The 72,089-nt window shown below is 42.9% G+C and overlaps 4 protein-coding genes across 5 annotated transcripts in view; all 4 read left to right on the forward strand.

Moving 5' to 3' along the window:
• The window catches only part of LOC106599679 (beta-soluble NSF attachment protein), a 6,486-nt gene extending 367 nt beyond the window's left edge, over nt 1-6,119 (forward strand). The window contains exons 2-10 of one of the 2 annotated variants that reach the window (XM_014190972.2): nt 2,857-2,939; nt 3,089-3,205; nt 3,467-3,513; nt 3,794-3,871; nt 3,968-4,023; nt 4,244-4,328; nt 4,418-4,522; nt 4,682-4,750; nt 4,876-6,119. In XM_014190972.2, the coding sequence (XP_014046447.1) occupies nt 2,857-2,939; nt 3,089-3,205; nt 3,467-3,513; nt 3,794-3,871; nt 3,968-4,023; nt 4,244-4,328; nt 4,418-4,522; nt 4,682-4,750; nt 4,876-5,028 (793 nt within the window). In that variant the 3' untranslated portion in view covers nt 5,029-6,119. Of the gene's footprint in view, nt 1-2,856; nt 2,940-3,088; nt 3,206-3,466; nt 3,514-3,793; nt 3,872-3,967; nt 4,024-4,243; nt 4,329-4,417; nt 4,523-4,681; nt 4,751-4,875 lie in introns of those variants that run through there. The other variant, XM_014190988.2, reaches the window with a different exon arrangement.
• Nucleotides 6,120-6,420: 301 nt separating this feature from the next.
• Nucleotides 6,421-10,375, forward strand: LOC106599699 (tribbles homolog 2). Its single transcript, XM_014191006.2, has 4 exons — nt 6,421-6,768; nt 7,149-7,438; nt 8,239-8,344; nt 10,151-10,375. Exons 1-4 carry the CDS (start codon nt 6,556-6,558, stop codon nt 10,373-10,375), a joined length of 834 nt encoding a protein of 277 aa, XP_014046481.2. The 5' UTR covers nt 6,421-6,555.
• A 10,649-nt stretch (nt 10,376-21,024) lies between these two features.
• On the forward strand, nt 21,025-45,469 carry cdc5l (CDC5 cell division cycle 5-like (S. pombe)). Its single transcript, XM_014191023.2, has 19 exons — nt 21,025-21,258; nt 28,234-28,337; nt 28,475-28,636; nt 28,721-28,848; nt 29,071-29,170; nt 29,380-29,506; nt 29,584-29,675; nt 30,361-30,505; nt 30,690-30,884; nt 35,358-35,506; nt 35,593-35,761; nt 35,862-36,026; nt 36,110-36,190; nt 36,302-36,436; nt 36,508-36,612; nt 44,174-44,371; nt 44,493-44,555; nt 44,698-44,847; nt 44,995-45,469. The coding sequence occupies exons 1-19, from the start codon at nt 21,214-21,216 to the stop codon at nt 45,100-45,102; spliced, it is 2,421 nt and encodes an 806-aa protein (XP_014046498.1). The 5' UTR covers nt 21,025-21,213; the 3' UTR covers nt 45,103-45,469.
• A 10,526-nt stretch (nt 45,470-55,995) lies between these two features.
• enpp4 (ectonucleotide pyrophosphatase/phosphodiesterase 4) lies at nt 55,996-61,195 on the forward strand. The gene is given in 8 exon segments (NM_001141777.1): nt 55,996-56,048; nt 57,103-57,361; nt 57,535-57,819; nt 58,087-58,206; nt 58,305-58,503; nt 58,608-58,778; nt 58,882-59,151; nt 59,482-61,195. Coding segments are annotated over 7 exon segments (1,404 nt in total). The 5' UTR covers nt 55,996-56,048; nt 57,103; the 3' UTR covers nt 59,583-61,195.
• The last annotated feature ends 10,894 nt before the right edge of the window (nt 61,196-72,089 follow it).

Consider the following 72,089-nt stretch of genomic DNA (forward strand, 5'->3'; position numbering starts at 1 on the left):
GGTGATGTAGCTGTATTATGATTAGGCCTACATTAATGTAAATGTTTTAAAAGTGTCATTATGCAGTAGTGAGGGGGAGAATGTCGGGCCTGTTTGTCGCAGTCAGTCAGGCCTCTGCCTTGGGGAGAAGATCTGCAGTGTTCCGGTCATCTGACAGCAAATTGTCAACATTTACTGTTTAACCACCAGGATATCGTTGCTCATTACAGATGAAAGGGTAGTGGCCTATTATATAGGTATGGAAGTCCAGAAAGGACATACTGTATGAATAAATAAATAAATACATTTTTTCGTTATGTCGAGATCACAACTTATTTACACAACATCACCAAAAGTATGTGAACACCCCTTCAAATTAGTGGATTTGGCTATTTCAGCCACACCCGTTGCTGACAGGTGTATAAAATTGAGCACAGAGCCCTGCAATCTCCATAGACAAACATTGTCAGTAGAATGGCCCGTACTGAAGGGCTCAGTGACTTTCAACATGGCACCGTCATAGGATACCACCTTTCCAACAAGACAATTGTCAAATTTCTTCCCTGGTAGAGCTTCCCCGGTCAACTGTAAGTGCTGTTATTGTGAAGTGGAAACGTCTAGGAGCAACAACAGCTCAGCCACAAAGTGGTAGGCCACACAAGCTCACAGAACAGGACCTCCAAGTGCTGAAGCGCATAGCATGTAAAAATCGTGCGTTCTCGGTTGCAACACTCACTACCGAGTTCCAACCATCTTCTGGAAGCAACGTCAGCACAAGAACTGTTCGTCTGGAGCTTCATGAAATGGGTTTCCATGGCCAAGCACCCGCCAGCAAGCCTCAGATCACCATGCACAATGCCAAGAGTCTGCTGGAGTGGTGTAAAGCTCACTGCCATTGGACTTTGGAGCAGTGGAAACGCGTTCTCTAGATTGATTAATCACGCTTCACCATCTGGCAGTCTGACAAACCATACAGAAATGGTTTGTCAAGATCATTGTGGAAGAACTTGACTGGTGTGGAAGAACTTGACTGGTCTGCACATAGCCCTGAGCTCAACCCTATTGAACACCTTTGGGTTGAATTGGAACGCAAACTGTGAGCCAGGCCTAATCACCCAACATCAGTGCCGACCTCACTAATACTCTTGTGGCTTAATGGAAGCAAGTCCCCGCAGCAATGTTCCAACATCTAGTGGAAAGCCTTCCCAGAGGAGCGGAGGCTATTATAGCAGCTAAGGTGGGACCAACTCCATATTAATGCCCATGATTTTGGAATGAGATGTTCGACGAGCAGGTGTCCACATACTTCTGGTCATGTAGTGTATCTCATGATCACGACATAACAAAAGTTGTTTTGTCGAGATCACAAGATACACTCTATAAATAGGAGTGTGAAGGTATTGATGATGGATTGACAGTATGGCTGAAGTGGAAGAGCCCATGGTGGATCAGAGCATACGTTGTTTTATTGATTGCTACACTTAGTTAGAATGTTAGCAAGCTAAATGTTCCTTGCCTAGAGCTAAAAACACATGGGGCATTTAAGCCCTGACTGATGTCTGACGGCAGCACTGTCTCTGACAGTCATTCGCATGGAAGCAATAACGCAGCCAACTTGGCTAGTCTTGTGAGTGAGCTAGCTAAGTAGTCTTGTTACCTAGCTTGCTAGCTAGCTTGTTATCTGTGCAGGTTGTTAGCTTGCATAACTGATATACATATAATTGTAAGGGACACTTAATATTTTTATGGATAATATTTCAATTTACAGAGCTTGATCAGATTCAATAGCAGCTTCAGAGGCTGATAAATTAGGATTCTGCCTTGTAGGCTTTCCTTGTTAAAGCTCCTTGCAAGCAGATCAGCATTCAGTGTATGTATATGATCAAGAGTGGTTGCACTCTGTTCCTGGCAGGCTGATCCGATTCAATAGCATCCTCAGAGGCTAATAATATGAGCCTTGCATATGAGGCTGCTATTGAATCTAATCAGCCTATCAGGAATAGAGCACACCCACTCTAGATTATATGCATCAGCCTATAAAGCACTTTGACAGCTAATCTGCATGAAAGGAGCCTTACCTATGAAACAGCCTACAAGGCAACATCCTGACTTATCAGCCTTTGTGGCTGAAATTGTATCTGATCAGCCTGTCAGGAATGGAGCTTACACACTGTAAATTGAAATATTATCCACAAAACATGAAGTGTCCCATATAATTAAATAACAGTTACGGAAGCTAACAAACAGCATAGAGAGCAAGCTAGCTTGTTATCTAGCTAGCTAGCTCACAAGACTAGCCAAATGCATGCGATTGGCTGTGGTCTTGGGTGCGGCATGCAGCCTGGTAGACTACCTGTCAGGCATCATTCAGGGCTTTAATGCCCCACGAGAGCACTGCGATCAATGCAGCCACATGGCTCCTTGATGAGGTTGTTATCGTGCATCTGAACAAATTAATGGATGATCCATGGTACTTTTGATTATCTCGTGATTTCAACAAAACAACTTTTGTTATGTCGTGATCACGAGAAAATGATCTTGTGATCTTGACAAAACAGTTTTATGTACTGTAATGATCATGAGATAAATAAGTCGTGATCTTTAGATAACAAGATAATATTTTTTTTATTCATACAGTATGTCCTCTCTGGACTTCCATATTGGCCTATTCTGTAGAACAGACATGGCTCTCTGACATGTAGAGTAGGCCAACTCTACTCTATTCATGAGATTTCCTTTAGTAGACAACATTCAGTTTGTATCCTCCTGAATGAGACCCAGTAAACACAAACACACATTTTCTGACGATGTCCAGGTCTATAGCTCATATACCTGCCAGTTTTTAACCATGTGTGTGTGTGTGTGTGTGTATTTCAGGGGGAGTCACCACAAAGTAGAAGATGCATGTGAGATGTATGCCAGAGCAGCCAACATGTTCAAGATGGCCAAGAACTGGACTGGTGGGCCTCACACACACACACACACACACACACACACACACACACACACACACACACACACACACACACACACACACACACACACACACACTGCTGAAATACTATAGATGTTACATAGACATGATAATTATGTTTGTGTGTGTGTGTAGCTGCTGGTAATGCGTTCTGCCAGGGGGCCCGGCTCCACATGCAGCTGCAGAACAAACTGGACTCAGCCACCAGCTTCGTCGACGCAGGGAACGCTTACAAGAAGGCTGACCCTCAGGGTAGGAACATGTACCCACATCCACTCACTCCAAAACATACTAGACTAGAGGGCAAAGCCTCCCTGACATCTGGGACCCTCCCCTTTGATATTAGTCCCTAATAGTAGGTAAAGTATGCTTTTGTCTTTGGTCTCTCTCTCTTACCCTCTCTGGTGGGAAAACCTAACCTCTCTTACTCTCTGCTCCCTTCATATCTCCCTGCCCCCTTTTCTCTTTCTCTCTCCCCTCTTTCACTCCTCCCTTTCCTCCTCTTTCTTGTAGAGGCTATCAACTGTCTAAATGCAGCCATCGATATTTACACTGACATGGTAAGCCTAGTCCAACCCTTGAGCCATGACCTCTAATCCCTAACCTGTGACCTCTAACCATACCACTTTCATCTTTAACCTGCTTCACCCATTTCTATGTGCAAGTGTGCATGTACTGTGTGTGAAGGGGGCTATTTTTTCTAGCCATCATCAGCTGAGACCGCCCGATATAAAGGCTGATACAGAATGTACTGTATATTCTAGTGATTCTGTATCAGCGTTGTTGCAATCGATGTGTTATTCTCCATCTCTGTCCTAATGATCCACATGTGTATTACAGGGTAGGTTTACTATTGCAGCCAAACATCACATCACCATCGCAGAGGTGTATGAGTCTGAGCTGGTGGACATAGAGAAGGTACGGAACACACACAAAACGCGCGCACACACACACACACACACACACAGAACTCCATATGAACAATACTTTATGTGTGTGTCTCCTGTTACCCAGGCGATCGCCCACTATGAGCAGGCAGCCGATTATTATAAAGGGGAGGAGTCCAACAGGTGAGTCTCCTGTGATGTTTAGTATAAATGAATACTATACCATTCAGTTATGCTACCCTCTACTATTACTCAAATGCTATTGTATTATACTACTCAAGTACTTTCTATCATAGAGATTAGGGTTCAGGGGGAGTTGTCATGAGGGGCTCCCCAGGTCTCTATGCTGGGACCTGTGCTGTTCCTTCTGTCTCTCACTGTCTCTCTCCTCTCTCTCTCTCAGTTCTGCTAACAAGTGTCTGCTGAAGGTGGGCCACTACAGTGCTCAGCTGGAGCAGTATCCGAAAGCCATTGAGATCTACGAGCAGGTGTGTTTTGCCTGCATTTTAAAACCCTGAAATGTGATGATCGGTTCTCTCTGAGAGATGTCACAGTGATGTAATGGTGTGTGTGTCAGGTGGCCACCAATACCATGGACAACCCCCTGCTGAAGTATAATGCCAAAGAGTACTTCTTTAAAGCCTCCCTCTGTCACTTCATAGTGGATGAACTCAACGCAAAGGTATTATTATTATCATTATTATTAGTGGTACTTGTTCTCTTGTTTTGAAGCAAGACACACAGAGTAGACACATTCTTCATATTATTCCAACTGAACCGAGGGAGTACCTGTCAATTATTAGTGATTGTGTGTGTGTGTGTTTTGTGTTTTTTTTTATAGCTGGCCATAGAGAAGTATGAGGAGATGTTTCCTGCTTTCGCAGACTCCAGAGAGTGCAAGCTGCTGAAGGTAGACACGATGAGCGCCTTTGTGTGTGTGTGTGCGTGTGTGTAAAAGACTTCACGCTGCTCGTTTAACAGCATAGCTTCCTTCTTCACGAGCCCACACCCATCTCCCCCTCTCTGTCTCTGTAGAAGTTGCTGGATGCCCATGAGGAGCAGAACTGTGAGGCGTTTACTGAAGCTGTTAAAGAGTTTGACTCCATCTCTCGTCTGGACCAATGGCTCACCACCATGCTGCTCCGTATCAAGAAGACCATCCAGGGAGATGCTGGAGATCTCAAATAAAGAGAGATAGAGGGGTGGGTTGGGGGAGGATACAAGAGGGAGGGAGGGATAGAGAAAAAGATGGCTAGGTAGATAGATGATGGAGAGAGAGGATGGGAGAGAGGATGGACAGAGACAGAAGGAGAGATGAGGGAGAAAGGGATGGAGGGAGAGATATAGGGTTAGGGCAGTGGTGTGAAGGGAGACAGGTCTTTATGCGTTTGATGTGTTCAGTGTAAATAAGTCCATGGCTCCTGTAGTCCATCATGTCTTACCATACCTCTCTTCACACTCCTGTCAAAAACGCTGTTTCAACTTAAAATAGGAGTTACCCAGCTGATGTAAAGTTACGTCAACTTATCAAGTTGAGTTGACAAAACCAGGGAACAAATGATTAGATATATTATAGTATACAAGTTCATACAACTTTATATTTTAGGTCAGTGGGGTACACTTACACTCATGTTTTAAGTTGAAACAGTAAGCCTTTTACAGTGCATGTCACACTTAACCTTCCTAACCTCTCCACTGAATGTTCCCTTGTTTGGGCCCTGTGCGTTCATGTTTTAACATGTAGGGCTTACAGATAGTGTGTGAAAAGGTGGAGTGTGTGTGTGTGTGGCACGCACACAATGTATCACATTGAAGCCAATATATCTGTGCCAGTACTGGTTGTCATTGTTTTGTTGTTGTTGTTGTTGTTTTGTGTGTGAGTGAGTGAGTGAGAGAGACCACCAAAGGGACACCCTGTTCTATTCATTATATTTCTATGGTCCCCTTAGATATGTTTTCCACCCCTAGACACCTCCCCTAATCCGCTAGACACTTATGATCTGAAAAGATTGGCTAGGTATAAGCACACACAAATCCAATCCTCTCAGATCTACACGTGTTAAGGGTCAAAGGTTAAGGCCAGAGATTATGGGAAGTGTCTGTAATGTAGTGTGTGTTGCTGTGGTGTGTGTATTCCTCTCAGCATGTTGCCATGGTAATGATGTGTGTGTTCAGTGTTGTGTGCAGTCAAACTACAGGTTATCACACATATCTATATGTTCATGAATTACCACACGTGTGTGCAAAAATTTACTAAAAATAAAACTTCAACAAACTTGCATTTGCTGCGGTGTGTTTGTGTGTGCTTGTGTAAAGAAAGCGAGAAGGGGGAATATTGTATCTTTCTATAATCAAAATCAATGTACAAAAAATGTAATACATTTAAATTGATGGGCATTTTCGTGAAATCAAATAACAATTATATCTAACACTGATTTTCCTAATTGTTTGCACGTTTGTCAGACTGTAGGACTACAAACAAAACATTTCCTTCAGTCTATATCATCTCATCTTGTCAATGAAACAGCAAGCGGCTTCGTCATTTTTTCAGACATTCCGATGTTGTTTTTAGAAAACCGCGATATTTGTTATCAGCAACGTTCTATTGGCAGTTCGTTTCTGGTTGTTTGTTATTTTGTCTACCCTGTCCATTAATCACGGAAGATATTTCACTTTATATATTTCATATAGGTTACGTTTAGATTATTTTATCACATGGACATTCAGGAAGTGTCAGGATCACCTGAGAGCATCCGTCAGTCACCAGATCGCTATAACTCTCTTTCGGACAGTCTCTCGAGCGGTCCTTTTGTATCACGCCATCCCGTCCCGTCCCGCAACGTGGGGAACTACCTGTTGTATGATCCGCTGCAGGAAAACGTACTCAGAGCTGCGAATGCTCATAGCGGAGAGGAGTTGGTGTGCAAGGTCTGTGGATTAAAACAAATATATACAAATATTTATTTTTGAAAACATGATGGTGCCCAATCACCTACTCTTATCTCTTTTCCATCTCAATCGTTGGCGCCATCTTCTAGTCTCTTCTCTCTTTGTCTCCTTACTCCAGCCTTTCCACATTATCTCCTCTTATTCCTGCAGTGCCAACATGCTCAACAGAAACAGGACCCTCATGTACAGTAGGCATGTGTTCGTATGTAGGCTGTGCAAGCACAGTTACACCATAATGCAGATCTAGTCTTATTGGTTTCATAGGGCCTCAAAAGTATTTCTGAATTCCAGTTGTTTCACCTATAATATTGGCTATTGTAGAATCTTTATGTCTTCTCAACAGTGTTCCTGTGTTCTAGGTGCTTCCTGTCTCTCGGTACCGGGAGGTTCTGTGTTCGTACTACTGCCTGCCCCCCCACCCCAACATAATTGAGATGCGTGATGTGGTTGTCGGGGACGCCCATGCCTACTTGTTCTTCCCACGTTCCTACGGGAACCTAGGGGTGATGCTCCAGGCCCGGCGGCTACCTGAGGACACAGCCAGATACCTGTTCCGCCAGCTGGTGTCGGCTGTGGCACATTGCCATAACAATGGACTAGTGCTCAGAGACCTCAAGCTGAACAAGTTTGTCTTCAAGAACAAGGAGAGGTGTGTGTGCAGAGCAGCCTGGTGACCTAGAGGCCGGAGAGGGAGCATACGTGACAAATAGCTTCTTAACAAAGAACAATTTCTCAAGCAAGAATTTTGCTAGGACTATTTGGGAGTGGTCTAAGTAGGAGGGGAAAACTGAAAACTAGCTGTTATTGGCAAAGAGGTTTGGAACTCTTTCTTATTGGTCTATTAACTAATTTACCACCTGTTGATGTCACCAGGCAGGCCAAAACTCCATCCCACCAAAACAGGCTGACATTTCAGGCGCTAAAAGGGCATTGTCATAATTTTCACAATATTATTCCAACCTCATAGTGTGGAAATATATATAAATACAGGAAATCACATTTTTGACTGCACTGGGCCTTTAAAGTTAATTTCCTGCAATTCTACACATTTTGCCATGGGGCAGCAATTCTACTCATTTTGCCATGACTTATGCCATGTTATTGATATCTGAGTGACTTACTAAATCAATGGGGTCCCCCTGGAGGTCAGGGACCCTGGGCACATGCCCTGCGTGCCTGTATTCGGCCATGATTAATACACATTTAGATAGCTGGCTAGACTAATTTACCAATGTAAAAATTGTTAGCTGACATGGCTAATTGAGTTACTGTCAGTGACTGACATACTGTAACAAGAGAAAAACTGCTGATGCACAACCAAATTTGCTCGATTTTGAAATTGCATCTTCTGTATTCTACACCTTGTGTATTCTAGTTGAGATCCCGACTGAGTTTAATTATTTTTGGTCGGGCCCCATTTGTGTGTGTGTGTGTGTGTGTGTGTGTCAGGACCCTGTTGATGCTGGAAAGCTTGGATGATGCAGTCATAATGCAGGAAGGAAACACCTCCCCCTATTGCAGCCCAGGACATGGGGACGTCTCTGGCGGTTTGTGGGTCTGTGCTCCAGCTACAGATGTCTGGTCTCTGGGAGTAATGCTCCACGCGTTGCTATTGGGCTGTTACCCTGTTGGGGCTGGACTAACCCAAGAGAGGGCCGTACTAACCTCGCAGGCTCGCTGTCTGATACGCTCAGCCCTGCATTCTAACCCCAACCTCCGCCTCTCTGCCTCCGAGCTTCTCACACACCCCTGGCTGTCCACACATGCACAGGCATACACACAGGCACATACACCAGATCAGACTGTACCTACCTGACACACACACACAATATAAAGCAACACCAATAAAGGATGACATTTGTATAGAACTGTGTTCTTCATTTTCTTTTATGCTATTTTTAATAACACTATTATTATAGTTTTATATATTGTAGATTAACTTTCACCCTATAGTTGAATCAAAGAGTTTGGAATATACTGGTTAAAGGCACTTAGTCAGTGGCTCTTGATATGAACGTCAACAGTAGCCTACAGCACTTGAGTTTCCGTGCTTTACCATTTTAATCTTTCCATTTGTTGCAATCAACTTAACTGACATTATACAAATGCCTTCTATTCCATGAGCCACATGAGAATTATATCAATATAAAGCTGAATATGTTTCTTAAGGTTTGACTACACTACTTATGGCGCATTTTCACTGAGGATTTACCCTGGTGTTTTAAGCAAGAGGCTCTGACTTTTCTGTTTTCATCTACGCGGGACAGCACCCATGTCTCACTGGGCCATGGCTCCGGTGGACCTGCTTTCGCTTGGGCCCAAAGCCAGGCCACTGGTACTTTTCATTTGGCATTTACATAACAATGGCTAACTGTGAACTTTCACACCTCAAAAAGCAACTGTTTTGATTATGCAGAAGTTTATTCTCACTGTCAGTCTCCCCGGTTACGACCCGTTTTGCCTGTCCTGACCCTGAGCCTGCCTGCCGTCTACGTCTATCGATTTACCAGGATTATGAACCGGGCGTTTCCCAGTGCTCCCTCATTTTCTAGCTACAGCCCTCTTCGTTTTCATCAGACCGTTCAAAGATGGCGTATTTTATAACGCTGATGTCCGGGAAGGTACTCGCCTGGGCTACGGCGGTGTGGGAGCAACAATCCACTGTTTGCCGTAGTCTGGAGGATTTTGTGGCGGAAGTTGTTCGATTCTCCATTGTCTGAGAGAGAGGCGGTTCGGAAGCTACTTCAACTGCATCAAGACTCCCGTAGTGTGGCAGACTACACAGTGCACTTTAACGCCGAGAGTCCCTGGAACCTGGAATCCCTGTTCTACACGTTCCTTCATGGATTTTCAAAGGGAATTAAGGACAAGCTCGCAGCCCGGGAGCTGCCCTTGGACCTCGACTCTCTCATAGCCTTGACCATAAGGATCAATGGGTGACTAATCAATGGGTGACTACTGGAACGCAGTAGGGAGAGGAGGTCTGTTCCCAGGCACACATGCCCGTCCACGGTTTTCCCCTCGCCTGTGAAGAACCCTGGGAATCACTAACGCCTGCATTCCTGAGAGAATCCAAAGTCACCTGAGTTCCCTCAAATGCTTGAGGACTGTCGACCCGCCTCCTCCGGTGCTCATGCAACTCGGCAGGACTAAATTGTCCCCTGAGGAACGTTTACGCAGACTGAGCTCTAAAAGCTGTCTGTATTGTGGAACTTACATATCCACCTGTCCGGTAAAAAGCCCAGGCTCATCAGTAGGTACAGGTACACTGGTGGGCCATATAGGGAGTCTCCCATCTCCCATTACTCGCACTCCTCTCCATGCTATCCTGTTGTGGGGTGACCGGTCAAAATCTCTCCAGGTGCTCGTGGACTCTGGGGCTGACGAGAGCTTTATGGACACTAGCCTGGTGTCGGAGCTGGGTATCTCCACACAACTCCTCTCCGTTCCCATGGACGCCAGAGCATTTGACGGACGCTCTATTGGCAGGGTTACTCACAGTACGATTCCTATCAACCTGCGAGTGTTGGTACCTTCTTCCTCCCCTGAACAGTGGTGGAAAAAGTACTGTCAGGAGTTCACCTAGGGGTCATAATTGGGGCTGTACCAAATGATTGATGTATTAGAAGTATTGATTATGCTTATGTTGTATTAATAGAAGGGAGGGGTTATAAGACCCCTCCCTCCTTACATTTATAGGATCCTAGACAACAGATTAACAATATATATACATTATGAGGTTTAATATTGTTCCACAGTTGTTTTCTAGTTCTCTCTCTCTGCCTCCTATAAAGAGACCCCTCTGAGAAATGTGTGACTGAGACAGAACTTTGCAGGGGAGTGTAGGAGATAAGACTAGTCAGACATTCCACTATAAATCAATTTGGACATTTACTGCTAAGCTGTTAGATAACACTAAAAGCCTTGTTTATATAGCTGTGTAGGCATGGTTTTGGTCTCATGAGTAAAAGGTAATGATGTAAGCAGTGACATCACTAGGGCTGGACTTCGGGTTTAATAAAATAACATGGGACCTTTTCTTTGATGCAGAACTTGCTTGGAAACATGCGTGCTATGTTCCTGATTGTCAACTTCTGTCTGCAATTGCATTAATAAAGGTTTTTGAATTATTTAATTAAAGATATTGTCATAATGCTAATTTCACCAATGAGCCAATGATTGACAAGGAACAAGGAAAAGAACCTCAACAGTACCCAATTGTCATACTTGAGTAAAAGTATAGATACTTTAATAGAAAGTTACTCAAGTAAAAGTGAAAGTCACCCAGTAAAACACTACTTGAGTAAAAGTATAAAAGTATTTGGGTACGCTGGTGACGCTCTCTCTGTGCTCCTATCCAGGGCGTACAATTTACTATTAATACTTGACCAACCCCTCCCCTGCTGTGTTCATTTAGTAATATTTAATTAGGAATCATTTTCAGCGTAAGAGAGGGACTTGAGACCGTAGGCGGAATGCGGCTTACCCTATCCATAGCTAAACTGCTACAGGAAATTCTAGGCCTCGATTACGCCCCCACCCTTGACCGTGTGCACAGAAGCTTACAGTCCGTACCGAAGAATGGGGTGCCGCCCAGACCCATCTTAGTCAAATTCCACTACCTTCAGGAGAAGGAGGATGTCTTCCGTAATGCGGCATTCATCAAGAAGAGGTAAGCCTTCAACGAGGTGAGGGGGCTCCAACATCGCTGTCTGGACACCAAGTACAGCATTCTCTACCCAGCTGTGCTGAAGTTCACTACTCCCTCCGGCAAGCAGGAAACATTTGTGGACCTAACCGGGGCCAAAGAATACATCGTCGCGCACCTACATCCACAGGAAGACAGGCAACATATGACTAACTAGCCATTGTAGGCCCATACTCTGACCCTGCACTAGCCATGCTAATGCAACGAACTAATGAACTCATCTTGATTAGAAACATGCCTCCACCCTGCTGCCAAAAAAAGGACACTTATTCTTCCAGTAACTTAACATTATGAACAATGATGGTATGTATAGGGGTGACATGTTCTCACAAGGACAATATAGTTTGAATAGTATTTTATTTACAATGCATGGCACAATTAGCTTTAACCAACTAGATGCGGCTGTACAGCCTCGGAGCTAGGTGGCGCAGTATTAGTTAGCCTAGTCGCTACCTAAGGCTAGCCACTGAGCTCTCTTTCCATGCCGTAATAGGATAACCTACTAACATACTGTGAGCATGTTTAATACCTACACGTTTATACTACCAAAGGACCACGTATTATTTTTTACTATTTGACTGGTTGGTCCGCTTTGGTGTTTAGCGGCTGCTAGCACTGGAACGCAGGTTGTAGAGCTGAGTGAACACTGCAGGACAGGTATTAATTACCAAGTGTTTGCCAGTTATTTTTCGGTGTTCTGGCTTGCTAGGATGTTCAACTGAGGGTTACATTTATACAAATGTTAAATTACACTGTTTGTTTTCTGATTTTTTTTTTTTAGGTTATCCCAAGTGTATGGGGTTGACGGGGAGGGACATATACCTCCTTTTTATATATTGTTTTACTATCCTTCAAATATGCATAAGATACATTAGAGAACTGAGGTGGTTCCCCCCAGAATCCCTTCCCTGTGTAAACTTGATTACGTTCAACCTGGATAGAGCTCTACTCAGGTTCGGTTTAACATGGTAGTATTTTCCTCTAGTCTAGGAGAGGTAGATGCAGCCTTCCAACAGGCGGAAGGCCAGCATAGGGGTCCAAGATTTTCTTCTGGGTATTTTGTTGTTTTTTCTTTATATTTTATTACTCTGACCTTTCAGCACACTGGCCATGTGATTGTACTAACATTCATTTGTAATTACTATGACTATGCCTAATTCACATACTCTAGGCTCCACTTGCTTTATCAGCTGGAACTTAAGCGTAGCCTAGTGTATGCTCATCTTAAGTCTTTAAATCCAGACATTGTTTTCTCCAAGAGACCCATCTCCGGTCCAGCGACCATGATAAACCAAAGAGAGGATAGTTTGACCAAATATTTCACTCCAACTTTGGTCCCAGAAAAAGGCACCTTGTTTGTCTCCTCCAAAGTAATTTCAGATAATAATGTCAGATATATTATAGTGATGGGGAAATTGTTTAGCACACAGGTTATACTGGCTAACCTCTATGGTCATAATTGGGATGACGCTCAATTTCTTTCTGACCTCATTGCAACACTTCCCGACCTTAACTCTCATAATTTGTTACTGGGTGGAGATTTCAGTTGTGTATTGCATCCAAGTCTAGACAGATCCAGACCGAAGTCCAACAATGCAATTGTCAGGCGCAGTAATCAACTCATTTCTAGAATCCTATAATTTGGCTGATCCATGGAGGAGCAATCCCAATGCTAAACAGTACTCTTTTTTTCCCTCCAGTCCACCACTCATACTCTAGGATTGACTTTTTCCTGCTGGACAGTAGAATTCTTCCTTTTATAACTAATAGCCAATATCACAGCATCTTTATCTTAGACTATAGCCCTGTCCAGTTAGATATCCCCTTTCCGGACAGTACTGCGTCACAACGCGTGTGGCGACTTGACCTACTACTACATCGTCAGGGGTGCAGTTGATCTGTGAAAAGACATCAACATGAGTTAATATTTAGTGCCTTTAAAAAATACATATTGATGTTTTTTTACAGATCAACTGCACCCCTGACGTCTCATTCTATTGTGTGGGAGTCGTTAAAAGCATATCTAAGGGGCCAAATTATTTCATACACAGCGTATGACAACAAACAGTGCACTAAACGCTTATCGAAGCTCTCATTCTAGCTGTGGACAACAGGTATGTCTCTTCTCCAACTCCTGAACTCTACAAAGAGAGACTGCTACACCAATCAGAATTAGACTATCTTTCCACTAAACAAAACGGAGCAGCTTCTGTTTAAGTCAAGGCAGACATTTTATGAACACGGAGAGAAAGCTGGCAAGTTGTTATCTCACCAGCTTCGACAATCCGCTGCTAGCCGCACCATACCTGAAATCTGTGTTGCAGCTGATTTAACTTCTTATAAGGGCACAAGGCGAGACCCAGATGCAAACACAGGGGGCAGAAGGTTAGAGTCCAAGATGTTTATTAACAATCCAAAAGGGGTATGCAAGAGAATGGTCGTGGACAGGCAAAAGGTCAAAACCAGTTCAGAGTTCCAGAATGGCAGGCAGGCTTGAGGTTAGGGCAGGCAGAATGGTCAGGCAGTCGGGAACAGAGTCCAGAAAAACAAGCAAAGGTCAAAACCGGGAGGACTAGTAAAAGAGAATAGAAAAGCAGGCGTATGGGGGTAAACACACTGGTTGACTTGAACATACAAGACAAACTGGCACAGAGAGACAGGAAACACAGGGATAAATACACCAGGGAAAATAAACGACACCTGGAGTGGGTGGAGACTAGCACAAGGTCAGGTGAAACAGATCAGGGCGTGACATTTCTATCAATCCCAAAGAAATCAACAATCAATTTAAGCAATTCTACTCTGCTCTTTACTCATCTGAGGCTCTTCCTGATATCTCGTATGCATGCATTTCTAGACAATCTGGGCAACCCCTGTCTCAATTCAGATGATCAAACCAGCATGGATGCCTCAATAAGTGATGTTCGAAGCTACTCTGGCAATCCAGTCCATGCAGAACGGCAAAGCTCCTGGGCCTGATGGCTTCCCTATTGAATTTTATAAAGCATTCTCCTCTAAACTATCCCCTATCCTCAGCTCAATGTACAATGAAATCCTTTCTAGTCAGAAACTGCCCCAGACACTTACCCAGGCAACTATTTCAGTTTTGCTTAAAAAGGATAACAATCCCCTAGACTGTGGCTCATACCGCCTTTTGTGTATTTTCTGCTGCGATTATAAAATTCTCACTAAGGTCCTCTCACTCCATTTAGAGACAGTAATACCTAATATAATTAACTCTGACCAAACCGGATTTATCTCAGGTAGGCAATCTTTCTATAATATGCGCTGGCTATTTAATGTTCTTTATTCTGCCCACTCAACTCAACAGCCAGAGGTTGTCATCTCTCTTGATGCTGAGAAGGCTTTCGACCGGGTTGAGTGGGAATATCAATTTACAGTACTAGATATTGGGGTTTGGCCCGTCATTCCTTTCCTGAATTAAGATCTTGTACTCGTCCCCAGTGGCTTCTGTTTGCACTAACAATGTTACCTCCAGCTACTTCCCTCGCCACAGGGGGGCCAGGCAGTTTATCCCCTTTCCTATTTGATATAGCTATTGAGCCTCTTACTATCGCCCTGCACATGGAGGAGAGGATTAAGGGAATACTAAGGGGCGACAACTCACAAGGTGTCCTTATATGCAGACGATCTTCTTATATACATTTCTAACCCCGTGGAGTCTATACCCTATCTATTGGACATGCTACAAGGTTTTGGGACATTCTCTGTTTATAAATTAAACCTAACAAAAACTGTGCTTCTCCCCATTAATCACCTTAAATGATGCTCAATTTAAGGTGGAGCATCAGGTCTTTTTGGGGATAAAAGTCACATGCTCATTTAAGGCTCTGTTTAAACAGAATTTCTAAACACTTCTGGAGCGCACTAACCAGGATTTCACAAGGTGGTCGTCTCTTCCCATTTCATTAGCAGGTCGCATTAATTCTGTTAAGATGACTGTACTACCTAGGGTTTTGTACTTATTCCAAATGATTCCCATTTTTCTGCCAAAGTCGATGTTCAAACAACTGGACAGCTACATTTCCAACTTCATTTGGAATAAGTCAAATCCAGGAATGAGAAAAGTATATTTAGAGAGACCTAAGCCCGCAGGCCAATTTTTTACACTACTACTGGTTAGCAAATATATCTAAATGTGTTTATTGAGTTTCTACATTTGAAAATAAGGATGGGCCAACTGGGGCCATCATGGAGTTACAGATCAAGCCTGCCAACTTCTCCTGTCTCACTCCTGTGCTCCCCACTGCCCAAGAACCTTGGTACCCATGTTTTGAATCCCATTGTCAAGAACTCCCTTAAAATCTGGTCCCAATTCCGAAATCACTTTAGCCTTAAACAAGCAAGCTGCTTCTCTCCATTAACATCTAATCATCTCTTTCCAGCTTCACAGATTGACACAGCATTCCAGTTCTGGTATAAGAATGGTCTGGTGTTTTTTTGTGACCTATTTGTTGATAACATTCATCTCATTCGATACTCTGAAGGTTGACCATAATATTCCCAATACCCACTTTTTTTTTTATATCTGCAAACTCTCAGTTTTGCCAAAAACATTCCCTTATTTCCACTCGAGCCCTTTAAGTGTCCCGTCGAGAGGTGCTTAGATCTTAATCCGTATCTGAAGGGCACAATCTCCAGATTATATGACATAATACAGAACATTAATCCGCCTTCCTTGGCAAGTACAAAATCTGCATGGGAGCAAGACACTGAATGAGCCCATGCATAAGGCATGGGCTCATTCAGTTTAAAGTTTTGCACCGTCTCCATTACTCAAATGACATATTGTCAAAAACATATTCAAATGTTGACCCCAAGTGTTTGAGATGCCACCAGAGTCCAGCAACTGTGGGACACATATTTTGATCATGCCAATCTTTGAATGGCTTCTGGGACCCCATTTTTGAGGCATTCTCAAATAATGTGTCATACAACTGTTAGCCCCAACACGTTCACTGCCATTTTTGGGGTACTTCCCCTAGACCAGAATGCTACCACGCATCAGGCGAATGTGATATCATTTGCCTCGCTGCTAGCTCGCCGCCTTGTCGTCTTTCACTGGAAGTTATGCAGTGTGTTAAGGAAGTGATGTCATCTCTGCCTCTGGAGAAGGTTAGGTAAACTGTGCATGGGTCCTGACAAAAGTTTGACTTAACCTGGTCCCCATTAATACAATACGTGGAGAGCCTGTCTTTTCCTTAGTGTAACTTGCATATTTTGGTAAGCAGTCATGTCTGTTCTAGTGGCCATTTGTGCTGATAAGAGGGAGGGAGGGATGGATAGATGGATGGATGATAGGGAGGGATGGATGGGAGGGAATGGGAAAATGAGGGGTTGGGGTTGTACTGTTTCTGTCCTCATCTGAAAATCTATAACGTAAAAAAAAAATGAAATACTTAAATATCAAAAGTAAATGTAATTGTTAAAATATCCTTAAGCATCAAAAGTAAAAGTATAAATAATTTCAAATAATGCAAACCAGACGGTAGCATTTTCTTGTTTTTAAAATGTATGGATAGCCAGGGGCATACTCCAACACTCAGACATTATTTACAAAAGATGCATTTGTGTTTAGTGAGTCTGCTAGACCAGAGGCAATAGGTATGACCATGTGTTCTCTTGATAAGTGCGTGAATTTCACCATTTTCCTGTCCTGTATGCATTCAAAATGTAACGAGTACTTTGGGTTGCCAGGGAAAATGCATGGAGTAAAAAGTACAATATGTTCTTTAGTAATGTAGTGAAGTAAGAGTAAAAGTTGTCAAAAATATAAATAGTAATGTAAAGTACAGATACCCCAAAAAAACTACTTAAGTAGAACTTTAAAGTATTTTTACTTAAGTACTTTACACCACTGGTGGAGGAGGACAAAACCCTGCGCCCGTGTATCGACTACCGGGGCCTTAATGACATCACAGAAAAGAACCGTTACCTGCTACCACTCCTCTCCTCAGCTTTTGAGCCTCTCCTGGGGGCGACTCTATTCTCGACGTTGGACCTTCGGAACGCCTACCATCTGGTTCGGATACGGGAAAGAGACGAATGGAAGATAGCCTTTAACACAGCTAGTGGGCACTACTAGTATCTGGTTATGCATTTCGGACTGACTAACGCTACCGCAGTGTTCCAGGCTCTGGTCAATGATGTGCTCTGTGACACGTTGAACCGGTTCGTGTTTGTCCACCTTGATGACATCCTTGTCTTTTCCCGTTCGGTTCAGGAGCATGTTCTCCACGTCCAACAAGTCCTCCAGCGCCTCCTGGAGAACCAATTGTTTGTCAAGGCAGAGAAGTGTGAATTTCATGGCTCCACTATCTCCTCTCTGGGATACGTCATCGCTGCCGGGAACATTCAGATGGATCTGGACAAGGTGAGAGCAGTGGTGGAGTGGCCCCAACCCACATCCAGAGTGCAGCTGTAACGTTTCCCGGGATTTGCTACCACTGCTTCATCCGGGGCTACAGCACCCTGGCTTCCCCCCTCTCTGCACTCACCTCACCCAAGGTTCCGTTCACGTGGTCCCCAGCTGCTGACCGGGCGTGTCTTTTTGTGTCTGTAAACTGTATTATGCAAGAAATGGCGGTGGGAACACCTTTATGCACAAATATTTATATAATAACCATTATATCAGGTCATCTAGAAGTCTTTGCTAGGTAAAGCCCTGCCTTATCTCAGCTCACTGGTCACCATAGCAACACCCACCCCTAGCACGGGCTCCAGCAGGTATATTTCACTGGTCATCCCCAAAGCCAACTCCTCCTTTGGCCGCCTTTCCTTCCATTTCTCTGCTGCCAATGACTGGAACGAATTGCAAAAATCACTGAAGCTGGAGACTTATATCTCCCTCACTAACTTTAAGCATCAGCTGTCAGAGCAGCTTACCGATCACTGCGCATCTGTAAATAGCCCACCCAACTACCTCATTCCCCAAATTGTTATTTATTTTTGCTCTTTTTGCACCCCAGTATCTCTACTTGCATATCATCATCTGCACATCTATCACTCCAGTGTTAATGCTAAATTGTAATTATTTTGCCACTATGGCCTATTTATTTTCTTACCTCCCTAATCTTACTACATTTGCACACACTGTATATAGACTTTTCTATTGTGTTTTTTTTCTTCTATTGTGTTATTGACTGTACGTTTGTTAATCCCATGTGTAACTCTGTGTTGTTGTTTTTGTCGCACTGCTTTGCTTTATCTTGGCCAGGTCACAGTTGTAAATGAGAACATGTTCTCAACTGGCCTTCCTGGTTAAATAAAGGTGAAATAAAAATAAATAAAAATATCAAAGTAAACTTGGAGTCATGTAATGATATGGTGTGGGGTCCTTCCACTACAACTTGGAAAACATTAAGTTTATTTGACTACAGATAAAATAAATTATGATGAACTTCACAGGATGGTGAAAGTAAACAGTGATCTTGATGCTCCTTTCCAATAAATATTGAGGGTCTGATTTTGGTGACATGTTGATCGATGCTTGACTGCCGTTTGAAAAATAAAAACATTCTTCCTCTTATCCATAATAATCTCATCATAGACTAGCCTACCCGCAAAGCCTACCCACACTGTATCTGTGAGCTGTTGGCTAGAGCGCACATGCCAAGACCAGAGTAGGCGCATTTGCTATTTAAAGCAACAGTTTTTTGTGACAAAACTGTTGAAAATGCAATGGAAACATATTGAACTAGATTTTATTCGGTACATGAAAAGGGTGAAATCATTAGTCCAACAGTTGCAATTGAGAGTTTCTATTGGACACATTCAGGTATGTTTATCCCTGTTTCGTTCTGTTTGCTTTTCTTTAAGAAACGTTTTTCAACAGAATCGGCAGAATGAATACAGCGCTGATTACAAACAAACACAGTTCACTTTCATAGCATCCACATACAAACAGCATGATAATTTTGCTTGTTGTATAATTCCTTTTCGCATCTACATGCTCTCCTCTCACCTTTTCTCTTCACTTGTGGACTTCAGTGCACAACAGATCAGCTGTCTGTAACCAGGAGAAAAAAAACTTTCCAAGCCAAACCTTCATATCATAACCGCTAACCACTACACAGCCTACATTGCTGTCACTGTATTAGCTAATGTCATAGTCAACATAGCTTCTAGAACTAATGTGTTTGTAAACCTGCTACAATCATGCTGTACAGTGTACTGTTAGCAAGCAGTTTAGCATTTACACCGGCGCCCAGTTGCAATAAATTAATAAAAACCAAAAGCTTACCTTGACTTGGAAGAGCTCCATTGTTGGATAGCCATAGCCAGCTAGCTAAGATAGCATTCCTGTCTGTTTGAGCTGGATGTTTGAGTTTGCTAAACTAGCTAGCTGCATTCACCAGCTAAGGGGAAGTGAAAGTGAAAAAAAATACAACTAAATATAGCTAGCTCAATCTTTCTCTTCTCCATCATTTTTAAAGAAATGAATTTGCTCAAAACTGTTCAACTATTGTATTTTTCTCTCTTTGAGTGAACTACTCGCCACATTGTATTCCCTGCAGTGCTAGCTAGCTGTAGCTTATGCTTTCAGTACTTGATTTATTCTCTGATCCTTTGATTAGGTGGACAACATGTCAGTTCATCCTGCAAGAGCTCTGCTAGTCATAATTACTGTGTAAGTCTATATAAGGGGTGTGAACTATGAGCCTCCTAGGTTTTGTATTGAAGTAAATGTACCCAAGTGGAGGACGGAAACTAGCTCTCTTCCGGCTACACCATGGTGCAACCCTACATGGTGCTGTTGAGGCTACTGTAGACCTTCATTGTGTTGTAATAAATGATTTGGTGACATTCATATATTTAGTAGAGTTTTATCTAATCACTTTTTTAACGGTTCAATATATTTTTTTTATGAAATTCACTGAGGAGGATGGTTCTCTCCTTCCTCTTCGGCAGAACCTCCATTGTGTCAGACTGATTTGTAATAGACTGTCATAGGGCAAATTAAAAAAGTAAACATTTGCCGTTGATTACATAACTTTTTTACATTGTGGGGTCGGGAAGAAATGTTTATATTAAAATTAGGTTACGGGCCAAAAACATTTGAGAACCCCTAACCTTAACCCCGAACCTAGCTAACGTTAGCCACAACAAATTGGAATTCGTAACATACACCACGCATTGCAAATTCGTAATATATTGTACAAATAGCAATTTGTAACATCATACAAATAGTAATTCGTAACATAATATACTAAATGGATGATGGACAGCAACAAATTAATACATCATACGAAACGTAACATATCCCACTAAATGGAGGTCACCGATTTACCTTTACTGTGTTATGTCTACCGCTGATTACAGGTTGCCCTAGTTTAACAATTTACATTTACATTTACGTCATTTAGCAAAGGAATGTACTGTCTGATAAGGGTGTATACACTAGTGACTAGAGTAAGAGTCGAAAATCAGCAGTAGAGGTCCTGAATAAAATAACAAAAATGATATGTGACTCTATGCAGGAACAATCTAGCTATTAATTATATTTTTATGGAGCCACAATACTTTGCGCACTTCCGGTGTCCGCCATATTGCATTTCTGTCCATGTTGAAAACATAACGCGTTCGTATATCGTAGTAATTTTTTTTGTCGAACTCTTCGTATTGTTTTATTTTGTGATATCTTAGTTGTTTCTTTATAATTACTACCTGAAGGGTAGCAACACACAACAGCCAAGATGCCGCGTATCATGATCAAGGGGGGTGTATGGCGAAACACCGAGGTAAGTTGGCATGGCTAACGCTACGGTGTGCTGCTAGCTAGTTTCCAACTAATATTCAAATACTTTTAGATAGGTAACTCAACTCTTACGCCAGGTTAACTAGCTACCATGTAAATGTATTGATTTAGCTACTCAACATCGTGTAATTCACTGGATCACGTTAGTTGGCTAGTCAACTAGCTAGGTAACAACATTAGCTAGTTTAAGGTAGCTAGCTAGTAACGTTAGCTGTTTATAGCTGGTGTATTTAATGTTATTTACACACTAGCGTTGCTCGTAATATGGTTGCAAAAAAACTGAAGATTCCGCGGTGCCAGAAGTGAAATAAAATGTTGCTTGTGGTCCGGACGGTTGATGAAGATTTAACAAAATAATCGTAGCTCAAAACTTGGGGGGCCAGGTAAAAATATTTGCCCATGAGCAGCCAGTTGGGGAACACCGTCCTAGTCAATAGATCACCAATTCTCCACTGAGTTAAACTTTTTGGAAATGGAAAATTCACTTTCTCATCCAAGTGTTGTAAATATGGTTCAGCAGGATGGTGGGCATTTTGATCAGTAAGGATGTCTACCATTGAGCGCTAAAATAATGATTATGATCACACTAACCCCAATTTAAATATTATGGGGACACCTATACATTTGGCAGCCAAGCACGAGTTACCTGTTTAGCCTATTATCGTCTATAGAGTTGACGTTGAAATATCTAAACGCCTAAAATAAAAACCTCCACTCCAGGGGCCTCATTTATTACAGTTTTTTCTGATTGCATAGGCACTATCTTTGAAACTATAGGCTATTTTTTGCAAAACTCTACACACTAACCACAGAACCGTACACCAAACCAGAAAAACATTATACATCTCTTGCAAAAGCAAACAATTCTTGCAAAACTCTTCAAACTCTTTTAAAAATTTGTACACACAAACCATCATTTGAATAAGCAAACGAAGCACCAACTATGCACTGATAGTATAAATGAAAAACACTTGTGGCTTTTGCTTTTTCTGTGTACAGGGCATAGCAGTTTGCAATACATGTAGTAAACACACATACACACAGGTATCCAAATGTGTACGTATGGATGTGTGTTCCGAACATAACATACTATCAAATACATATAAGGGGGAAAAGTACAAATAAATCTCAATGTTCTAACACTCCTCAAACAACAACAAGCGCAGTAGAAGAAAACGAAAACAATTGTGCTAGAAAAAAAGAACAGAAAAAATGTAGGCTACATCTCAACCATCTTTGTGGGTCTGGCCATAAGATTTCATCTACATCACATGCGATGTCTTGAGCTAGGCAGGGTGGAAAGTATCGCCTGGAGGGCCGTATCCAGGCCTGGCATGACCCCTAATCGATGTCTCCACAAGCCTCCTCCATTGCCTGTAGAAGGGGTATGCGCTGGTCGAGCTGGCGATCAGACACCTTCCAACGCCATGCAGAGAATAATTCTAAAATAGGATTCAAGAATGGAGAGTATGGGGGGAGATTGAGTGTGATGAAAAGTGGGTGACCTGTGAACCAATTGCGGACCACAGCAGCCCGGTGGAAACTAACATTGTCCCAGATGATAATGTACCTGGGCTGCTCTGGCCCCTGGTGATTAGGGATTAGTCTGTTGTGGAGGGTATCTAGAAATGTGATAATGTGTGCAGTGTTGTATTAGCCTAGGATTGCATGATGTTCATCCCGGGACGTTGATGGCACGGTGTCCGATGATATTTCTGCCGCGGCCCCTTGTTTTTGCAAGGTTGAAACCTGCCTCGTCCACATATATTAGCTCATAATGCACTGCATCTGCTTTTAGCTCCATGACTCTCTGAAAGAGAAAAGACAAAACAATGTAGCACAGTACGAAAAGACAGGGATCAGTGTGGTGGCTAATTTCTGCATTACCAAATGAGGAGAGTTAAACACACCAGTCCGAGTTAACTACATCTTTAATTAATTTAATTAAGATACTTTTGCAAAAGCACTTGACCTTCAATGATGCCATTGAAAAAGGTGACTACACCTTCAATACAAAGAGCTTTTATACTCAAGGTCCACCCTTCTCAACGTACATGACAAACCACAGATGCATAGAATGGGTCACAAGGTTAAGTTTTGTATGAAAATATATCTATAAAACACAGCAACTGCTATATCAACAGAGTCATTATATAGACCAGTGTCTGGTCTCCCTAGAACCGTCCCTCCCTGGTACGGTATTGAACAGAACTATTAGCTCATGTCCTCTGGAATGCTTTTTAGGTGTTCTTATCAAAATACACCATAAATCTCCTCTGTCAGTGCTATCTCATAGAGGCCCATCCTCAGTAAGACACCTCTTGTTCCCACTCCTGGACAAGCTCACTGAGGGGAGTGACCTGCGCACAGACATTGAGGAGACAAATAATTGGTTCCCCATTAATCACGCCATCCCTTCACATGGTTTAAGAATAGGTAAAGACACATTCACATGAAGGCAATGTTTCATTCTGTCCTCTCTTGCTGAGATTCTGCATAGCAACAGAGACATGTAAAAAAACAAATCTGACCTCTCCCCTCTCTGGGCCCCAAGTGACTGAGCCCCAGCTAAGGGAAACGTGCAGCTGAAAGACACCAGAGTCCAAAGGACACTTTCTAATGACAAGTATCTCTCACAAGCATATTATACTAATAAAACATCTTAATTATCCATGTTACCCAACTAATTCTGATTCATCCACCACATCAGTCAATATGATGTAGCACCATACACTTCCAGATCCAGTACCAATGATAGGATAGTATAGCTTACCTGCACATATTCATACTCAGTTTTACACGGTCTGAGTTTCTTTTGAAAGGGACTCTGTACAGCTGCTTCATCCTTATTCTGTTGTTTCAGTAGACGAGACAGTGCAGAGAGACTCACTCTGTTGACGTTTTGGAATATGGTGTTATCTGCCATTATATGATCCTGCAGTTCTCTGATGCAATTATTTGGAATGACCATATTTACAATGTGGGTCTCCTGCTCTGAGGTGAAAAGTCGACCTCTTCCACCAGATACTGGTTTTCTTGCAGTTCTGTAAAAACATTTGAATGGTTTCAGTGGTAGATCCTTCTCATTATGAAAGTACAGTACATATTACTGTACCAGTAAGACAACAGCACTTGCAGTTACTTATCGCTCTCATTTCGAAATATCCGGATGATACCTGCAACAGTATAGCGGCTCAGATTTGGTTGAACCCTTTGCCCAGCCTCCCTCATGCTCATCCCATGGTTGACAACAAGTTCAAACACACTCGCTCTGATTTCATCAGTTATTGTGTTCCTGACTCCTCATCCTCTCCTTCTCCCCCGTAATACTTCACCTCCTCATCCTCCTCTAGTTCTCACCCCTTTTACTCTGTCCAATATTGGCCTCCATTGTTGTCCAAACCAAATGTTTACCTGTGGCCTATTTATAGTGCTCAAGCTCTGATTTGTAAGTCAACTCAATAACCAAAATTGTTTTCACATGTGTCAATGTGGAAAGGCAATTGGTGAAATAGTGTAGCAATGTAGAGACCAGTGTTTACAGTTTTGCTGGAAGTGTTATTAAATTGCAAACTGAGTGTAAAGCAGTGAGTTGTGTTTACAGTTTTGCAACATTTTTTATAAAATTACAAACTGTGTGTAAAGCAGAGAACGTGCATTTAGTTTGGCAGACTTGGTAAATGCATTGGCTACAAGTGTTAATGGTTTCAGAGATAGTGCTTCAAGAATCACTTAGTGTTTAAGCATTCAGGAAAAACTGTAATGCATTAAATTAAAATGTTGTAGGCCGTCATTGTAAATAAGAATTTGTTCTTAACTGACTTGCCAAGTTAAATAAAGGTCAAATAAATATTGTGTAGAAACTATTCTAAAATACTACTTACGAACAGGATTTAGAATGGTCCTACGCATAGAAAAAGTGTAATTTATCAAACAATCCTACTGGTAGGCTCCTGAGTGGCGCAGCGGTCTAAGGCACTATGTCTCAGTGCTAGAGGCGGCACTACAGACCCTGGTTCGATTCCAGGCTGTATCACATCCAGCCGTGATTTGGAGTCCAATAGGGCGGCGCACAATTGGCCCACCGTCGTACGGGTTAGGGTTTGGCAGGAGTTGGCCGTCATTGTAAATAAGACTTTGCTCTTAACTGACTTACCTAGTTAAATAAAATGTAATTAAAATTTTAAAAAAGAACCATTGATAAATACTAATTGTTCGCAGTGCTTGTGCATGACCTTGGCTGTTAGCATTTCCAAATGCCCCTGATTAAACATATATGCTCAAAATCATACCTTTAAACCCCGTGGAGAATATACAACGCCGCACCATGAAATACAAGGGAGCAAGCAAAAAAGATACGAAAAATAACTGTTCCCGAGACTGAAATAGAGGTGCTAGTGTCAGAGATTGAGTACAACCTAAAGGATTTATTTGGCTCGCTTAGTTGTGGCTTGACCAGTAAAAATAAAAACATAGCTACAACAAGAGGACCATTAGGACAATACAAGTTGCTTTAGCAATGAGAAGTATAGCCTACTTCAAATGAGTAAGCAACACTCACCAATAAGCCATCCATCCTTAACAGCTCCCTCCTATAGGCATATAGGCCAACATTGCTGTTCTGAAAAATGAATGAGTCTAGAGTTCTACCTGGCCAACACGTTCAGCAGCGTCTTTTGCACATCACATAACTTATCACCTGCACATAGAGTGGAAGCCTTTTCTGTTCACATAGTTTAAATAGTTTTGCCGTCTATTGCGCCTTTTGTTTTTTTGGAACCCATTGATGGCATCATAGCAAAGAAACCCCTCTTGACTTCAATCTGTTGTGCGGTGGTGTATGAAAATTGTATGCGTTCCTGTTAGTTTTGCTGATTGCATCCAAAACATTGGCTCGACAAGGGCTATGCGATGCCGATCGCCAAGCTCCCGTTGAAAAGTGCCCATTGTCAAAAACCAGACGCTGGAGAGTACTTGGATGTGCACCGGAATGGCATGTTGGCTTTTTTTAAAGGAGGTTTTAAATCGTCGCAAAAATCCTATAACATTGGCTCATCATATCTTTTCCCAAAACCAATCTGTACTTTCTGTAGAAAAATACCCACATGTCTCTAAAAACACGCTCTGTGAAATGCAGTGTGTGCTAACTCTTCAAACAGAGCAAAATCAGGCTCTCATTCGATTTCCCATGATATCTTTTATAGTATTTCAACAATGGTTTCACTTTCACACATGCCTCTAAATAAAAAATGACTGTACTTTATATGGATTGTCATCACGAATGCACTGTGGTCAAATTATATACCTGTCAAAATATGTTTCATGAATTCACAATGGAAATACAATGAAATCAAATAATGTCTTGATTATTACATTCACAATTTTACACATTTTCAACATGTTTTCCCCATTCTTCGCTTGATAAGCAGTTGTCACTTGTCACTATGCGTACGCATCGTCGTGCCTGTGTGTAAATTTACGCATAAGCAAATGTTCATTTTGATAAATCTCACACTTTGTATGGAAATGACCCTACGCATGGTTTACGCACAGAGTTGTGCCTACGCATGATTAATAAATGAGGCCCAGGCTTCCGTCATAAGCCAATTGAGGGAAGTACATTTTATTTATTAAAAAAATAAAAAATTCTATATACAGGGCGCCGTTTGGAAAAACAAATCCTTTGAGACTTGTACTAACACACGCTTGCATAATATTTAGATAACCAATGTCTCTAGTAATACTAGTCCCGTCCAATCAGGGCTATGCTATATAACATGGCAAAGAGTAGGCTTTTTGGCATAGTGTGCCGCATCATCCCATGGGATCTGGTAAGGCTACAAAGAGCAGAAACATCAATGAAATATTCTAGTTCCTGAACAGCACCATATATATTCAAACAGAATAGGCCTTTTGTAAGTTGCTAAGCAAATGGGCAGCATCATGTTCTTGCCAATCCTCCATAGAATGCAATATTAATCTTCCTAGTTCCTAGTAGGACTCCAATAATTAGGTTGTGTGTGCGCAGCAGTTTATTTTGCGACTCGAGTAAGAGTCGACTACTTCGACTCACACCACAGGAGTCTGAGTCGACTCCTAAAATCCTGGAGTCGTTCACCGCGAGCAGCGGGTTGACCTTTATTGTCATTAGTCTTACCATGGAGGCATAACTGAGCGGTTTCTGCTAGAGGGGCCAGCTGCAAAGTCAAAATTGGCTATATTGTTTTTTTCGTTTTTCGTTTTTTGGTATTAATTTAAGGTTAGGGTTAGGCATTAGGGTTAGCAGTGTGTTTTAGGTTTAAAATCAGATTTTATGACTTTGTGGCTGTGTCAACTAGTGACCACTGCGGAGCTGCCTCCAGGGCTAGCCGACTAAACAGTTCCGACTTCACAGAAAATTAAGTTTTATCAAAAATTACAGATTTCAGCACGCAAAGAGTAGCCCACATTTACACAGGACTATGCAATTTAACTTCTGGCTTCCTGTGGACCGTTCAGTTTTGTGCAACCCATTAACGAGCCACGCTAGTGTGTAAAAATACTAGTGTTGCTGAAAGTAGCTTGCTAGCTGAACTTCAATTTAGCTAGTTGACACTGGCTAGTTGACACTGGCCTTTCTCTACTTCCCCAGAGTCAGATGAACTTGTGGATACCATTTTTATGTACCTGCGTGCAGTAGCTTTAGTGCAATTGCTAACGAGCGTTAGATTCCCAGTCACTGCGCTATCTACCCATAGTCTTCCAGGCATCGGCTCACGAAAGCATTAGCATCCACAAATTCATCTGACTCTGGGGAAGTAGATAAAGGGAGTCATTGCCAAAATCCCAAAGTATCCCTGTAACGCTGTCTATCTTTTAAAATTGTTTGTCTGCAGTTGAAGTTGAATTTCCCTCTGGGATCATTAAACAATTAATTAATTAATCAATAAAACAATGCCCCTCCCCCTCTTTCTCCCAGGATGAGATCCTGAAGGCAGCGGTGATGAAATATGGGAAGAACCAGTGGTCTCGTATTGCCTCCCTGCTGCACCGCAAGTCTGCCAAACAGTGCAAGGCCCGCTGGTCAGTCAGTCTGTCTGTCTGTCTGTGTGTGTGTGGCATTAGAAGCTGAGCCCCAACACCAAAGAAGACTGAGTGGTATCTGTGAGTGTGTGTGGAAAGAGGTCTGTGTGTGTCTAATCTGTTGTGTTTGTGTGTAGGTATGAGTGGTTGGATCCCAGCATTAAGAAAACTGAGTGGTCCAGAGAGGAAGAGGAGAAACTACTCCATCTGGCCAAGCTGATGCCAACCCAGTGGAGGACCATTGCTCCTATCATAGGACGCACCGCTGCCCAGTGTCTGGAGCACTACGAGTTCCTGCTGTAAGACACGCACACACTTTCTCTTTGTGTTCAGAGAAGACTTATTGGAGTGTTCTTATGCTTTTTCTTGATGTGTGTGTATAGAGACAAAGCGGCCCAGAGGGACAATGAGGAGGATACAGCTGATGATCCCAGGAAACTGAAACCTGGAGAGATCGACCCCAACCCTGAAACCAAGCCTGCTAGGCCTGACCCTGTGGATATGGATGAAGGTACACAGTGCATCCTTTCCTCGGGTCATTGTTGTGCTGTCAATTTGAATGGTAAAAATACATGAGACAAAACCAGCCATACCTGACTCTGTGTGTGTGTGTGTGTGTGTGTGTGTGTGTGTGTGTGTGTGTGTGTGTGTGTGTGTGTGTGTGTGTGTGTGTGTGTGTGTGTGTGTGTGTGTGTGTGTGTGTGTGTGTGTGTGTGTGTGTGTGTGTGTGTAGATGAGCTGGAGATGCTTTCTGAGGCCAGAGCTCGTCTGGCCAACACTCAGGGGAAGAAAGCTAAGAGGAAAGCCAGAGAGAAACAGCTGGAGGAGGCCAGGTACACCTTTTGCACACGTCTGTGTTTCAATCGAGCTGTGTCGTGAATACAACAAATGCAGGATTTGTGATTGTTGCAAACTGTTATGCTGTGGCACTTGCTGCATAACGTTCAGCATGACCTTCAGACAGACATTTCATAATTTGCTCTGTGCCAAATATAGAAAATGTACAACCCTGACAAACACACATCCTCTTTCCCCCTCCCAGACGTCTGGCTGCTCTACAGAAGCGCAGGGAGTTGAGGGCCGCAGGCATCAATGCCCAGAAGAAGAGGAAGAAGAAGAGAGGAGTGGACTACAATGCTGAGATCCCTTTTGAGAAGAAGCCTTCTCAGGTAACACATCACACACACGCAGACATCTCACACACATCGATGTATTATTGGGTGCTAAATGCTCAGTATGATTCCAGGGTTTCTATGACACCAGCATGGAGCTCTACGAAGGTCTGGAACCAAACTTCAAACGCCTGCGACAACAACACCTGGACGGAGAGCTACGCAAGTCAGTCACACAAACACACTATCTCTACTGGGCTAACATGCTGTCTACACCGCTCGCGTTAGGTGTGTCTACGTAGCCAGGCGCTGAAATAGCTGAAATTTTAAGCTTCACATTCTGCAATTCCCGCAATTCTCATCTCATTGGTTTTTAGGAGCACGTGATGTCCACACTCCAGTCCAGTTGGTGGTGGTAATGCACCTTTAAAGTTGGTTGCCAACTGCCATATAAAGTCTGAAGAAGGAGAGATTAATAGAAACTAATCTGGTTTACCCTTTTATCTGTGGATTAATTGTTGGAGTAAATATGGGTCAAAATTCTACAAAGATCCAAGAAAAAAAGGATCTTGTGCATTTCAGGTGAAATAATAACCCAATGTTTATATCCCAGGACAAATTAGCTAGCAACAGCAAACTAGCTAGTTAAATGTTTCATGTGTTTTGACCTGTCCCCAAATTAATAAAGTTGGTTCAGAGTTCGTTTTGATATTTCAACCTGAATGTCCTGATTGCGTCTGGTGTGGATGGACAAAATCGATATGTGCATGCAGATGCACGTGTGTGCCCGGTGTGGTCAGCATGTCACGCTACATGTGTGATGTGGGTTGGGCTGTGTATAGGTTATATTTTTTTCATTTGAATGTGAAGAGGAGAGACCTGTGTGTGTCTGACATTATTTGTGTCCTCAGTGAAAAGGAAGAGAAGGAGAGGAAGAGGGATAGACAGAAGATCAAGAAGAAGAAGGAGAGTGATCTTCCATCAGCCATCCTGCAGACCAGCGGAGTAGCAGAGTTCACCAAGAAACGCAGCAAACTGGTGCTGCCTGCACCGCAGGTAACACTGCTGTGTGTGTTCATCTCTGCTGTGTGTGTTCATCTCTGATGAATAGCTAGAGGAAGTGGTGGAGTTAGCTCAGGCCAGTGAAGTTTGACTGTGTGGCTGATGTTGTGTGTGTCTGACACTGTCTGGTGTATGTGTGTGTGTCTTGACGCTGTGTCTTTCTGATGTGTTTGTGTAGATCTCTGATGCGGAGCTGGAGGAGGTGGTGAAGCTGGGTCAGGCCAGTGAAGTGGCTCGTCAGACCGCTGAGGAGTCTGGGATCACTAACTCCGCCTCCTCAGCCCTCCTATCAGAATACAGCCTCACCAACAGCGCTATGGCAACTGGGCTACGCACCCCCAAGACCCCTGCTGCGCAGGACAAGATACTACAGGTACACACATTCTCTCCCTTTTTCTGTCTCTCGGGATATAACATGAAGCAAGCTGTTCACCATACAATGTGTGTCATGACATCAAATGAATGTCAACACAACACCTCTGACATTATACAGGTAACTGGCAAAATAAAGGAAACACCCAACATGTTGTCTTAATCGGGGCTTCGTCTACCACAATCTGCCAGAACAGCTTCAATGCGCCTAGGCATAGATTCTTCAAATGTCTGATAATCTATTGGCGCACTGGTTCCCAAACTTTTTTTATTGTCCCGTACCCCTTCAAACATTCAACCTCCAGCTGTATACCCCCTCTAGCACCAGGGTCAGCACACTCTAAGCCTGCCACACGCACTATACAATATATTTTATTTTATTAAACATAAGCATGAGTGAGTTTGTCATAACCCATCTCGTGGGAAGTGACAATGAGCTCTTATAGGTCTAGGGCACAAATAATAGTAAGCAATAATTATGCTCTTTATTTAGCAATCTTACATATAAAACTTTATTTGTATGGGCTCCCGAGTGGCGCAGCGGTCTAAGGCACTGCATCTCAGTGCAAGACACATCATTACAGTCCCTGGTTCGAATCCAGGCTGAATCGCATCCGGCCGTGATTGGGAGTCCCTAGGACGGAGCACAATTGGCCCAGCGTCGTCCAAGTTTGGCCGGGGTAGGCCGTCATTGTAAATAAGAATTTGTTCTTGCCTGACTTGCCTAGTTAAATAAAAAAATTAAAACTACATTTGTTCAGTGAAAATTTTGAATAACTCAACAGGTTAATGAGGAGGGTGTGCTTGAAAGGATGCCCATAACTCTGCAATGTTGGGTTGTATTGGAGTCTATCTTAAATCATTTTCCACATACAGTCTGTGCTTGTATTTAGTTTTCATGCTAGTGAGGGCCGAGAGTCCTCTCTCATAGGTACGTGGTTGCAAAGGGCATCAGTGTCTTAACAGCGCGATTTGCGAAGGCAGGATACTCTGAGCGCAGCCCAATCCAGAAATCTGGCAGTGGCTTCTGATTAAATTACATTTTTACAGAACTGCTTGTTGCAATTTCGATGAAGCTCTTTTGTTCAGATATCGGTAAGTGACCTGGAGGCAGGGCATGAAGGGGATAATGAATCCTGTTTGTGTCGTCCATTTCAGAAAAGCACCTGCGTAATTGTGCACCTAGATGACTCGGGTGCTTCGCTATATCACATTTGACATTGTCTGTAAGCTTGTTCGTTTGCACACAAAAAATCATATCGTGATGAAAGACCTGTGTGTTGTCCTTGTTAATGCAGACAGAGAAGAGCTCCAACTTCTTAATCGTAGCCTCAATTTTGTCCCGCACATTGAATATAGTTACGTAGAGTCCCTGTAATCCTAGATTCAGATAATTCAGGTGAGAAAAAACATCACCCAGATAGGCCAGTTGTATGAGAAACTCGTCACCATGCAAGCGGTCAGACAAGTGAAAATGATGGTCAGAAAAGAACTTTATGCTCGTCTCTCAATTTAAAAAAAACGTGTCAATACTTTGCCACTTGATAACCAGCGCACTTCTGTATGTTGTAAAAGTGTTACATGGTCGCTGCCCATATCATTGCATCATGTAGAAAATACATGAGTATAAAGCAAGGCCCCTGAAGTGAAAATTGTTAACTTTGTTAACTTCTCTGGGGTATGTGGGACGGTAGCGTCCCACCTCGCCAACAGCCAGTGAAATAGCAGAGCTCCAAATTCAAAACAACAAAAATCTCAAAATTCTAATTTCTCACACACACAAGTATTTTACACCATTTTAAAGATAATCTTTGCGTTAATCCAACCACATTGTCCGATTTCAAAAAGGCTTTACGGCGAAAGCATAGCATTAGATTATGTTAGGACAGCACCTAGACAAGAAAAACCACAAAGCCATTTTCCAAGCAAGGAGAGGCCTCACAAAAACCAGAAATACAGCTAAAATTAATCACTAACCTTTGACGATCTTCATCAGATGGCACTCATAGGACTTCATGTTACACAATACATGTATGTTTTGCTCGATAAATTCATATTTATATCCAAAAACCCCATTTTACATTGGTGTGTTCAGAAATGTTTTACCTCCAAAACCTCCGGTGAATGAGCACATCAATTTACAGAAATACCATCATAAACTTTGATAAAAGATACAAGTGTTATGCACAGAATTATAGATAAACTTCTCCTTAATGCAACCGCCATGTCAGATTTCAAAAAAGCTTTACGGTGAAAGCAAACTTTGCAATAATCTGAGTACAGCGCTCAGACATCAAAACAAGCCATACAGATACCCGCCATTTGAGTCAACAGAAGTCACAAATAACATTATAAATATTCACTTAAGTCCATATTTATGTCGAAATACCTCCTTTTTGTTCGCGCGTTCAGTCAAGTAATCCAAATGCACTGTGCTTGCGCAGTAAGTTCAGACAAAGTCAGAAAAGTTATATTACAGTTTGTAGAAACATGTCAAACGATGTATAGAATCAATCTTTAGGATGTTTTTATCATAAATCTTCCATAATATTCCAACCGGACGATTCCTTTGTCTTCAGAAATGAAAAGGAACACACCTAACTCTCACGGGAGTGTGCGCGATTGAGCTCATGTCATTTTCTCAGTCATCTGACTCCATATGCTCTTATTCTCTCCCCATTCACAGTAGAAGCATGAAACAATGTTCTTAAGACTGTTGACATCTAGTGGAAGCCTTAGGAAGTGCAAAATGACAGACACTGTGTATTAGATAGGCAATCACTTGAAAACTACAAACCTCAGATTTCCACACTTCCTGGTTGGATTTTTTTCTCAGGTTTTTGCCTGCCATATGAGTTCTGTTATACTCACAGACATCATTCAAACAGTTTTAGAAAATTCAGTGTGTTCTATCCAAATCTACTAATAATATGCATATCTTAGCTTCTGGGCCTGAGTAGCAGGCAGTTTACTACAGGCACGCTTTTCATCCGGACGTCAAAATACTGCCCCCTACCCAAGAGAGGTTAATGTCCAAAACGTCTTTCAAGCTGTCAGGCATTCCCTTGGCAGCAAGAGCCTCTTGTGGATGCTGCAGTGTACCCAAGTGGCAATTGCTTGCACACGCGTTACCACTCTCCTGTTATGGTTTTTGCGCCATCAGTACAGATACCACGTCCATTTAATGTCACAAAGCTGTCCAGTACTTAAAAAAATATCCTCTCCTGTTGTCCTGGTTTGCAGAAGATGTCTTCCTTAATTGACCCCCCCATAAACGTAACGGACATATACCAGGAGCTGTGCCTGGCCTGCCACATCTGTTGACTCATCCAGCTGTAACACATAGAATTCACTGGCTTGTATGCGAAGCACTAATTGTTTCAAAACATCTCCTGCCATCTCACTGATGCATTGTGAAACAGTGTTTGATGAAGGCATTGTCTGTATAGTTTTTTTTGGCCTTTTCCCCCAGCGTTGTCCCAGCCATATCTGCGGCAGCAGGAAGAATTAAGTCCTCCACAATAGTATGGGGCTTGCCTGTCCTAGCCACTTGGTAGCTCACCATAGAAGATGCTTCTAGCCCCTTTTTATTAATGGTATCTGTTGCTTTTATACATGTCTTACTACTCGAAAGTCGTCTTAATTCTCGCTCAAACTCCTGTGGCTTATTTTTGAAATTGAATCGTTTTTGAGCAAACGGAATGAGCAGCAGCTACGTTTGGCTACATACCGACCATTAGTGGAATTCCCGCAAGAGAGTAACGGTTAATGTGATTGCATGTTCATTATTTGACTAGGCTACCTGTATTTGACTTTGTTATTTCGCTGAACACTAGATGGTTTAATTTTCTTTTTGCCAGTGAAACGAGGCTACTCAGGCGAAAACAATCATCACCCAAATGTATAGCCCTGTTGGAAAATCTAAATGGACTGTTTGAAAATCTGAATGACATTTATATTTGGCGTACCCCCGACGGCATTGCGCACCCCTGGGGGTACACGTACCCCAGTTTGGGAATAGCCGCATTGGAGGGATGCGACACCATTCTTCCACGAGAAATTCCATAATTTGGTGTTTTGTTGAGGGTGGTGGAAAACGCTGTCTCAGGCGCCACTTCAGAATCTCCCATAAGTGTTCAATTGAGTTGAGATCTGGTGACTGAGACACATACCCTTTAAACCCCCTATGCTCCTTTGAGACCCTCTCTCACTCAGATCTATTCTAGCCATGGTAGCCAAAATAATGGCCAGCTGGGCATTTTTATACATGACTCGAAGTATGAGGGAATGTTAATTTCTTAATTAACTCAGGAACCACAATTGTGTGGAATGACCTGCTTTCAATACTTTGTATCCCTCACTTATTCAAGTGTTTCCTTTATTTTGGCAGTTACCTGTATATCTCTCTCTCTCTCTCTCTCTCTCTCTCTCGCTCTCTCTTTCTCTCTTTCTCTCTTTCTCTCTCTCTCTCTAGGAGGCCCAGAACCTTATGGCTCTGACTAACGTAGACACTCCTCTGAAAGGAGGTCTGAACACTCCTCTCCACCAGAGTGACTTCTCAGGAGTCACACCCCAAAGACAGGCAGTACAGACACCTAATACTGTACTGACCACACCTTTCAGGTACACACGCGAGCCATCCACACACACACACACACATACACACACACACCCCAACAGGCTATTGACACACACTGTTGTTGTTGTAGAACCCCCGGTCCGGGGTCAGAGGGCAGTATGACCCCCCAGGGAGGTTTAACCCCTAAAGGACCCGGTACTGTTACCCCTGGAGTAACCCCGGGACGCACCCCTCTACGAGACAAACTCAACATCAATACTGAGGAACAACTAGCAGACCCTGCCTACGCTAAACATCTGGTAACAAAAACTACTTTTGAGTTGGCTACTGTTTTGTATGAGTTTTTATGTGTTTGTGTGTGTAACTGTTTTGTGTGTGTGTGTGTGTGTGTGTGTGTAGCAACGAGAGTCCAGGGAGCAGCTGAAGCTGGGTCTGATGTCGCTGCCAGTCCCCAAGAATGACTTTGAGATTGTTCTACCAGAAAACGCAGAGACTCAACTGGAGGAAATGGAGACAGAGACCGGATACATAGAGGATGCCTCGGAGATAGAGCTACGCAAACAGGTATCCTGTAACACATCAACGCATGCATACATCTCATAAAGCTCTACTGTAGACTATCCTACCTATGTCTGTGTGTGTTGCAGGCTGCTCGGGACGCAGAGAGGGAGAAAGAGCTGAAGCTGAGACACACTGCTGTACAGAGGACTTTACCCAGACCATCAGAGGTATGCACACACACAGTGACACACTATCTCACACACACCGAGTTCAAGTGCATCACCTTCTCCCCTTCCCGGCCCTGACATTAGCGACAATACTAATGCAAAATTGTGTAGGTGAATGAGTCCATCCTGCGCCCAATGGGAACAGATCCTCTGTCAGAGCTGCAGCAGGCTGAGGAGATGATCAAGAAGGAGATGATCACCATGCTGCACTTTGACTGTCTACACCACCCACCAGCCAACCAACAGGTATGTGTACATGTGCACACACAGGGCTGCATTTGGGGCAGAACTGACATTCTTTGTTTATCCAACCACAGCGCAGCAAACAACGAGGGCCTTCCTCCACCTCCAACAACGCAGAACACATTGCCCACTTGGACAGACACCCCTACCAGCCAATCAGCAATGAGGATCTGGCACAGGTAAAACAAAGACACACACACACCTATTAGCCAGTGTTGCCCAACCGGTTTTTACTTCACCGCAATGGTCTTCATTAGGGGTGTGTTGAGTAGTCTTACAAAACAAGTATCGTAACGGATATGGGCAATTTTCTGAAAAGTATTATTGTCGGAGTATTTTATTGTAATTATCCGTTATTGGGGGGAAAAAGTAATTTTCGGGTGCCAGCACGCATCTTTCTCATGTCAGTCATGTGCGAGGTTCTATGTAGTCTAAATAACTCAACTGGCTGTCTGTAAAGAGAAGTGTTGGCTGTAAGTTCATCCTGCTGCTCTGATTGGATAGAGTGAAGCTGTATTTCACGTTCACTTGCTTCATAATTTTACCTGATAAGTTTTCCTTGCATGTTTTCGGTCTGATCGTTTAGATTGCTTATGCCTGCTAAATCACATGGCGAGGAGGTTTGCTATTAATGTGCATAATATTTAACATGCAGAGCAAGGGTAGGGAAAAAGATTAAACCAATGCGCGCTTGGCTGCCCACTGCAAGTTTAGGACTCACACATGCGCTTCTCCTAATCTGCATCTTTTTTGTAGTGAGAATGTGCAGTGAGGTATTTTGCCAACATCTACATTGCATTCGGCAAGTATTCAGACACCTTCCCCTTCATTACAGCCTTATTCGAAAATTGATGAAATAAAAAAAAAGGTCCGACACACAATACCCCATAATGACAAAGCAAAAACAGGTTTTTAGAAATGTTTGCAAATTTATTTAAAAAAAACAAAAAACAGATACCTTATTTACACAAGTATTCAGACCCTTTGCTATGAGACTTGAAATTGAGCTCAGGTGCATCCTGTTTCCATTGATCATCCTTGATGTTTCTACAACTTGATTGGAATCCACCTGTGGTAAATTCAATTGCTTGGACATGACTTGGAAAGGCACACACCTGTCTATATAAAGGTCCCACAGTTGACAGTGCATGTCAGAGCTAAAACCAAGCCATGAGGTCGAAGGAATTGTCCGTGGAGCTCCGAGACAGGATTGTGTCGAAGCACAGATGTGGGTTAGCGTGCAAAAAATGTCTGCATCATTAAATGTCCCCAAGAACACAGTGGCCTCCATCATTCTTAAATGGAAGAGGTTTGGAACCACCAAGACTCTTCATAGAGCTGACCGCCCGGCCCAACTGAGCAATCGGGGGGAGAAGGGCCTTGGTCAGGGAGGTTACCAAGAACCTGATGGTCACTCTGACAGCTCTTGGAATTTGCCAAAAGGGTGCTTAAGGACAGTCAGACCATGAGAAACAAGATTCTCTTGTCTGAAACCAGGTCTCAATGTCCTTGAGTGACCCAGCCAGAGCCTGGACTTGAACCCGATCGAACATCTCTGGAGAGACCTGAAAATAGCTGCGCAGCGATGCTCCCCATCCAACCTGACAGAGCTTGAGAGGACCTGCAGAGAAGAATGGGAGAAACTCGCCAAATACAGGCATGCCAAGCTTGTAGCATCATACCTAAGAAGACTCCAGGCTGTAATCGCTGCCCAAGGTGCTTCAACAAAGTACTGAGTAAAGGGTCTGAATACTTACGTAAATGTAATATTTCAGTTTTTTATTTGCAATAAATTAGCTACAATTTCTAAAGCTATTTTTTCTTTGTCATTATGGGATATTGTGTGAGTGGACTGGGGGGGGGGGGACTATTTAATACATTTTTTTAATAAGGCTGTAAAGTAATAATGTGGGGGGGAAAAGTGAATGCCCTGTACTTAGTCATATTAAAACACTTCAATTTTTTTTGATCACGAGTATCATCCGATCCGACTATCAACTGTCAATTTATGGATAAGATTACGGGTATGGCAATGTTTCCACACCCCTAGTCTCCATCAGCTGTGTTTTCATCTATTCTAGTATGCCTCAATCCTAAAATAAATAGGAAAGGTGGACACGCATAGGGCTACTGTGGTGACCACAGTCAAATTCCAAGTGACCGTTGAGCCACGGTTATCTTCTCTTATGCACTTCGGACATTAATAGTACCCAACTCGCTAATGATCATCAGGTTCTAATGGCCTCATACTCTGGGGTCTATTGTCCCTCTAACCACTCTGACATCAATGCAAATGCAATTGAAAATCACAAACACACATCAAAAGAGAATCATGCTTTTAAAACTCACCATTAGGCTACATCATTTTTTACCTCCCTGTGATCAAATCAAGCTTTATTTATGCATCACATTTCAGACATGCAATGTGCTTCACATGAAGGAAAAAATAAAAAATAAACAATGAAAATAGAAAGACACATTTACTACATAAGAGGATAAAAAAAAAGAATTTGAAACCAATTTAGATGATCGATTTGAAGAAAAGTTCAACCAGTTGAACTACATGGAAAACATAGCCGTTGTGGATGTTGTTTCAAAGCCAAACAACGAAATGGACAGTTCTTTCTAAGGTAATGATTAATTTAAAAAGCATTTAAGAAATTGAAAGTAGAACACCCATATGCATACTAGTTTTTAGCTATACAGTGCCTTCAGAAAATATTCGCACCTTGACTTTTTCCTGAATTTTGTTACAAAGTCGGATTAAAATACAAAGTTGAAGAAAAGTTATTTAAAAAAAAAAAAAACATTAAAAATAACACTATCTTGATTAGATATGTATTTATTATGGATCCCCATTAGCAGCTGTCAAGTCAGCACTGACTTCCTGGGGTTCAGAAAAATTAAGGCAGTTATATACAATTAAAAACATTAGATTACATTTCACAACATATATCTACAACACAAAATGCGTGTGTGTAGCAGTAGGGCTCACCCCAATTAGTCGACTGGTCGATTCGTATTTTTTGTCAAGCAGCAGCAAATAATAGTAGAGACATCAAAACTGAAATAACACACATGAAATCATGTAGTAACCAAAAAAGTTATCAAATCAAAATATATTTTACATTTGAGATTCTTCAAAGTAGCCACCCTTTGCCTTGACAGCTTTGCACACTCTTGGCTTTCTCTCAACTGTATGTGTGGGGTACATAAACTCAGGGAAAAAAAAGAAATGTCCTCTCACTGTCAACTGCGTTTATTTTCAGCAAACTTAACGTGCAAATATTTGTATGAACATAAGATTCAACAACTGAGACAAACTGAACAAGTTCCACAGACATGTGACTAACAGAAAAGGAATAATGTGTCCCTGAACAAAGGGGGGGTCAAAATCAAAAGTAACAGTCAGTATCTGGTGTGGCCACCAGCTGCATTAAGTACTGCAGTGCATCTCCTCATGGACTGCACCAGATTTGCCAGTTCTTGCTGTGAGATGTTACCCCACTCTTCCACCAAGGCACCTGCAAGTTCCTGGACATTTCTGGGGGGAATGGCCCTAGCCCTCACCCTCCGATCCAACAGGTCCCAGACGTGCTCAATGGGATTGAGATCCAGGCTCTTCGCTGGTCATGGCAGAACACTGACATTCCTGTCTTGCAGGAAATCACTCACAGAATGAGCAGTATGGCTGGTGGCATTGTCATGTTGGAGGGTCATGTCAGGATGAGCCTGCAGGAAGGGTTCCACATGAGGGAGGAGGATGTCTTCCCTGTAACGCACAGCGTTGAGATTGCCTGCAATGACAACAAGCTCAGTCCAATGACACTCCGCCCCAGACCATGACAGACCCTCCACCTCCATATCGATCCGGCTCCAGAGTACAGGCCTTGGTGTAATGCTTATTCCTTCGACGATAAACGCGAATCCGACCATCACCCCTGGTGCGACAAAACCGCGACTCGTCAGTGAAGAGCACTTTTTGCCAGTCCTGTCTGGTCCAGCGATGTTGGGTTTGTGCCCATAGGCGACGTTGTTGCCGGTGAGGACCTGCCTTACAACAGGCCTACATTCCCTCAGTTCAGCCTATTGCGGACAGTCTGAGCACTGATGGAGGGATTGTGCCTTCCTGGTGTAACTCGGGCAGTTGTTGTTGCCATCCTGTACCTGTCCTGCAGGTGTGATGTTTGGATGTACCGATCCTGTGCAGGTGTTACACGTGGTCTGTCACTGCGAGGACGATCAGCTGTCCATCCTGTCTCTCTGTAGCGCTGTCTTTGGCGTCTCACAGTATGGACATTACAATTTATTGCCCTGGCCACATCTGCAGTCCTCAGGCCTCCTTGCAGCATGCCTAAGGCATGTTCACTCAGATGAGCAGGTACCCTGGGCATCTTTCTTTTGGTGTTTTTCAGAGTCAGTAGAAAGGCCTCTTTATTGTCCTAAGTTTGCATAACTGTGACCTTAATTGCCTACCGTCTGTAAGCTGTTAGTGTCTTAACGACCGTTCCACAGGTGCATGTTCATTAATTGTTTATGGTTCATTGAACAAGCATGGGAAACAGTGTTTGAACCGTTTACAATGGAGATCTGTGAAGTTATTTGGATTGTTAAGAATTATCTTTCAAAGGCAGGGTCCTGAAAAATGACGTTTCTTTTTTTTTTGCTGAGTTTAGAGGAAGTAGTCATTCAAAAATCATGTTCAACACTATTATTGCACACAGTTAGTCCATGTAACTTATTATGTGACTTGTTAAGCACATTTTTACTCCTGAACTTAAGGCTTGCCTTAACAAAGGGGTTTGAATACTTATTGACTCAAGATATTTCAGCTTTTTATTTTTTTTAAATGTGTGAACATTTTGAAAGACATAATTCCACTTTGACATTATGTGGTATTGTGTGTAGGCCAGTGACAATATAGATTTAATCTATTTTAAATTCCCTCTGGATTACAACAAAAGTCGAGGGTTGTGAATACTTTCTGAAGAACATTTTATGAGCCCAAATCAAAAACCCAGTTAAAATACTGATTGTGCGGTTGGTTATACAATACAGAGCCCACCACACATTATGCACGGCAGGAAAAACATTAAAAAACACAGTAGATTGAAGATGTGTTTTTGATACAAAATTGGTAAAACTGGCCTATACTCAAATTAAACTTATTCTAATAATCGTCTGAGTGTGGACTATATTATTATGCAAACAGGATGGATTGGTTACTTTATGCTACGCTCCAAACTTTCTACCCTTGAGTATGGGAGAGAACGTATAGGCCTAGGCAATGCTTTTGGTTTATTGATTGTGCAGGGTGGCTTACAGAGTTGGCCTACAATTATAGTGAATTTGTCTTTTCATAATTTTCATAGTTAAAAGGCTGACCCCAGTACCTTTGGCTAAAGAATATCTCATCACTGTGCATTTTCATCTCCTCTCTCCTTAATTCCTGTCTCGAGTGAGCGGGGATGTCAATGCTTTAATTGAATGTTTCATTGTCAAGACATGTTACTGGGCAGCAGGTAGCCTAGTGGTTAGAGCGTTGGGCCAGTAACTGAAAGGCTGCTGGATCGAATCCCCGAGCTGACAAAGTAAAAATCTGTTCTGCCCCTGAACAAGACAGTTAACCCACTGTTCCCCGGTAGGCCGTCATTTTAAATAAGAATTTGTTCTTAACTGACTTGCCTAGTTAAATAAAGGTTAAATTATAAAATGCTATCGATGTTCCAGAACAGATTTAACTTGGTTTCCCAAATTAAGCACTGGGTAGCTGCAGGAACATGGTTGGAGAGCCCATGACAGAATATCACCTGTCGTGCAGCGAGAGGCTGCATGCTCCTCAAATAGTGGTTGATGCGTGACGTGAAATAAGTGTTCTTGCAATCCTGTGTGAAAGCGGAGTTTTGATGATTGCCACTAGAAAGAGCGAGTTCCAGCTGCTACTACAGTGAGCTCCAAAAGTATTGGGACAGTGACACATTTTTTTGGTTTGGCTCTGTACTCCAGGCCTTTGGATTTGAAATGATACAATGACTGAGATTGAAGTGCACTGTCAGCTTTAATTTGAGTGTATTTCAATCCATATCGGGTGAACCGTCTAGAAATTACAGCACTTTTTGTACGTAGCCCAAAAGTATTCAAACAAATTCACTTATGTATATTAAAGTGGTCAAAAGTTAATTATTTGGTCCCATATTCCTAGCATGCAATGATTACATTAAGCTTGTGACTCTACAAACCTGTTGGATGCATTTGCTGTTTTAGTTTCAGATTATTTTATTTTATTTTGTAGCTATTAATCATAAATAATGTATTGCCATTTTGGAGTCACTTTTATTGTAAATAAGAATAGAATGTTTCTGAACACTTCTACAATGTGGATGCTACCATGATTAAGGGTAGTCCTTAATGAATCGTGAATAATAATGATGAGTGAGAAAGTTAGATGCACAAATATCGTACCCCCAAGACATGCTAAACTCTCTCCATTACAATAGCAGGGGAGGTTAGCATTTTTGGGGCGGTATGGTATTTATGCCTCTAAATTTCTCACTCATCATGGTAGCATCCACATTAATGTAGAAGTGTTTAGATGCATTCTATTCTTAATTACAATAAAAGTGACTCAAATTACATAATACATTATTTACCACTTCTATTGGGCACGAAATAATCTGAAACACAACCAAAACAAGAAGCAAATGCATTCAACAAATTTGTCGAGTCACAAGCTTGATCTAGTCATTGCGTGCTATGAATATGGGACCAAATAATAATAATTTGGTACTTTAATCGACGTGAATTTGTACCAATACTTTTGGTCCCCTAAAATGGAGGGACTATGTACAAAAAGTGCTGTAATTTCTAAATGGTTCACCCGATATTGATGAAAATACACTCAAATTAAAGCTGACAGTTTGCACAATAACCTCAGTCATTGAATAATTTCAAAACCAAAGTGCTGGTGTACAGAGCCAAAACAACAAAAAAGGTGTCACTGTCCCAATACTTATGGAGCTCACTGTATATTTATTTCTCAGCTCCTCAGTTATGAAACCGGAATAGCCGGGCTATTCAAGTGCCTACAGATGACATGTATTTTTTTCTCCTGCCCTTGTTCCTACCCATTTGATAATGGGCCCTTCTAAATCAAAACAAATTTGTCATTTAGTGTTAGAGAATAGTCTGATGGGTGAAAATGTGATCACTTGATGAGAGAACAGGGTGTGAAGCATGAGGCACACTCACTCCGGAATGGGAAAAAATATCCTTTCTATTTGACTAAATTCAAAGTTCAATTATATTATTCTTAAAATAAAATAATGGCACGAGACTTATAAGCATATCTTGCCTGCTAAATGAACAAGCCTACTGCCTATGGGATAACCAGATAACATACAGTAGGCCAACTCGTATTCGGTTCTTCTGAAATACATGTTCTTATCATGTTGCTTTAGACATGCCTAATGAATAATGGATTTATTGCGATGGTGTATATTAAATGTACTTCTTTTAAATGTAGATATTCCAAAGGCGTACATCAGTGGCTTGTGTGCGTGGAGGCCTTGAGATGCTAAACATGTTTGTTGATTAATGGTCAATTACCGTGAAACTGTTTGTCTATTTGCATGACAATAACCAGTTGACAAAATGTCATGACCGCCACAGCCCTATCTATGCAATGGGAAAATTTGCTTGAAATGCATAAATTATCAAATGTGTCTTCTCCCCTCACCCCAGGCCAGTGAGTTGCTGAGCCAGGAGATGGAGGTGGTGAGGGCAGGTATGGGTCACGGGGACCTGTCCATGGAGGCCTACAGCCAGGTGTGGGAGGAGTGTTACGGCCAGGTGCTGTACCTCTCCGCCCAGAGCCGCTACACCAGGGCCAACCTGGCCTCCAAGAAGGACAGAATAGACTCCCTCGAGAAGAAACTGGAGGTGAGACCATGCACACACGATCATGTTCTTTATACACTAGAAGCTGCTGATTCATAGGTGGCTTATATTATGAATTATCTGTAAGTGTGTGTTTATGATGTGTTAATCTGCATATTCCTAGATAAACCGAGGCCATATGACATGTGAGGCCCGTCGTGCTGCTCGTCTGGAGCGCCGTCTCAAGGTGAATATATACACCTATACTCTTTCTGAATGTGTCTAAAGGTGTTTCTAAACAGTACCATGTGTTTGCTCTAGGCCTACTGAAGCATAATGGTGATCTGTGGGAGCAGTTATATGGGGGGTGTGTGTGTGTGTGTGTGTAGGTGTTACTAGGAGGGTACCAGTCCCGTGCTGTAGGCCTACTGAAGCAACATGGTGAACTGTGGGAGCAGGTTGAGCAGGCTGCTACAGAGCTCCACACCTTCACTGAGCTGAAGAAACAAGAAGACACAGCTATACCCCGCAGACAAGAGGTACACATATTCACGCACACACCCGGCCATATCACACAAACATCAGGTTACGTACACACACACACACACACACACACACACAGCAGCTGACAAAAACTGGAGGCATGTGAAGTTGCTTAATGGACTTAATTTTCTCATTCTGTCTAGGCTCTAAGGGAGGATGTGGAGAGACAGCAGGAGAGAGAGAAGGAGCTGCAACAGAGATATGGAGACCTGCTGCTGGAGAAAGAAGCTCTGCTGTCTGCCAAATTCTAACTCATACATACACCATACGTGCTTACTAGACACACCAAACACATAAGACCAACACATACTATAAAAACACATTGAGTAAATGCACACACGCTGCTGGAGGTGTCTGCTAAAGCACAGGATCATAGCCACCCTCATCTCCCTCAGCAAATCTGAGAAGAAAAAAAAATTGTGCTGATTTGCTTTTTATTTTCCAAAGTTAAAAAGACATGCAAGTGAATGACCTATTGTAACTCCGCCTCTATGTTTTGATGTCATGGCCCAGTGCTGTGAGCATGCTAAGTAGTTACCTAGTGTCAGTCTGTCCTCTGACTAGTGATCAGTGGTTCATGTCTTGTCATTGGAATAAAAGAGATCAATACAAATCTGATTTCTCGTTTGGTGTTTGTCCCATGGTGACAGATTGATGTTAACCCTAAAATTCCTGCCTGACCGTGTTCACTCTTATCCATGACTGTTAGCTGTAAAGTGTTGAAAACATGCGCCAGGAACTGTTCCAATAACTAGATTCCTTCTTTGAAAGAGCTCAGTAATTGTACCTGTCTGTGCTAAAGAACCTAGGCCCTAGGTCACAAGATGTGACCTTTGTGCCTAGTTGCACTTACTTCAGCACCCATGAAATACCTAGAGACACTTGTTTTTAGCAGTCTGCATTCCTCTGTCAAAGGGCTATTGGATGATAATCTGTTTTGATACAGTCACAGAAGTGTTGAAGGTGCCATATTGACAGTGTTAAATAACTAAGGAGTCAGTCTAATCAAATAGCTTAATTAAAGAGACAAATGTATATCTGAATAATGATATACACAGAGTGTACAAAACATTAGGAATACTTCTAATATTGAGTTGCACCCCCTTTTGCCTTCAATTCTTCAGGGGATGGACTACAAGGTGTCGAAAGCATTCCACAGGGATGCTGGCCAATGTTGACTCCAGTGCTTCCTACAGTTATCAAGCTGGCTGGATGTCTTTGGGTGGTGGACCATTCTTGATACATACAGAAAACCCCCCTCAGTGTTTGCATGAGTGAATCCTGTGGGACAGTCATTCCAGTATTCAATCTTGTGGCTGCAGACAGCGAGAGGGAATGTACAGCACGCGCGCACACACTCCCATCAGTTTCCAAATTATTTTTGCTCTCGTTCTCTAGCTAGCCAACAGGTCTCCCACTTTCTCCCAGACCCCAGTCAGATTGGGGGGCAAAGAGTAAAGTTGGCTAGTCGAAGGTGTTAGAATAATGCAATCCTACCACGATTCAACGATTTGATAGAGGCTTTGTCCCTCGTCGTTGATTTTCTTTACAAACTACTACTGCTGCATTTAATGGAATTTTCTAGCTTTTTTTTTCTGACTTAAAAAAATAAATAAAATACGTCTGAAACTTCTGAATCTGGAGGGCGAGTGACTTAATCATTTAAAGGTAGATTCCGCGAGTTAAGGTTGCCACAATCAGCACTGAGTGGTATGGCTAAAGAAAACGACTCTAGGCGAAAGTCAAGGAGTGAAGTCGGAGTTGGTACATCTGCCACAGCTGAAGGTCAGCCGCTAATGTGGTTTTCCAACAGCAAGACTCAGATCAACGTGGCAAGGTTGCGAATTGTTAAATGTCTTCTTTATAATGTTGAAATAAACATGTATCTCACCCCCATATCACACACAAATTGAAATCATAATATATGTGTGTACATTGTACAATGACTTGTTGAGAGACTCACATACACTATAAATACAAAAGTATGTGGACACCCCCTCAAATTAGTCGATTCGGCTATTTCAGCCACACCCGTTGCTGACCGGTGTATACAATTGAGCACACAGCCATCTCCATAGACAAACATTGGCAGTAGAATGGCCTTACTGAAGAGCTCAGTGACTTTCAAAGTGGCACCGTCATAGGATGCCACTTTTCCAACAAGTCAGGTTGTCAAATTTCTGCCCTGCTAGAGCTACCTTGGTCAACTGTAAGTGCTGTTATTGTGAATTGGAAACATCTAGGAGCAACAACGGCTCAGCCGTGACGTGGTAAGCCACACAAGCCCACAGAATGGAACTGCTGAGTGCTGAAGCGCCTAAAAATCGTCTGTCCTCGGTTGCAACACTCACTACCGAGTTCCAAACTAGCTCTGGAAGCAACTACAGCACAAGAACTGTTCGTCTGGAGCTTCATGAAATGGGTTTCCATGGCCGAGCAGCCGCACATTGCGTTCTTGGAGTGATGAATCACGCTTCACCATCTGGCACTCCGACGGATGAATCTTGGTTTGGCGGATGCCAGGAGAACGCTACTTGGCCCAATGCATAGTGCCAACTGTAAAGTTTTATGGAGGAGGAATAATGGTCTTGGGCTGTTTTTCATGGTTCGGGCTAGGCCCCCTAGTTCCAGTGAAGGGAAATTATGCGCTAAAGCATACAATGAAATTCTAAATGATTCTGTGCTTCCAACTTTATGGTAACAGTTTTTGGGAAGGCCCTTTCCTGTTTCAGCGTGACAATGCTCCCATGCACAAAGCAAGGTCCATAAAGAAATGGTTTGTCAAGATCGGTGTGGAAGAACTTGACTGGCCTGCACAGAGCCCTGACCTCAACCCCATAGAACACCTTTGGGATGAATTGGAACACCGACTGCAGACCAGGCCTAATCAGCCAACATCAGTGCCCGGCCTCACTAATGCTCTTGTTGCTGAATGGAAGCAAGTCCCCGCAGCAATGTTCCAACATCTAGTGGAAAGCCTTCCCAGAAGAGTGGGGGCTGTCATAGCAGCAAAGGGGGGACCAACTCCATATTTTGGTAATGTAGTGTGTCTCTCTGTCTGTCTTTTTCTCTCTCTCTGTCTCTCTCTCTCTCTCTCTCTTTCTCTCTGTCTCTGTCTCTGTCTCTGTGTCTCTGTGTTTGTGTCTCTGTTTGTGTCTAACATATTTTTCTCTGTAGGTAAACGCTTTACTCTGACCATAACCATGTTCAACAGTTCTCCCCAGGTGGCCATGTACCACAGAGCAATCAAAGTTACTGTAGACAGACCTAGAGAGCCACACCGTGAATACACACAAACCCAAGCAACCCACCTAGATCAGCAGGGTGTCTGTACCTGCGTTGTTCTCTGGCCTGGTGTGTTTGATGTAGGCGGAGAACTTGGCGAAGATTTCTCCCGGTTCTTAGTTGCCATTTTAGGATACCTGAGGAACACCAGCGTTAACACACACACAATCTTATTCCCACTCTTGACTGTGTGCTAGTGTATCTCTTTTCCTCCTCCTCTTCATCTCTCTCCTGCCTCTCCTCCCTATCTTCATTTTCCTCCTTTTCTCCCTCATCTTCTGATGAGCTGGAAGAGCTGCTCTTGCTCTCCCATCGGGGCAGAGGAACCATAGGCTCCGTGTTCTTGTACTTCGCCGTTAGACCGATTCCGTTACCGTGTGCCTGGGGACATCACAGTAAAGTTTGAGTAAACAGAATCATACTCCACTTCACTAGGCATCTCATATTACTGGTTCTGGTTCAGGTTCTAGTAGGTAACCTCCGTTGGGCTATCTGAGTCTCTGTCCAGGGGATCTCATAAATGTTCTTACTCTGCTCCTCCATGTTAATGTTCTCGCCACGATGCAACAGGTGCTTCTGACAAGGTGGAGAGAGGGACGGGAGGTTGGAGAGGAAGGAAGGGAGGGAGAGAGAAAGTGGGAGAGAGAGGAAAAGAGAGAGGGAGGTTGATGAGATTGTAAATGACCTAGGGGCCCTGTGTGCATATGAGAGCTGTCCCCAACAACAGTTATTGCTGTGATTATCTGGGAACTTTGAACCAGGAGAAAGAGTTAACCTAAGGTGTGAAGGAGAGAGGACCCTTTACCATGGTAGTACCACAAAAAAAATACAATGGTACTATCATGGTTTTTTGGTCACTACCATGGCAGGAAAATACCATGGTATAAACATATTTTTTTCATTGTACTGGCTACCATGTTACAAAAATTAACCATGGTTGTACAATGAAAAAAATATCATGGTTTTGTACTAGCAGCATGTAGTGAAACATGAAAGCATGGTAGTTGTTTACAATGTATTATGATGGTCTGCGTCCGACAGTTTTTTGGGTAAAGTGACCAAAAAGGTAATTCATGATACTTACATAATGCAACATTGACTACTTGCTCTGCAATTGAAAGGCATAGGCCTAGTACTCTCTTAAACCCCTTAAGCTCATAGTGAAAAAACACAACACACATAGTATAGTAGTGTAGTGTACAGTCGTGGCCAAAGGTTTTGAGAATGACACAAATGTACATTTTCACAAAGTCTGCTGCCTCAGTTTGTATGATGTAATTTGCATATACTCCACAATGTTATGAAGAGTGATCAGATGAATTGCAATTAATTGCAAAGTCCCTCTTTGCCATGCAAATGAACTGAATCCCCCAAAAAACATTTCCACTGCATTTCAGCCGTGCCACAAAAGGACCAGCTGACATCATGTCAGTGATTCTCTCGTTAACACAGGTGTGAGTGTTGACGAGGACAAGGCTGGAGATCACTGTCATGCTTATTGAGTTCGAATAACAGACTGGAAGCTTCAAAAGGAAGGTGGTGCTTGGAATCATTGTTCTTGCTCTGTCAACCATGGTTACCTGCAAGGAAACACAGGCCGTCATCATTGCTTTGCACAAAAAGGGCTTCACAGGCAAGGATATTGCTGCCAGTAAGATTGCACCTAAATCAACCATTTATGGGATCATCAAGAACTTCAAGGAGAGCGGTTCAATTGTTGTGAAGAAGGCTTCAGGGCGCCCAAGAAAGTCCAGCAAGCGCCAGGACTGTCTCCTAAAGTTGATTCAGCTGCGGGATCGGGGCACCACCAGTACAGAGCTTGCTCAGGAATGGCAGCAGGCAGGTGTGAGTGCATCTGCACGCACAGTGAGGCGAAGACTTTTAGAGGATGGCCTGGTGTCGAGAAGGGCAGCAAAGAAGCCACTTCTCTCCAGGAAAAACATCAGGGACAGACTGATATTCGGCAAAAGGTACAGGGATTGGACTGCTGAGGACTGGGGTAAAGTCATTTTCATGGAGGTGAGGTGAGCGATAACTAAGTGGCTCGGGGAACAAAACATCAATATTTTGGGTCCATGGCCAGGAAACTCCCCAGACCTTAATCCCATTGAGAACTTGTGGTCAGTCCTCAAGTGGCGGGTGGACAAACAAAAACCCACAACTTCAATAACAACTTCAATAAAAGTCTTTGACACTTATGAAATGCTTGTAATTATACTTCAGTATTCCATAGTAACTTCTGACAAAAATATCTAAAGACACTGAAGCAGCAAACTTTGTGGAAATTAATATTTGTGTCATTCTCAACACATTTGGCCACGACTGTATACTCTTAACTCTTAAGGATCCGCCCCCTTTTTTCAATTTTCACCTATAATGACATATCCAAATCTAACTGCCTGTAGCTCAGGCCCTGAAGCAAGGATATGCATATTATTGGTATCATTTGAAAGGAAATACTTTGAAGTTTGTGGAAATGTGAAAGGAATGTAGGAGAATATAACAATAGATCTGGTAAAAGATAATACAAAGAAAAAACCAACCGTTCTTTTGTATTTTTTGTACCATCATCTTTGAAATGCAAGAGAAAGGCCATATTGTATTATTCCAGCCCAGGTGCAATTTAGATTTTGGCCACTAGATGGCAGAGTGTAGTTTTAAAGTTTTAAACCTTGGCACCTGGATAGGGTATGGTGAGAAGAATGAAGGAAATCTGAAACCTTGAAGATTTAAAATAGTTAGTTTATCTGGTGCTTCTCTCTTCAATACAGTTTTTAGTTGGCTCTCACTCACTCAACTGACTTGGCTACTCTTATTCAATAGCCAACATACCAAAACAAATAATTTGTATAAAGGTATTAATTATCATATTTTCGCACAGACACATTTTCATCATGTCATTCTCAACATATCCCTAAAAACAGTAAGTTACATTGTTTCCCTTTGTTTACACTCTGTTGGTACTATAGACATAATGACAGCCTAGGTTGACTGGAGCTAACTTTAGCCAACGTTAGCTTCTATGCTAACTGACTTTTATAAAATAAACTATCAAAACATCATCAAAAAAATAACAATTATATAATTATATATTTACACTCTGCTTAACTTGGTGTTTTATATCCTGTGCTTCATAACTTGCTCAGCGTGATGATGACGTTTAAAATATTTTGTTTATCTGGTGCTTTTGCTTTCAGTTGGCTTGGCTCTCTCATTCAACTGACTCACTGACTAGGTAGGCTAACACGAGAGCCTTGTAAATCAACCCATATTTATGTTGATTTATTTTCCCTTTTGTAGTTTAACTATTTGTACATCGTTACAAGCCTTTATTTAGTCATAATATGACATTTGAAATGTCTCTATTCCTTTGGAACTTTGTGAGTGTAATGTTTAACCCTTGTGTGGTGTTTTGTTATTTACCCAATGTTCACTGGGTCTGATGGACCCACAACATTATTTGGTTTAAAAAGAAAATACAGCCATAACAATTTACGTAAAAATACTTAATGCTTAGATGTTGGCTTATATCAATTACAAGCAATATAGACGGAATACAGGGTTAATATTTGCCATTTACCTCTGCTAGATCACATTTATCAATAAAAGCGCTTTTTGTTTTTTGTTGATAAAATTTGATTTTTGTGAACAAAAACATTTTTTCCAAACATTGCTTTTTTTGTGTCAGCAATTAGACATTATCTATTTTACTTGCTTTGGCATTGTAAACATATGTTTCCTATGCCAATAACACCCTTTGAATGGAATTGAATTGATAGAGCGTGAAGCAACCACTAGAGCGAGCGACTTCCTCTGCGGGCCGAAACAAGCACAACACCCCCTTGACTATAAATACTGTACATTATTACAAAATGCAAAAGATTAGGCTACCATATCTCCAGTGGCGACCAATCATTCAGGGCAGAGCCCCACCTGTTAAGCTTTTTTTTTTAAAGGCCAGAAAAGGTTCAATACCGGGAAATCTCGGACTTCAGAAAACTCAGAACCGGGAAATCTCGGACTTCAGTGAGTTCAAGACAACTGGGAACTAAAAAAAAAAGAGCTCCGAATGGGAAAATAAGTTTTGAACGGTCATCCAAGTCGGGAACTTGGCCCTCTTTCTAGAGCTCTGACCTGAAAATCACCGATGTCATGATTCAACCTTGTTTTTTTTCATAGTTCACAGTTGTCTTGAAAGCACCATAAATCCAGAGAATGCCAGATTTTGATGACAAAATTTGCCCTCAAGAAGGACTGCCGCGACACCTTCCTGTTCAAGTGAACACAGCACAACGGTCCAAAAATGTATTGTATGCTGCTGCATGCTGTAATATGCCAGGGAGATATGTATACTGTAGTTAAGAAAGTAATACTACCTGTATGTTGTGTAGTAAGCTGTTAGTAGCCCATGTGGCTCACCATAATAATTTGTTCCCTTTCCCCTTCATAATTTAGCCTACTGTTCTGACTTGGTGGCCTTTAGCATGTTTCAGAGAAATGTCATCATCAAATATTGTAAGAGCTTTCGTTGTCTGCTTATATGCCCCTTTATTTATACTACGGTTCTAACTTCGTGTACAGAGAGAAATCTATAAGAATGGCCCATGTTCTGAATTCTGTCGCTGTGCATTTCAAAGGTTGCTGAACAAATAGTTATATTGACTTGGTCTGTTTTAGCTCGCTCATTAATGTCTTAATCTAAATTACGGATTGCCTGTGGCGGATGAATCAGAATTAGTTGGGTAACATAGATAATTAAGATATTTTATTTGCATATTATTCTTTTGTGAGATACTTGTCATTAGAATGTATCCATTTGGATAATGAATGTTGGCAGTTGCACTTTTCCCTTAGCTGGGGCTCAGTCACTTGGGGCCCAGAGAGGGGAGAGGGCAGGCTTGTCTTTCACATATCCCTGGTGCTATGCAGAATATCTGGAAGGGAGGAGGACAGAATGGAACATTGTCTACATATGTGTGTGTGTCTTACTGAGGATGGGCCTCTGAGATAGCACTGACAGAGGAGATTTACGATGCCTTTGGGTAATAAAGCCTAAAGAGCATTCCAGATAACATGGAGCTAATGGTTCTGTTCTATACCGTACCAGGGAGAGACGGTTCCAGTTTGGAGTAGGAGGACCAGACACTGGTCTATACAATGAAAACTGGTGACACAGCAGTTGCTGTCTGCTATGTTTTATAGATATCTTTCATACAAAACTTAACCTTGTGACCCATTCTATGTATCTGTTGTTCGTAATGTACGTTGAGAGGGGTGTATCTTGGCTATAAAAGATCTTTGTACTTTTGTGTAGACACTTTTCAATGGTTCATTAGAGATAGAGCATCATTGAAAGTCAAGGGCTTTTGCAAAGCTCTTATTATTAAAGATGTAGTTTAAGTATAACTCTGACTGGTGTGTGAAGTTTGTAACTCTCCTCATTTGGTAATGCAGAAATTAGCCACCACATGCCTCTTATCCGCTCATCGTTTCCTTATGCCATAGTTTGTACATCTCAATTGTCAGTAGAAAGCACATTTGTTTAAGCAAGTCAGCCATATCAGCTATATTTTTTTAAAAAGGCAGTAAATGAGGCTGACAGACAAGGCTCCGCTGGTAGCCAGGTGTAGCAGTGGTAAGGATTCACTTCATGGTGCTGAAAATAAAGCTCTGCTATTGGGACAGCTTTATGTAGGCCTTAACAGTTTGTGGGCACTGTTTGTCACTGTTATTGTGCATTAAGTACATTTTACGTGTCACGACTTCCACCGAAGGTGGCTCCTCTCCCTGTTCAGGCGGCGCTCAGTGGTCGTCGTCGCCGGTCTACTAGCTGCCACCGATCCCTTTTCGTTTGGTTTTGTCTGTCTTGTGTTTCACCTGTGTCGAGTTTAGGTTCATTAGTGGGGTATTTAATCTCGCCCTACCAGTGTGGTTTCGTGCGGGATTGTTTGTGTACCTGTCTTTGGTTTGGGTTGTGTTTTATTTTGTTCGTTTAGACAGGTGTACTTTTCTGGACTGTGTTCCGGATCATTTAGTGAGCTGCTGTATTTGGTCCTGTGCCTGTGCTAATAATGGACTCTTGAATTAAACACCTTCCCTACATTATTTACTCTCCTGCACCTGACTTCACACCCACCTCTCCTAGGGAGCTTTGACATTACGACTCTGTCATTGTGGGGGGTATGATTCATCCCGCCCGGGCGCCGGTGTAGGCGTGTTTTGCATCGGCTGGAAGTTGATGCATTCGATTTGGAACTGGGCAGCCTCCCAGTCGTGTGCCAGGTGCCCTGTTCAAAGCCCATGGCGAAATCGGCTTAAAACAAAAGTGACGTTCAGTGTTGTGTTGTGTAGAGGCTTTGCTGACATGCATAATTTTTGTTGTTGTTGAATCTGCCCACCAAGATTTACATGCTAAAATCACCACTGCATATATCTCACATTCTCCCACATTGCAGGTTGGCAACACAGGGAACCCAAACATGAGCAAAAAATTGTACTATTCATACAGAAAGTATTATCCCTTTTTCACAGCAACTATTTCCCTTTTTCTTTGATGTTACAAACAAACTAGGACCAACAATAGTAGCCTGCCTCTGACTTTATCTGAAACTTGCCCATACTGGTATATACATTGATCAATATTATACCAACCTACCTCTTTTGACCTTGGGGGTGGGTTATTTATTTATTGCATTATACTGCCATTGTACTAGGGTAACGCACAATTAATAAAGATAGTACCATATGATCATTTCTGGTACCATTTATCATACTTGTGCGTTACTATGGTGTAATGTATAATGCACATTGAAACCATGGTATTTCCATGACCCACATGTATACAATGGTATTATTTAGGTGCATGGCAGTACTGTCATACATCAAAGCTAAAACCATGGTACATTTCCATGATTCAGATCTATACCATGGTATAAGTGAAAGTACCATAGTAGCAGCATGGTATGAATGAAAGTACCATAGTTTGACCATGGTACATTTTTGTAAGGGGAGGAAAGGAAGAAAGGAGAGACAGTGGGAAACCTCAATTGCATTCTCCTCGCGCCCTCTCTCTTCGCCTCCATCTCAAAAGAAGGAGGCAAGGAGAGAGAATGCTACGATTATGCAATTGAGATTCTCCGGGGAGAGGAAGAGAGGAAATTTGTAGATCAGCTCTCTGTCCACTGGACCAATCAGGAGGCATCTGTTGTGGGTGTGAAACTGCTGTCAACGTTTTCTACATTACGATTGGTTGACTGAGGTGCTTGTCAACGGAACGCCTCTATTTTGAGTAAAAAATTTTTACGATTATTGCCATTGTGGGGTATGATTAATCCCACCCGGGCGCCCGTGTAGGCGTGTTTTGCATCGGCTGAAAGTTGATGCATTCGATTTGGAACTGGGCTGCCTCCCGGGTGTGAGCCAGGTGCCCGGTTCAAAGCCCATGAACAAGTCGGCTCAAAACGAAAATTAGGTAATTAAGCACGTAGTAGTAATTAGGAGGCTTCTGTGTTTTCCCATGCAAAAGGGATTGCTTTTGATAAAAACGCTTTATCTGCCTTCGCGATGAAAGGTAGTTAGAAATGTAAAACATTTATTTGATGGTAAAGAGATATATGTTTCTGCACGATGCACCATGCTACCTTGTTGACAAAATGACCGAGCGGCGCAGATCACTCTTCGATTTTGAGAAGGGCGTGCCTCCCTCCCCGCTTTCGCCCAATGACATGGCGGGCATATACCCATTGCCCCGCGGCTCAGCATAATCGAATGCGCCCATTGTGAAATTGAAATGACAACAGCTACCTAAGGAAGTGAAAGCGGATATATATATATATAAAACCAAACCTTTGCTTTTAGAGGAACATAGACTGAGCACCTCCATAGAACGACAATCTAATGAGAAAGCTGTCAGGTACGTAGAATTGTTGACAAACAAGGTGCGTATGACGATCTTGCGCAATCGTTGAGCCGGCTGGGTAACGACGTTAGTAAATATTCATTGTTGGCTACCTTGCAGAGGTAGCTAGTTAGTTAGCTTACTTTTAGCTTGGAGTACAAGTCGTAAACTCTTAGCTAACTAACGTTACACAGCTAGAGAGCTAATCAACTGTCTGTCAGGGATATGTGATGTGGACGGGGTGGTGTCAAAATACCTAGTTAGCTTGAACACGATAGTGTGTCATGTCATACCGGGCCAGCACAGGACTTCCTGGTTATCTAACTAGCTAGGTCCATTATATTGGTCCCAAGGTTGTCATATGATGTCCATGTTAAACACTAGTCTGCACACTTTGCATATAGGTGGTGAGGTTCACTGGGACTTGTTTGACAATCAACAGAGGTGTGTGTCGTCTGAGCCCTGCGTGTGTCTTGTGAGCCGTGCCAGGTCACATCAGTGTTAATTCAGTATATTAGTCAAATTTCACGGAAGTGTAAAAGATCAGAGCCCTCTCTGTTCTCCTCAGAAATATGGTTAACTTCATCTAATGGAAACACAAACTAGAAAATTACATTTGGAATGGGAAGCGTCTCCCTCAGGGAGAGAGGGAGCTTTTTACAGGAAGTTGAAGCTTGGAATACATGTATAACAAGGTTTTATTGGTGTCTACGCCACAAACCTAATTTGGTCTTGTGGTAAGTTTGAGTAGACTTTTGGTTGAAGCAGATGCACCTCCCCTTATTGCAATCATCGGCCTCCGTCTGCTTTAGTCTTCTTTCGTACATCACCTTGAACACTGACATATAAAGGCTTTATTGGCTTTAAAGCACAGCAGGCTCATAATAATGGTGCGGAACGGCGCAAATGGAATGGCATCAAACACCTGGAAACCATGTGTTTGATACCATTCCACCTAATCCGCTCCAGTCATTAACACGAGCCTGTTCTCCCCAATTAAGGTGCCACCAACCTCCTGTGCTTTAAAGTGTGTACTCCACAACACTAATTTGGTCTATTTCTCTCTCAGGATGTTTGTCCTGCTGTACTTCCTCTTTACCTTCGCTTCATTGGCTGCTTCAGTGGGGAAGACTCGAAGTGGAAAAGGATGTGATGCGGGCGCTACGGCCCCCATTCCGGTGCTGCTGGTGTCGTTTGATGGTTTCAGAGCTGACTACCTTCAACGGTTCACTCTACCCAACCTTAAGCTGCTGTATTCGCAGGGAGTCCTGGTGGAACAAATTACTAATGTCTTCATCACCAAGACCTTCCCTAACCACTACAGCCTGGTAATATATAACCTTTCACCCCTGACCTATAACCCCTTGTGAGTTATCGAGGGGATGGTGTACTACAAACATTTCAGAAATTGAATACCGTATGGGAATTCGATAACATCTGAGTTCTAGCCAGCAGTTTGTATGACCCCTAAATGCTAACCTCTTACCTCTATGCCCTCCAGGTGACAGGTCTGTATGCAGAGTCTCATGGCGTCATAGCTAGCAATATGTATGACCACGTGACTCAGAAGCACTTCACTATCTTCAACGACACCGACCCTTTCTGGTGGAACGAAGCTGAACCCCTCTGGGTCACTGCACTGGATTGTGGGTACAAGACGGGCGTGGCCATGTGGCCGGGGTCAGACGTGCCGATCAGGAACAGAACAGCGACTCACTTCATGCCCTACAACCCCTCCGTGACCTTTAGTCAACGCCTGGCCAACGTCACTCACTGGCTGACTGGGGTATGTAACTTCTGACCCATAATCCCAGTTATTGTTTTCACTGAGTACTGCTTTCAGAGATGGAAGAGGAAGTGAGACATCCCACTCCAATCTTTTATGGTTCATATACAGTTAATGAACTAAGCAGACCAGTCCCAGCTGCTATTGCATTGGTGTCTATGGGAGAGCAACCCCGTAAGCAGACTGGAACGGTGACATTTTTTTTTCTTCAATGGTAAACAGCCTGAGTAAGACATCTTAATTTATCCTCCATTCCTCTCTCTCCAGGGCCAGGGTAAAGGGGAGGAGTCAGTATCATTTGCAGCTCTGTACTGGGAGGAGCCAGACAGGACAGGTCACATGTATGGACCAGACAACATCACCCACATAGGACAGGCTCTTAAAGAGGTACTGTACGTGTGTGTGTGTAACACAATATTACATTGCATTATATTGTGCTCAGTTCTGCTGATTTTGAACTGTGTGTGTGTGACATGTGTTAACAGGTAGATGACAATGTGGGTCTGCTGATATCAGAGCTGAAGCGTGCAGAGTTGTGGGGGCATGTCAATGTCATCATCACCAGCGACCATGGAATGGCCCAGTGTTCCACTGATCGCATCATCAGGCTGGATGACTGTCTGCACCCTGACAACTACTCAGTAGTAGACCTAACCCCTATCGCTGCTATCATACCCAACAGAGGTGTGCGCGCACACACACACACACACACACACACACACACACTTGCTATGAGTGAGAAGTTTGTGACTGGTTAAAGGAGAGGTTGGTTAATGTGTGTGTGTCAGACCCCAAGGCTGTGTTTTCCCTACTGAGTGGTTGCCATACCCACATGACTGCGTACCTGAAGAAGGACGTTCCTGATAGGCTGCACTACAGGAACAATGACAGGATTCAACCAATCATATTAGTCGCTGACGAGGGATGGACTATCGTACAGAGGGGAGGGCTACCACGTCGTAAGGCTGTTACACATGACACACACATACATGCATGCATACATACATACATACATACATACATACATACATCTAACCGTCTGTCTCTGTGTGTACACTCTAGTGGGAGACCACGGCTATGACAACACTCTACCCAGCATGCACCCCTTCCTGGTGGCAGTGGGCCCAGGCTTCCTTCCTGGTTACCGTCTCCCGCTGTTACAGAGTGTTGATGTCTACCCAATAATGTGTCAGCTGCTAGGGGTTCCACCAGCGCCAAACAACGGATCTCTGTCCCAGGCACGCTGCTTCCTGGCTGGGGAGGACTGTGTCGACATCCCCCTGGTGGTGGGACTGGTGGTGGGGGTACTGCTGGTTCTAACCACACTCACTGGTTAGTCTGCGGTATTGCTTGTAATATATACGTTACAATATCATCATGTTATAAGTGAAATATGTCGTTTTTGTAATAGTCGAAAGAGAGAGGAAATTTAAAGGAGCACCCTTCTCTCTCTTTCTCGCTCTCTTCTCTATTTTTCTATATACTACTTTTATATTTTTAGATTTTGTCATTGACTTTAATATTTGACTTTTTATTATTGATATTTGTACTGCACTGTTGAGGAGAGCTTGCAAGTAAGCATTTCACTATACCATTCACGCCTCTGAATCCTCTTACACGTGACGAATAAACTTTGAGTTGATCTCTCTCTCTCTGTGTCAGGACTGTTCAAGTTGTGGAGGCCACGGCGTCAGTCATCCTCTCGTCCCTTCCAACGCCTCTCTATACAGGACGATGATGATGACGACCCTCTGCTGGACTAGAGTAATCAACTTCCAGCTCGACTAGACTGACCAATCCCAGATCAGAACGTCATATCACATCCAACCAGAGGTCATCATCACCACCACGCTCCCAACAACCAATCGGTACTCTGGTCAAACGTTTTGCACTAAATAGGGAAGAGTGTCATTTCAGACACAGCCATACTCTGTTATAAGACTAAACAGAGCGGTTGTCAGATTTCAGATTCACACACTCCTCTTTCTCTGTGGTACCATACACATGGCATATTCAAATAAATGCAAGAACTATAAATAAATAAATATTAAACCACAAATATTTAAAAATAAAGAAATAAGACACCAAAGAGAACAGTCAGTTGGTAGAAAGAAACTGGGGTTACTTGAATACGTCTATATACAAAGAAGCCACCTATAATGATATAACATGTTATATATGTAAAAAAAAAAATCTCAGTTCATTTGTAAAGATCTGCAAGACAATCATAAAAAGAAGTATACATCATTGTTTGTTAAGAGAGATTCTAGTAAAGGGAGGTAAATCTGAATATTGAAGAGTATATTTCATAAGAGTACCGCTATATTGCAGTAGTATATTGAACAGCAGTCATGCTGTAAAGCTGTTATATAGGTTTTATTAAGGGTTTTATTAGATATTCTGTATACTACTGAGCCAGGGAGTGGAGTCAAAAACCGGACTGAAGCTATGTTTCTGTTGATGGTGTCTGTTAGTCAGTTAATTTGATTTTATTTAGTAGTGTGTGTTTGCTGAGCTAAGCTATAGCACTGGCACTATATGGTTTCCTGTAGTGTTAAGGAGACCTGTTATGCTGTTAGATTCATGTTCAGGGGCCTCATTTATAAACGTTCGTAAGTACAAAGTATACCACAAAACATGCATGCGCCAGTTTTCATGCAAAAGTTGGCATTTATATAATCTGAACATGACTTGAGAATGTGCTTAACTCCCCGCCAACTTTAGACCATGCATATGCTCAATATCTAGTGGCTAAAGTTTTCTATTGCAAGCAGGCATGTACTGAAAGTAGGCATAATTTGTGCAGATGGGGTATATGATAATATACCTATTCATGACGTATGTATGGTGTGCGCCAAGTTTATAAATCTCAAGATTTTTAGACCTAGGTATTAATTTCCAGAAATAGCGCACGCAGATATTTTGTTTTACATTTACGCAGCGGTTATAAATGAAGCCCCAGGTCCTTTATCTAAAAATAAGTCATTGAAGAAGAACTTTACTTTTTGAGTTTGTTTGATTCTCTCTTCAAGCTACAGTGTGTGTGTGTGTGTGTGTGTCGGCTGAGAAAGGGTGTTCAATGTCTTTTTATTGTTCTTTCAAATCTTTTTATGCACATGTTTCTTTTGTGTGGTTTGTTTCCAGATTGCTCAGATCTTCCATTATTAAATGATTGTAGTTGTGTAGAGAAGTCGAAGATCTGCTGTTACTGTGGGTACTATACCATAGTTACTATGATTACTGTGCTGTTACTATGATTACTGTGTTGTTACTATGCGAACCAGTTGAAGTCCCACCTCCAGGTGGCGACTGAATTGGTCCTCTGTGTGTTTCTGCTCATATTGTCATTGAATGACAAATAAAAGTATAAAGTGTACACATTGTATCATTCTTTTTCAAAATGCTTAGACTCCACCCCCACCCACTATCGCTTCCCCCTACCTACAGCTGAAGTCGGAAGTTTACATACACATAGGTTGGAGTCATTAACTCGTTTTTCAACCATTCCACAAATTTCTTGTTAACAAACTATAGTTTTGGCAAGTCGGTTAGGACTTGCCATCTACTTTGTGCATGACACAAGTAATTTTTCAAACAATTGTTAACAGATTATTTCACTTATTCACTGTATCACAATTCCAGTGGGTAAGAAGTTTACATACACTAAGTTGACTGTGCCTTTAAACAGCTTGGAAAATTCCTGAAAATGATGTCATGCCTTTAGAAGCTTCTGAGAGGCTAATTGACATCATTTGAGTCAATTGGAGGTGTACCTGTGGATGTATTTCAAGGCCTACCTTCAAACTCAGTGCCTCTTTGCTTGACATCATGGGAAAATCAAAAGTATCCGCCATGACCTCAGAAGAAAATTGGAGACCTCCACATGTCTGGTTCATCCTTGGGAGCAATTTCCAAACGCATGAAGGTACCACGTTCATCTGTACAAACAATAGTACGCAAGCATAAACACCATGGGACCACGCAGCCATCATACCGCTCAGGAAGGAGACGCGTTCTGTCTCCTAGAGATGAATGTACTTTGGTGCGAAAAGTGCAACTCAATCCCAGAACAACAGCAAAGGACCTTGTGAAGATGCTGGAGGAAACGGGTACAAAAGTATCTATATCCACAGTAGAACGAGTCCTATATCAACATAACCTGAAAGGCCACTCAGCAAGGAAGAAGCCACTGCTCCAAAACCGCCATAAAATAGCCAGACTATGGTTTGCAACTGCACATGGGGACAAAGATTGTACTTTTTGGAGAAATGTCCTCTGGTCTGATGAAACAAAAATAGAACTGTTTGGCCATAATGACCATCGTTATGTTTGGAGGAAAAAGGGGGTTCTTGCAAGCCAAAGAACACCATTCCAACCGTGAAGCACGGGGGTGACAGCATCATGTTGTGGGGGTGCTTTGCTGCAGGAGGGACTGGTGCACTTCACAAATAGATGGCAACACAAGGAAGGAAAATCATGGGGATATATTGAAGCAACATCACAAGACATCAGTCAGGAACTTAAAACTTGGTCACAAATGTGTCTTCCAAATGGACAATGACCCCAAGCATACCTCCAAAGTTGTGGCAAAATGGCTTAAGGACAACAAAGTCAAGGCCTGACCTCCATCCTATACAACATTTGTGGGCAGACCTGGAAAAAGCATGTGCGAGCAAGGAGGCCTACAAACCTGACTCAGTTACACAAGGTCTGTCAGGAGGAATGGGCCAAAATTCACCCAACTTATCGTGGGAAGCTTGTGGAAGGCTACCAGAAATTTTTGACCCAAGTTAAACAATTTAAAGGCAATGCTACCAAATACTAATTGAATGTATGTAAACTTCTGACCCACTGGGAATGTGATGAAAGAAATAAAAGCTGTAATAAATCATTCTCGCTACTATTATTCTGGCATTTCACATTTGTTAAAATAAAGTGGTGATCCTAACTGACCTAAAACGGAATTTTTACTCGGATTAAATGTCAGGAATGAAAAACTGAGTTTAAATGTATTTGGCTAAGGTGTATGTAAACTTACGACTTCAGCTGTATGCTTAATCATTACACTTGAATGTATAATTGACAGGTGTGTGTCTGTAGCTAGGTTTCCATCCGGTTGGTGACAGATTTTCATGCAAATATTGTAAAATCTGCATAAAACAATATGTACATTTTCCCACCAGAGATGTGTTTTCATCAAAGGACTTATTGCTGATAAAAGGATATGCGTGATGACATAGAGCACATAAAAATAGTTCCCATGGACCTAATAAAAAATACAAGGTAAATGGGTTTCCATCTGCTGTTACTGTCATAGGCTACTGGTCTTTTTCCTTTCGAGCATGGTTTTGTTTGCTATTGAATGAGCAATGGATAAATGGTGGCCTAATATTTGTTGTGTAGAGGTAATAAACCAGTTATGTCAGAAAAATAGAAAAATGCTCTGCAATATGATTATGATTTAGGCCTATATAATAAAAGTATAATAATTATATTAGGCAACATGCCATATGCGATCTTACCAACGGCAAAGGCATCTGGTTTTCATTAGGCCTACGTTTTAATGATTTTATTAACCTACCATTATTATAATTCCTGTGCATCAAACTCCTCCATTTCCCCCAAAATAACAATATTTGCTTGCAATACAGTTGATCAACCACTAGAAATTGTGCATATGCAATTTCTAAGATTTGTGTGGAGATATGCACACTTTCCTATCAAGTTCAAAATGGTTAAATGCCAACATTTGCAGGAAAACTGGCACACGCAACGTTTAGGCTTTTTTTGTGCACACGCACTTTTAGATAAATGGAAACCAACAAAATAAAACAACCACACACATGTTGGAAAATCTTCAATTCAGTCACAACATAATGTATTAAAATGAAAGATACAAAATGTTAGTAGATACGGACTCATGTAACGTTTGTGTATTGTTCAGATTAAACTATGTTTTAAAATATGTTTTTTCTTATCTCATGTCTTATTACCAATATCACTATAGATAGGAACTACTAGTATATCATAGTATGTCAGAATTGTCACAGGTTAATAGTCTTTTCAGGAGGTAATGTAACAGCAATAACCCATCCCACAACAACATCAAGTTTAGTGTGACAATCTCCCAACATAAGCATCAGAGGGGTATGCCACCAAGCAAGATCAATAAGTTAGCCAGCCAAACTTTGAACCCTCCTGAACAAACCCACATACAGCAGACCCAGGACAACAACATCACAGTCCTACTAAACATTGTGTTCATCATTGTCATTCAGTTTGGACATTCTAAATGACGGAAGAACATAAATCAGCAGTATGTAGTCGAAAGCAAGAGAGATAGGGGCAACGAGGTTAAAGATATTTACAACCAAAACAAATACTTTTAGATTAAAATATAAAAAGTTTGACTGTTAATCTCTAGAGCTATGTTTTCACGCTAAGGGACATGGATAACACCATTAGAAAACCTTTAACCCTCACCAAATAAAAACACTTATGTATTTATTTATTTGAAATATAATGACAGGATTAAACCCCTTCAAATGCACCATCTTGTTTTCTAGTAAATCCTGTGAGTTCAAATGAAATTATGACTTTTCATGTCATACATTTCATATCACCCCTGTACAATACATCAATGTTAAGTTTGGTTAAAGGTAGAATCATCAATATGACATCATCATACACAGTGGTGTGATTTCCAAATCTGTCACTCTTGTTGCTTCTCAATGTGTACCTTCCCTTGAGACATATCCCAATTAGACAGAGCGATAGTGGCAGTCTTTGCAGAAATACATTTTACGGTTGATTTCTGTAAGCAGGAAGTTGACCTGTATGATGATGTCATATTGCAGAGTGTACCTTTAACCTGCTCTGTGCTTGTAAGAGCTGGCTCCAGAGCAGCCTGACAGACTGATGTCCTGACCACCAGTTAGAATGACTCACTGACTGACTTTAAAAAAATGTTATATAAATACTGAACAAAAATATAAACGCAACATGTAAAGTGTTGGTCCCATGTTTCATGAGCGCTGGGGACAATAAAAGGCCACTCTAAAATGTGCAGTTTTGTCACACAACACAACGTCACAGATGTCTCAAGTTTTGCGGGAGCGTGCAATTGGCAAGTTGACTGCAGGAATGTCCACCAGAGCTGTTGCCAGAGAATTGAATGTTAATTTCTCTACCATAAGCTGCCTCCAATGCCGTTTTAGAGAATTTGGCAGTACGTCCAAGCGGCCTCACAACCGCAGACCACGAGTAACCACGCCAGCCCAGGACCTTCACATCTGGCTTCTTCACCAGCGGGATCGTCTGAGACCAGTCACACGGACAGCTGATTAAATGGAAGAGTATTTCTGTCTGTAATAAAACCCTTTTGTGGGGAAAAACGAATTCTGATTGGCTGGGCCTTGGTCCCAAGTGGGTAGGCCTATGCCCTCCCAGGCCAACCCATAGCTGCGCCCCTGCCCAGTCATGTGAAATCCATAGATTAGGGCCTACTTCATTTATTTCAATTGACTGATTTCCTTATATGAACTGTAACTCAGTAAAATCTTTGAAATTCTTGCATGTTACGTTTATATTTTTGTCCAATATATATATATAACGTTTGGACACACCTACTCATTCAAGGGTTTTTCTTTATTTTTACTATTTTCTACATTGTAGAATAATAGTGAAGACATCCAAACTATGAAATAACACATATGGAATCCAAAAAGTGTTAAACAAATCAACATATATTTTATATTTGAGATTCTTTAAAGTAGCCACCCTTTGCCTTGATGAGCTTTGCACACTCTTGGCATTCTCTCAACCAGCCTCATGAGGAATGCTTTTCCAACAGTCTTGAAGGAGTTCCCACATATGCTGAACACTTGTTGGCTGCTTTTCCTTCACTCTGTGGTCCAACTCATCCCAAACCATCTCAATTGGGTTGAGGTCGGGTGATTGAGGAGGCCAGGTCATCTGATGCAGCACTCCATCACTCTCCTTGGTCAAATAGCCCTTACACAGCCTGGAGGTGTGTTTTTGGCCATTGTCCTGTTGAAAAACAAATGATAGTCCCACTAAGCGCAAACCAGGTGGGATGGCGTATCGCTGCAGAATGCTGTGGTAGCCATGCTGGTTAAGTGTGCCTTGAATTCGAAATAAATCACAGACAGTGTCACTAGCAAAGCACCCCCAGACCACCTCCTCCATGCTTCATTGTGGGAACCACACACGCGGAGATCATCCGTTCACCTACTCTACATCTCACAAAGACACAGCGGTTGGAACCAAAAATCTCAAATTTGGACTCATCAGACCAAAGGACAGATTTCCACCGGTCTAATTTCCATTGTTTGTGTTTGATTTGATTTGATTCTTGGCCCAAGCAAGTCTCTTCTTCTTATTGGTGTCCTTTTGTAGTGGTTTCTTTGCAGCAATTCGACCATGAAGGCCTGATTCACGCAGTGTCCTCTGAACACTTGATGTTGAGATGTGTCTGTTACTTGAACTCTGTGAAGCATTTGTTTGGGCTGCAATTTCTGAGGCTAGTAACTCTAATGAACTTATCTGTCATGCTGGTATAAAGGATTTGGAGACAGGTGCAGGAATACGTCATCTGGGTTTTTAATACACCCAAAACAAACATGTATACAAAACACTGGGATGTTCCTAAACAAAAGAGAGAACAGGTGAACAGAATGAGCAGCAGCGCCGGGGTGATCAATGACAGTACCCCCCCCCCCCGACACCGGCCTCGAGGACGACCACAGGGACACGGTGCGGGGCGATCCGGGCACCGACGGTGAAAATCCCTGGTCAGTGAATTATCCAGGATGTCCACTGCAGGAACCCAGCACCACTCCTCTGGGCCGTACCCCTCCCAGTCGATGAGGCACTGGCAACGCCTCGAATCCAGGACCTCACGGACCAAGTACGCTGGACCTCCTTCAATGTCCAGAGGCGGAGGCGGAGCGTCACTGGGTCCAGCCTCAGCGAGGGTACCAGGCACCACTGGCCTGAGGAGAAATACATGAAAGGTCGGGTTAATGCGGTAATCAACAGGGAGTTGTAAACGGTTCATTACCTCATTAACCCTCCTCAGGACTTTACACGGCCCCACAATCTGAGGGCTCAGCTTCGGGCAGGGCAGGCGGAGAGCCAGACCCAGTCTGGGGAGAAAACAGGAGCCTCACTGCGGTGGCGGTCGGCCTGTTCCTGGTGCCAATGCACGGCGCGCTGGAGACGAGTGTGCGCAGCGTTCCAGATCTCCTCAGCGAGCCGAAACCACCTGTCCACCGCAGGGAACTCAGTCTGGCTCGGATGCCAAGGGGCTAGGGCCGGCTGATACCCCAACACGCACTGGAAAGGAGTGAGATTAGTAGAGGAGTGGCGGAGGGAATTCTGCACGTACTCCACCCAAGGTAGAAAATCCGCCCACTCCCCCGGCCGATCCTGACAGTAACACCTCAGGAACCTGCCCACCTCCTGATCGACCATCTCCCCCTGCCCATTAGCTTGTGGACGATACCCGGAGGTGAGACTGACCGTGACCCCCAGGCGTTCCATGAACGCCTTCCATACATGTGAGATGAACTGAGGGCCACGGTCTGACACAATATCCTTCGGGATCCCGTAGTGCCGGAAGACGTGTGTAAAAAGAGCCTCAGCAGTTTGCATGGCCGATGGAAGCCCAGGCAGAGGAAAGAGGCAACAAGCTTTGGAAAACCAGTCCACAACGACAAGAATGGTGGCGTTCCCCTGGGAGGGGGGAAGGTCAGTGACAAAGGTCGTTGTGGAACCGGCAGGAGAAGGAGCTTTCCATAAGGGAGGTGTCTGAGTGTCTTTGACTGAGCACAGATATAGCAGGAAGAGACGTAAACCCGGACGTCCCTAGCCAAGGTGGGCCACCAGTACTTCCCCGTTAGGCAGGCGATGGTATAGCCTATTCCAGGATGATCCGACACAGGTGCCGTGTGTGCCCAGGAAAGGGGGCGGTCCCGCACACCTGTGTGCACGTAGGTGCGGTTCTCTGGGCACTGTGCAGGTGCGGGTTCCGTACGCAGGGCCTGCCATATGTCAGCGTCCACATCCCACACCACTGGCGCGATGATATGGAATGAAGGGATGACGGGGGTCTCTTCTCCCTGCCTCTCCTCTGCGTCATAGAGGCGAGACAGGGCATCCGCCTTCACATTCTTCGAGCCTGGCCTATAGGAAATCTTGAATGGAACCTGGTGAAGAATAGAGCCCACCTGGTCTGTCTTGGGTTTAGCCTCTTCGCTGCCCTGATGTACTCCAGGTTGCGGTGGTCCATCCACACCAGGAAAGGGTGCTTAGACCCCTCCAGCCAGTGCCTCCACGCCTTCAGAGCCTTCTTGACCACCAAGAGTTCCAGGTCCCCTACGTTGTAGTTCCTCTGGGCGGGACCCAGCTGCTTGGAATAGAAAGTGCAGGGCCGCAGCTTTGGAGGGGTTCCGGTGCACTGGGATAACACGGCCCCGACTCCTACTTTGGAGGCATCCACCTCGATGATGAAGGGGAGTGAGGGTTTGGAATGTGCCAACACGGGAGCAGTGGTGAAATGTGCTTTCAGCGTCTCGAACACCCTCTCTGCCTCCGGCATCCAACGAAGCCGCTGGGGACCTCCTCTCAGCAGGGAGGTAAGAGGCGCGACCACCGTGCTGAAGCACTGGATGAACCTCTGAAAATAGTTGGAGAACCCCAGGAATCACTGGACTGCTTTCACGGAATTGGGGATGGGCCATGATCTGACTGCGCTGACACGTTGCTCCTCTATCTCCACTCCTTCTGTGGAGATAAGATAGCCCAAGAAGGACATGGACCGCTGGAAAAACAAACATTTCTCCTGCTTAGATCATGCTCCAACAGTCTTCTCAACACAGACCTGACTAACGAGACATGCTGGACGCGGTCCGCAGAATAGACCAAAATATCGTCTATATAGACCACTATGCCCTGTCCCAGCATGTCCCGAAGCACTTCGTTGATGAAGGTCTGGAAGACTGAAGGAGCATTAGACAGTCCAAAGGACATTACAAGATACTGGAAAAAGCCGTCTTCCATTCATTGCCTGCACGAATGCACACCAGATTGTCGGGGCGCAGTCCAGCTTCGTGAAGTACTGTGCCCTGTGCATTTGTTCGATGATGGTTGGGATGAGGGGTAAAGGAGAGCTGAACTTGATGGGGGCCTTGTTCAGTGTTCGATAATCAATGCAGGGGCGCAGTACACCATCTTTCTTCTTAACAAAAAATAAGTTTGATGAGGCTGGTAACTTAGAGGGGCAGATAAAACTCTGCTGGAGACTCTCCTGTACATAGGTCTCCATGGCCTTGGTCTTCGCATAGGAGAGGGGATGTTTACAGACACCGCAAGACACCTCCCCTGACACTCCTGCGACCAACCCAGCGGTCTACTATCGGACCAGGAAATAACTGGATGCAAACTCAACCAGGGGAGACCTAAAACAATGTGGTGCGTGGGGGTGTCTATAATCAAGAAGGTGATCTGTTTCGAATGAGTGTCCTGGGTCAGCAAAGAAACAGGAACAGTAATGTGATGTACGAGCCCTGTCCCTATTGGACGATCATCCAGGGCTCGAACCGGAATGGGTGACTGTAGGGGAACCAAAGGAATGCGTAATGCTGTGGCCAGTGCGCTATCTAAAAAATTCCCTGCAGCTCCGGAATCAATCAGAGCTAACGGGAGTGAAGGGCGAGAGTACTCAGGGAATTTAACAGGAAAACACACTGGTTGATTTGACATACAAGGAGAGGAGACCTTGCCTCCTACCTGGGTTAGCGCAGGAGAATTCCCTGGCTTGTCAGCTCCTAGGGAATAGAGAGCAGGATGGGGAGAAATGACCCCTTTCCTCACAATAGAAGGAGAAGCCCAGATTCCTCCTTCTCCTATGCTCTGCCTCGGGCAAACGTGCCGAGCCCACCACGGAGCAGGTGTAGCCATGGGCTCCGGATTCCTCGCAGGTTTACTTTGGGACTACAGGAGGTTGTCCAACCGGATCGCCATGCTGATGAGCTGGTCGAGTGACAGGTTGTCATCACGGCAGGCTAACTCCAGCTGTACCTCCTCCACCAGTCCGCTGCGGAAAACGGTGACCAGAGCCAACTCATTCTATCCGGTGGAAGCCGCGATGGTCCGGAACTCCAGGGCGAACTCCGAGGCGGTCCTAGCTCCCTGGCGTAGTCGGAGTAGACGCTCACCTCCCTCTTGGCCCTCCACAGGATGATCAAACACCGAGTGGAAGAGAAGGGTGAAGCACTTGTAGGACTCAACCTCGGGTCCACCCGTCTCCCAGACCGCGGCACCCCAGTCCAGAGCCCGCCCGGTCAGTGCTGAGATGACGGTAGCAGCCCTATCTCTTCCGGAAACAGCCTCGGCGTAGCGAGAGAAGTACAGGTCGTATTGTAGAAGGAACCCCTTGCATCTTGCTGGTGCACCGTCAAAGCGCTCCGGGAGGGACAGGGGTATTCTGTGGATCGGTGCCAAGAGCAGGATGGTTGCCAGCACACTGTCCATGGCGACCCCAAGTCTGGAGAGACAGTCCTCGTGGTGCTGTACTGTCCCGACAATGGTCGCAAGCTCGGCCTTCCCTGTTGTCTCCATATGTTGGGTCGATTATTCTGTCACGCTGTTATAAAGGATTTGGAGACAGGCGCAGGAATACATCATTTGGGTTTTTAATACACCCAAAACAAACATGTATACAAAACACTGGGATGTACCCAAACAAAAGAGCGAGGGTAAACCTCGTTGGACGATATGTGACGAGACCCGAAATACACAATGTACAAAACATGCAGCACATGCTGAGACAACGCATAGGTACTCACACGACCAATGGACATGGGAACAATAATCAACAGCCCAATGGGGAAACAAAGGGCAATTTATACAAATACAATCAGTGAGGAATTGGAACCAGGTGTGCGTAATGACACAGTTCAGTGCAGCCTAGAAGGCCGGTGACGTCGAGCTCCGGAACTGGTGAACAGAATGAGCAGCAGTACGGGGATCCGTGGCATTATCCTCTGCAGCAGAGGTAACTCTGGGTCTTTCTTTCCTGTGGCGGTCCTCATGAGAGCTAGTTTCATCATAGCCATTGATGGTTTTTGCGACTGCACTTGAAGAAATTCTAAAAGTTCTTGAAATTTTCCGGATTGACTGATGGACTGTCGTTGGAAAGAAATTTCACAAAATACATTTTAACTTGGCACACCTGCTAAGAAATGCATTCCAGGTGACTAACTCATGAAGCTGGTTGAGAGAATATCAAGAGTATGCAAATCTGTCATCAAGACAAAGGGTGGCTACTTTGAAGAATGTCAAATATAAAATATATTTGGATTTGTTTAACACTTTTTGAGTTGCTACATGATTCCATATGTATTATTTAATAATGTTGATGTCTTCACTATTATTCTACAATGCAGAAAATAGTAAAAATAAAGAAAAACCCTGGAATGAGTAGGTATGTCCAAAGTTTTGACTGGTACTGTATAAACTAGATTTTGATGTGAACCTGCATCAATACAGCTTCATCTCTGAACTGATTGCGTCTCAGATTTTGGGCACAAAATGAGACCCTTCTGTTACCTTAGACTCAGAACAGAAACAGAGAGAGGTTAGAAGTCAAATGTAGAATGCTGAGTCCACTTGTGACTCAAAAAGCATACCCTCAAGTGTATTATTGCTTTTATAAATTAAGTTAATATATATTTGCACCATATGAAATTCATATATATTTAATATACATTTGCACCAAAATTAAGTTAACAAATGAATTTCACATACATATTAACATACTGTATATTCTGTATTTGCACCATATGAAGTTGATCAGTGGAAGGCTTAGTGTTGATTGGTGGAGGGATTGTCAGGTGTATTTAGGTAAAGGTCTCTGTTACCATGACAACCTCAGAGATGAGGTTATCAGAAAGAAACAGACAATCATATCTGTTCTACACAATACATTTCTATCTTAAAGTTCTGTAATGTTGTGCCCTTCTGAACAGACAAACAAGCAAACATAACAGACTACTGGACTCACAGCTCAGTCACAACACACATAGTACACACAAATCTCTGTATATTGAAATATACACTGAGTACAGAACATCTTTCCATGAAATATACTGACCAGGTGAAAGCTATGATCCCTTATTGATGTCACTGGTTAAATCCACTCAAATCAGTGCAGATGAAGAGGAGGAGACAGGTTAAAGAAGGACTTT

Source organism: Salmo salar, chromosome ssa01, assembly GCF_905237065.1.
Source record: "Salmo salar chromosome ssa01, Ssal_v3.1, whole genome shotgun sequence".
NCBI lineage: Eukaryota > Metazoa > Chordata > Actinopteri > Salmoniformes > Salmonidae > Salmo > Salmo salar.

Excerpts from the sequence above, each read along its gene's own strand:
- LOC106599699 (XM_014191006.2), top strand. The coding sequence starts at position 6,556 with ATGGACATTCAGGAAGTGTCAGGATCACCTGAGAGCATCCGTCAGTCA. Across the intron at positions 6,769-7,148 it reads GAGAGGAGTTGGTGTGCAAG|GTGCTTCCTGTCTCTCGGTA; the intron begins GTCTGTGGATTA and ends CCTGTGTTCTAG. Across the intron at positions 7,439-8,238 it reads GTCTTCAAGAACAAGGAGAG|GACCCTGTTGATGCTGGAAA; the intron begins GTGTGTGTGCAG and ends TGTGTGTGTCAG.
- cdc5l (XM_014191023.2), top strand. The coding sequence starts at position 21,214 with ATGCCGCGTATCATGATCAAGGGGGGTGTATGGCGAAACACCGAG. Across the intron at positions 35,762-35,861 it reads CTGCCTACGCTAAACATCTG|CAACGAGAGTCCAGGGAGCA; the intron begins GTAACAAAAACT and ends GTGTGTGTGTAG. Across the intron at positions 44,556-44,697 it reads GTCTGGAGCGCCGTCTCAAG|GTGTTACTAGGAGGGTACCA; the intron begins GTGAATATATAC and ends GTGTGTGTGTAG.